We start from the raw sequence: 60,948 nt of genomic DNA, 5'->3' as shown, positions 1-60,948 counted from the left end.
CCACTGAGTTTTTCTCTCTCTCTTTTTTTTTTTTTTTCCTTTGCCCTTGAAGTTAGGCTGAGCCCAGGAAGAAGATTGATACAGTCTTTCAACAAATGTTAGGGGTTTGGAAATCAATGCTCAGACAAATAACAAATTTCTAACAATAGAAAAATAGGAATGAAACCAAACACTACTGAATATCCCAGTGAGTTTGTGGAGTTTAACCTTCAGTTGCATGTGACAAACTGGTAAATGGACTCAAAATTTCAAGAGAAAAATAATTATTTCAGTAAATATGAGGACTGAGGGTTGGCATTTTTACATCTTTCACAGCTCTTGTGCTCTGACAGAGGCTCCCACTGTGGATTGGAGTCGAGGAAGAGAGCTGGCACTGGTCTGCAGGAATTGTCTGGCTGATAATATCACCCTTTTATCCTGGAGTCTCTGAGCTTGCAAAACACCTTGGTCAATGGGTGAACCCAATGTATTATAATTAGAGATAAACAAGCCTCGAATCAGCTGAGGGGCAGTTGTGTGCTCCAGAGATGACACCATGCTTTGGGATGCTCCATGTTATTGCTGGTCTGATTCAGAGAGTATCCAAACCCTCATCTGGTCTAAGTCTGCCTCTGCTGCTCTGGTTTTCAAATCCTGTCTGGAGTTCTTTATGGCTTCTTCATAATGCTTCTTGTTGCCAGACATGTCTGCACACACTCACACTTCCAGCCTCTTTTGGTTTGCTAGCAGAGGTGAGTGAGATCTGAAGCCACGTTCTTCCTCTCCAAACTGTGTTTCAGTGAGAGCTGAGGAGTGAAGAGTGCTCCTCCTTACCAGAGTCTGCAGGGCAGAGAGGCTGTGCTGAGATCAGGGCTCTGTGCTGTTTCTGTGGCATCCTTCTGGCTTAGCAGGCTGGGAACTCCTTCCCCCAGCACTTTCTGAGCACTATGGACTCCTCCAAGGAAGGATGTCTCCTGGAAAAGGCCTTCTCTTGTCTGACTTTGCTCCAGTTCAGTGAATGGCTGTCTCTGCAGAGAGCTCACCACAGCTGTGTTACACCAGCAATTCTCATGGCAAAGAGGCAAGACAAGACCTTTTCTGTGGGACCCAGATTTTGGATCCTTCCAAGCCCAGGAAATAAATCTGATGAGTGGCTTCTCATGTGGAGGCTCCCTAGGAGAGTGACCAACCCTGACCACAGCAGTGTCCTGGGAACAGCCAAACAGACTTTGAGCTGTTCTGTTTCTAGAAACAATCCACTGGCTTTTCTGTATTTGAAAGCAAAATGCAATGATTTAATTTTTGAAGAAATTCCAAAGTCTCCTTTTATTTGTCTCCTGCTTGCATCTCCTGGAAGTACTTCTCTAGGGCTCTGGTCTCTGTTATAAAGCACAGACATCCACAAACATGCCATCTCCAACCATAAATAAGCACAGCACAATATTTAAACTCATAATTTCTGTGAAAAAGCAAATGTTTAAGCTTTTTGTTGTGTAAGACCTGAAAGACTGAATTCTTTTCCCAGTCTGCCTCATGTCTGACCTAACTGGACTCCTTTTTCCAGCTCCTGAAAGGTGGGCATTCCCAGGCTGGAGGCCAAATGCTCTGTGCTCTGTCAAGACATAGAAGAAATAAGTTATTGAGTTTCTTGTCCTGAACACAGCATTTCACAAGATTTATGGAATTTAGTAGAAAAAAATTCAAAGTGAGGACCTTTTTAAAATCCAGATATCCCAGTTTTAGCAGAACTGTTACTATCTATGGTTATGATTTGGTTTTATTGAAAAATCTTTATTTTTACAGACATTTTTGTGTCTATAAACAAAACCCATTTGAACACCAGGTCTAAGCTGGCCAGGGTGGGTTTATGTCAAAAACAGGACATGTTAGTCTCTCAGTTGTGCTAGGTGGTGTTGCTAGACTAGGAATCATACCCAGGGAGTGAAATAATGGTGCAAGCTGCTGTCAGCAGACTGTGAAAAGAGGAGTGGAGTGGGAACCTAGAGAAAGTGGTGGTGAGATTGAAACAAAAGGATGGAAGTTTGGAGGAGGTAGACTGTAAGAAAGCTATCACAAGGGACAAAATACAGCTGACAAAATCCCCTCTGGTAGGAATCCTCTACTCCTAGTAGGGATGCTCAATATTTTATAAGAATATTAAATTCTTCAGGCAGAGGAACAAGAGAAAAAACCCACAACAAACCTCTGTTTTTATGACAGGTAAAAGCACACCATTTTTATTTATTACAGAAGCCTTTGAAAGTACTGGCAAGCATTTGCTCCACAGGGCAAGTTCTCTGCTGTTGATAGCCCAGGGCTGTCCTGTGTGCAGCAGTCCAGCAATGTCAGGGCTGATTTTTGCTCTGACTGCCTCCTGTTTCCCTTGGGCTCAAAATCTGTGCAGCCTTTGGGAGTTACAGCTCAAAGCACTTCCAGGTGTCTAAACAAATCTGTATTAGGGATTTGCTGGGTAGGTACAGGGCATGTCCAGCCTGCAGTAATCATTTCCTACCAGAACTACAAGCTCATGCAGCCCCTCTGTTTTAATGCCAGGCAGGAGAAGCTTTGCTGAGGTTACCGAGCAGCCCGTGGGTAGCAAGGCTGCCCTCTCCCTCGTCCAGGGACTGGTCCCAGGGGGTGTCCCCATGGCCTGGGCTGGCCAGGGTGGGGTGCCCGAGCTCCCAGTGTCCGTGGCTGTGTCACACACACTCGTGGTGGCGGGGTGAATGCTGCTCCTCTCCCGCCGGCCACGGGGCTGCCAGCCAGGAATTCTCCTCTGCCTGCATTCCCAGCAGGGCTGCTTCCATTCTGCGACTCCATTTTCTTCTCTAGAGCAAAGATTATGAATGTTATTTTCTTGGGAGCAAACAGTGCCTTTCATCCTCTCCCCAGTGGCTGCTGTTTCTTCTCTGTGCAATAACCAGTGTGTCTGGGGATTTGTGTTTGAGCATCTTGGTGAAGAAACCAGGAATAAGAATGTTCCCCTCCTCTCCCCCACTCAACAGCCAGTACAAGTCTCTGCTGCCCAGCCTCTCTTTTCAGGTTCTTACTGATGCATTTATAAGACACAATAATCCTGCCTGCCATGCTGGTACACTTCTAGGCACAGAGTGGCCGTGGGTAATTCCTGATTTTTGTTTTTATTTTCAGTGCACTCTAAACACTGCCAGCATTATTTCCATTTAAACAAATGCCTTGAGTCTGCTTTGGAGACGATCTGTATTGGGTTACTCTGAACCTTCCAGTTTATCTCAGCCCATTGAACTCAAGGGGCTTGTGGCGGCACTAGTTTGCCTTTCTTACCTGTACCAGGATAAAATCAAAACCTTTCAAGTGATTTTTCACAAATGAGAGCTGGAGGCTCTAGCAGTCAGGAAGTGGCTGTTTGAGATTGAGACTGGAGGATCCAGGATTTTCTTTGAAAATAACTTGATCCTGGTGCTAATGCCTCCTGGTTCTTTCTGCCCAGCCATGGACCTCCACAGCAGAGCTTAGAGCATTCATATATTTACCCTAAGACTTAACCCAATCCTGTTAGAATCCTGAAGTTTCTGCCTCATTCATGATGAATTTTCCAATGAAAAGCTCAGCTCAGCAAGAAAAAGTCAGACTCAACCCATCAGACCTGAAACAACACTGAGTTTAAACATTTTCCCCAGAATAAATTGCTGGTTTCATGACCAGCACGATTAATAGCTGGGATATGAATCATAATTTTGGATTACAATTGCCACCGTGACAAGCCTGTGTGAGATATAATCCAGTCTAAAAATGTGCCCCTCCTGTGTGTCCTTTGGCAGGTGGACTTCTGTGAGAAGGACAAAATCTGTGCTAATTAGACCCATCCAATCCCTTGCTAAGGTGTATCCCTCCAGTTTCTCAATCCTATCAGTCATTTGGGTGGCTAAATGAATCTTTTCTGAAGTGCTACGGGGAGATTGTTTAATTTTTACCTTCTACTTGTTTGGGGGGACTTTCAGTCTTTGTACTTGGTGTAAGTAAATCCTCCAGATCTTGCAGCATAGGGTTGGTACTGGCTTTGTTGTTTCTCTTGTTTTTCTCCTCTTCTCGTTGCTGCATCAATAAAAACCATTTGGTTTAGTTAAAAACTGCAGATGTAATCTGGGAAACGATCTGATGTTGTGTTTGCCTGGTTAAGTGTTTGTTGGTATGAATGAATCTCTCTGCTAAGTTTAAGGTACTGAATCCTGGTCCAATGATCAAGTATTTCCAGGCAGGAAAGTACATCCCAGGCAGGGCTGAAAAACAGTGGCTCTGCTCCTGTTAGGGCAAAGCACTTGCTGATAACATGGTTTAGGTCTGTCAGGCTGTCTGTGTGTTGCTACCAATCTGCCCACTCTGGTGTATGAGTTAGTTTTAAATGTGAGCCTCTTGTGAGAGAGGATGTCAGGGATAAATGCCAGAGGAGGAGGGTATGGCAGCACAGGGTGGGCTGTCTTTGGCTTTACTCACATACATTTAGGGCTATGAAAGATTTTCTTCTGGATGGCAGAGGGAATCTGAACTTCTGGGTAGTGCTGAGCTCTTGTTTGTGGTCCCTTTAGCCCTGATCCCAGCCAGGCTGTGAACATGAAATAGACCAAGTGCCTCAAAATCTGAGCGTGCTGTAGCACATGTTCAACTCCTGCAGTAGTCAAGGATGCCCTTTGCACCAAGACACTTCCTTTAAGCTAAGAGATTAATTCTGAATTTGAGAATTTGAATGCAATTTTTGGAGTACCATTTCTCAGCACGCACATCCTCACTTTTAATGTTGCAGGAACCTCTGCTTTATGCAATGTTTTGCTTTATATGACGCTGCTTTCTTGGCTTGGATCCTGTCCTGTGCCAGTGAAATGGCTGATACCAGTGACAACATCACATCCTCTTTTTTTGCCATATCATTAATTATGGCTCTTTGCTCTTCAGCTTGTACAAAATCTGGCTGTGGTTTTCATGGGCTTGTCATTGTTCCTGGGAAATCTCAGACACCAAAGCATTGCCTGAACTTTGCAGTAACTTACTTTTGTACATGGAAAGCACAGTTTTTGGAGAAACCAACTGTAGTTTTGATGTACAAAATAGCAAGAAATTATGGGATGTGACCTCTCCATGCAGACATTAAATGCCATCAGAGGGTACTGAGCAGGCATAAAATAAAATAAATAAAATCTTCTTGTGTCACCAGCGTATTCAGAAGTGAAGAGTGATTTAAAAGCATATGCTAGGCATCAGGATTGAAGTGCACAGTATTTCAAAGGTGGCTTTCACAGTACCTACCATTTGCATTTTCTTCTTCAGCTCTGCATTGGCGCGCTGATATGCTTTAGACACAGCATTCAGGTAATAGATGGTGAGGCTAAAAGAGAAAACATGTTTCTGTAGTGATAGGATGGGGAAAGAGAAAGTTTCACAAGGAGGCAATGGAATTTTTTGCCTACCTTCTAATTCATATGTTTCCCACCAGCTGTCTCTAAACTTCTTTTTGAAGCTCAAGGTTTAGGAAAAAATTGGGGCTACCTGGTTAGCTGAGACAGGCTGAGCCCATCCAGAGATCATTTCTGCTCAAACAGAAGCAAAATGACCAGCCTGCCCTCGTGCCTCCACCCTGGCTGGCCATGGACTCTCTTCACTTTCTTTGTACCAACCTTGGGGAAACCAGGCACCAGCCTTGGAACTGCCTCCAGGAAACACAGGGACCTCAGGAAAAACTGGGAAAGTAGTGGTAGAATAGGGCCTTGATGCCTCTCCTGCAAAGCAGTGCTCAAGGAACAGTCTCCTTCCCCCTTTTCCAGGACCAGCTGCATCCTGCATCCCTGGATGAGTGAGCAGAGGCAGGAACTGAGGGCAAGCAGAAGCCAGGTTGGAGCAGAACCATGGGCTTTTGTTTTGCTCCTACCTTCTCCAAAAAGGGCATGCCAAAGCCAGGGGAAAACTGAGCCAAGCTGGAGGGAACTGAAAGGCAAGTGGGGAAGGGAGAGGGCATGCTGGCTGCCAGCCTCTGGCACACAGAGCTTTAAAACATGCCCAAGCCTCTGGGTCTGTCTCACCACCTCTGACACTCACAAGCCAGTAATATTTTGGTAGTAAAAAACCATCTCCTTCTGCTTTTGTGGAGTGCCTTTATTTTTCTAAATTGTAACCATTGTCTGCTCAGTGATTCCAAGCCATTCCCAGGAAAAGTACCAGCTATTCAGTTCACTGCTATAGCTGTTTGCATTTTCTTTTAAATAAAGTAGAAAATTCTCTTATAAAAGGAAAAAAAGGTAGGGAAAGAAAAACTGTTTCCTAACTATTCATAACCTGCATGTGTTGCTCCAGCCCAGGTTCAGCAACCTCAAACCAGACTCAAGGATTTCATCAACTGAGTGCCTGACCCTAAGCCCAGCAAGGCACCATGTGCTGGCTTGTGGGTTTCCAGGTGGAAGATCAGGAAGTGGTGCTTAGGATTGCCTTTCTCGAGGCTTTTTACAGGGGTCTGTCCAGAGGAAACACATATGTTTCCTTTTGCCTGACATTAACCCCAAACTCAGTCTTGGTAATCTGAGCTCTCTGTCCTGCAAATCCTCTTGGAAATTGTTTTTTTTCTTTTTGTTCTTCTGTAAAGGTGTGATAGTTTTATTTTTTCTATGTTATCGAGCTCATTGTCTAGAAAATACTCCTTTGTAATCAGGGCTGTGAATAACAATGGTGTTGATAACACGCTGATGTTTTTGTTTTGCTAATTCTTGTTTATCCTAAGTAGAGCAAGGATCTTTGTTTTTGTCTCAAGCTCTGCCAGTAAGGAGCTACACAAAAGAACCTGGGAGGTGGGACAGGTGACCTGAACTGACCAAAGGGATATTCCACACCGTGCAATGTCATGCCTGGTGCATAGACAGGGGAGTTACCTTTAACAGGGGCCAATCTGCCTTCGGGAAGAGAAGTCTGAAATGGGTCAGTTGGTGGTGAGCAGCTGAATTATGTGTCACCTGTTTTTTCCTTTTTATTATTATTATAATTTACCATTGTTACTATATTTTACTTTGATTTTGATTATTAAACTGTTTTTATCTCAATCACCATGTGTTTCTTTGATTCTCCTCCTCATTCCACCAGGACTGGGGAGAGAGAGAAGAGATTGAGCAAGTAGCTGGGTAGTGCCTAATTTCCATGTGGACTTAAACCATGATACCCTGACACTCCTTTGATGTATTGCTTCCCCAGTTCTGGGGAGAGTGTGGGTCACTGTCCTTTTCTAGCCTGCACAGGAATTTTAATTTTCACTCCTTCTTGAAACAGTAAAATGCTTCTATCTTCCATCAGGAAGTTCTGCAGACCACAGCTTGAAACTACTCTCATCTTGGGGGGGATTTGGTTATGTGCCAATGGGCACAACATCTGTCATCCTTCTTTGTATGTATTTCCTATTTCCCTTGTCCTTGGGCAGTTAAAAGCAGGACAGTAAGCTTGACACCCATGTCACTCACTGGACCCCATCATTGTTTGGAACCAGGAGCTAAGAACCGAAATAAATAGAAGATGTGTTTTGGATTGCACCTGGATAAAAGAGAAGGGGTTGCCATGGCTAGAGAAAATTACTTAATTTAGTCCATAGAAGTGGAAAACACATTTTTTGAGAGGCTGCAATCGAAATCAAGAGACTGTCCATTTACGATCCACCTGTTGCTCTTGCTAGGGGCTATTTTTAGTTAGGATGGATTGTAGGTTGCCTTGCCTGCTGCTTTGAGAGCTTGTGGCTCTCTGCTCATCAGGACTAAATGTAGCTTTTGCACTTTCCTGATTTCAAACTCTTGGAAAACTGGATGGGGTTCATCATAAGGACTAAGTTCAGCTTAACCCTGTCTGCCTGTCAGCACCACAGCAGAAGTAGAAAATTTTCAGAGACAAGGCATGAGACTGGGCACTTGACTGAAAAGGAGAAAAGGGCCAAAGCCTTAAGAAGAAATCTTGTTGGGTCGCTGTGATTTTGTCTGGATTATCACAGGCAAGGTGAGTATGTAGATAACAAGCAGTGCCTCTGCAAGACACTCTCAGGGCATGTGAGCTACTTCCAAGGGGCTGTAGGTCTGACTGGTCCAGGCACCATGGGGGAAGCCACTTCCTTAGGGCTGTGATTCTCTTGGGAGCTGAGCAGCTGGAAATCACAAGTGCCAATACATACAGGCCACACAAGCAGTGTATCTGGGTGGAAAGTGAGGATGTTTTAGGAAACATGGACATAAGGTAACTCAGCTCTCAGAGGGAAATCAGGGCAGAGACAAGACTGCATCTCAAGGAGAGATGCTGGAAAGGGTGTGATAAAGGATGTCTCTTCAACAAATACACAGAATTTGTGCTGTTACTTTTCCCAACTGTCAGTGAAGGGAAAGGGCAGGAGCTTGTCACTGGAAAAAAACAATTATTTTCAAAGGTATTACTCTCTCCCATCAGCTTCTTTGAGGATTGCATCTAGGCCTCAGATAGGCTTAGGGCTCAGAGTCTGCAGCTCTTTTGTAAAGGTGGCACACTCAGGGTGTTCTGCAGCCTTTATTTTGTGTTTGCAATAGCATCTGCCAGTGCTACTGTGAGGCCCACAGGAACAGAGTTTATAATTCAGTAATATGCTTGTCCATGCTAGGGATGTGCTGTGAGACTTCTTCTCTCCTGCACAGACCTGATCTGATTTGAACAGAGCACAAGCTACAGTACCTGATCATCCTTTTTAGGTTAAAATGAGCAAGTAGTTTGAGGCAGGTAGAGAGGTGACATGTCATCTTCAGTTTAATTAGGATTTTTCTCAAGTTTCTTGTATGAGTAACTTTGTATGGAAATTGTATTTGATATAATTTAATGCCATTACTTTCAGCGTAGCTATGCAGGATGAAGCATCCCAGTGCCCGAGGGCAGATGTGATGGATCAACCCAGAGGCTCATCTCCAACATGTGTGAATACCCCAGAAAGAGTCAGAACTGGAAGCTCTGTATGCAACAGGCTCCCCAGCTCTCTCCCCACCTCCCATTGATTAATCTGAAGTGCTCAGAACTGCCTACAGAATTTGGCCACAGGCCTCCCACTCATTTTGATAGCTTTGGAAAACCTCAAGAACAGTGCCAAAGATATCTTTTTTCAAAAAAGGAGAACTAATCCTAGTACTGCTGGAGGTGCTGGGGATTTAAAAAAGATTTCAAAGCTGAAATGATCAAACGACACTGAAACAAATAGCAGATGTGTTATTTGGAAAATGAAAAAGTAAAACCCCCAAACCCAAACAAAGCTCAAAACTCTTCATGATTTTGGAACATGTAATTTTGCCCTGTCTTGGCTGTGCTCTAAATGCCACCAGCTGTGACAGAAATTGCTTCTCCAAAAGGCTGAGACTGTCCATTTATTTCCTGCTGGCTACAGAAAATTTTTCATATGGAAGCTGTGACTGTTTTGATATCTACAGGGCCTCTGTCAGGAAGGTATTTCATCCACAAAGTTGTGTTTAATTGGGTCAGGTAATTAAATTTTAGGAAATTGGATTAGGCAAAGGTAAGGGGGGAGGAATAGGGAGCATGTGTCTGCTCTGATCCATGCTGTTATCTCAGTAGAAGCTGTATTTAGACCTGACCAATATCCCAGAATTCTTTTCCAACCTTCTTCCCCAAGCCAGGCATGTACTATTGCAAAGAAAACTTACACCATGAGCAGAATTGCAGGTATGATCAGTCCTGGATTTGCCACATAGCTGAAGATCTTGGCAACAAAAAGGGGAAAATCGAGCTCGATGGTCTCTTGAATGACATCATACATCCTTTTCTTCCCACTGGAAAGACAAAGGGCCAGTTAAGGAGTGTAGATGTCTTCTGGAGGAACAAAATGCCTTGCAGTCTCATGGTGCTAAGCAGCTTGTTTCACCTCTTAAGGAGCATCAGCCTGCTGTTGGCCACCAAGGAGTTTAAAATGCCTATATTTTAAATTACTATTGGTTCATTCATTCCCTTCCTCTCTCCCCTCATTGATTATGCAAATAATCTTTGCTAGGCTAACTTGCTCCTGGAATCAATACATTTAATTCCACACTTGACTCCTTTATGGGTTGTGACTATTCACCCCTCTGAAATAGGTAAAACCCTATAGACCAGATGAATATCTTGTTAAGTATGGCCTTTTCATGGTAGAGATGACTTTCCATATGCAAATTCCAGCTTTCTGAAATAATGAACCAACTTGAAGAGCTGCTAAGTAATGACAAAAATAGCAAGCTGTGATTATTGCTTAATAGGAGACTCAGTGAAAGAGTAATTTCAAACGGGATTGATAAAGCAGATGAGAGTATTCTGTATGAACGAAGAGCAAGTCTGTAAAGGGCTGGATTATGTAATTGACCTTCTTGTCTCCCCAGCACCTCTGGGCCTGGGAATTCAACTGCATGAGTGCTATTCCTCCCATTTAGGCTCGGTGCCTGTGGGATTCCCGTCAGGAGGGGGCTGGACTCAACATCTCGATGATGAGAGTCAATAAAGAAAACTTGGATAAACAGTGTCCCAACCTCATCAACTGCCAGGAGCTCAGGAGAGCCGAGCTTTCAGTGGAGCTGCCGAGGGTCTGAATCAGACTGAGCGGCTTTTGAAGGGTTGATTGGGAATTGAAACAGCTCTTTCACATTGCAGATTAGTCATCTCCAAATGATAGTGTGCTTGCAACAAGTCACTTGTCAGATCCTCTGACATTACTCGTTGACACCTGTCCTTGCTACAGAACTGAGGGTATTTTGGTCTCCTGCCTTTCCCCCGAGTCTTTAGCTTTCTGATGTCAGCAAGCAGATAACCCAAAACAGTGCGTCTACAAGAACAATTTGTTCCAGGCTGGCTCCTTGCTGAGTCAGATTCAGCAGGCCCAGGAAGTGGTGTTATTCAATCAAATTAGACTTTATTGGCATGTTAGTCCAGTCCACTAAATGCTTTGTGCAGTGCTGATTCTGTCCTCATTAAAAGAAAAAAGTGCCCCACAACATTTATTAAAAAAAAAGGTGCAGCAATTTTACAGGCTCACCCCTATCCATTTCCTGCTATTTGCCAGATAAAGTCAGCATGTAAAATACATCCTTTGGACTCATTTTGCTTCCTCAATGTTCCAAAAAGCCTTTAGGATCATCCAGCTGGGTTTTTTGTTGTTTTGTGGGGGTTGTTTTTTTTTTTTGGGTTTTTTTTTTTTTGTTTTTTTTTGTTTGTTTTTTTTTTTTGTTTTGTTTTTTGTTTTGTTTTGTTTTGTTTTTGTTTTTTTTTTTTTGTTTTTTTTTTTTTTTTTTTGTTTTTTGTTTTTTGTTTTTTGTTTACTGGGGCCTGCACCTTGCTGTCCCGCCCCGCTGCTCTCTGGTGCTTTCATCAGTGTGTGTTGGGAAAACACTGGGAATGGTGCAGAGGAGAGCAGCAGACAGGAGCAGGTTCAGTGCTCACAGCTGCCTGTTTACACCCCATAGCTGTACACCACCCTTTACCTCACATTACTAAGGATTTAAACACTTCACCATCTCTGCTGGAGCCCAGTCCTTCTAACTTCATGAAAATTTTGTTCTCATGTACCAGAGAACAAAAATATCCTTTTTGGCGTTTTGGTAGTACCTGAAAGGTCCACAGTCAAAGGAGGGAGGCAGGGACATGATGGTGTAAGCCACAGGCAGGAGGCTGAGGAAGAGGATCAGCAGCACCAGTCCCATGTAAAAATTGTTAGACTTGGATGCTTTGAAGACTCTTGCATGGGGGACATTGCTGCTCATAACAGCCCAGCACTGAAAATACATGGAGGTTAATAAGCGCAGCACGTTGATACCCACGAGCCCTGGGGCGTAAAAGGATCCCATCCTGGAAAGGAAAAGAGAAGAACAGGCTCTGTTTGTTGGCAGACAAGGTTTGCTCCTTTCCAGAACAGAAAAGGAGGTGTCTGTGTGCTGACAGGTTTGTTCACAAATGAAGGCTGAGCGGGCTGAGAGGTGCTGCCCTGTGCTCCCGCAGCAGAAGCCACCTGCACCCACAGGTTATGGTATGGTCCCCCTCACTCAGGACCAGCAAGGCCTCAGACTTCTCAGGGGTTGAAAAGAAAATGTTTCAGTTTGTGACAAGAATTTCTTCGAGATGGCTTGGGAAATGTTATGTGAATATAACCAGCGGAGAGATTCTCACTTTTACAGTTAAGCACAGAAAACCAATCAGTCAGAAAAAACAGAAACCAGAGCCTGTCTAGTTGGCTTGGAAGCTTTCTAACTCCACTCCACTTCAGGTTTTCTAAATAGCATGAAAAATAAAGAAAAATGAAATGTCTTACCAAATCATTCCCTGGTTGAAAACCAGACCCAAAACGTTGCCGCTGATGTCAAACTCCGCATAGGATGGCTGTATGGGGAAAGAAAGAAAAGTGTGCTGTTGCTAGAGGTACCTGCTGCTGTTTTCTGCTGGGTGCATGATGCTTATTTAAAGCTGGCAAGCAGGGATTCCTGGAAGGGCTCCTGCTGCATGCACACTGCTTGGATGACCTGCAGCAGTGTGGGGAAAGCAGAACTGCAGCTACTGCCTGTGGGCTGCTGCTGCTCTCTTGGCTTCCTGAAAATTGGAAAGATATACAGAGGTGCTTGGAGCTGCTCTGTGTTTCCCTCTCCCTGCTAATATGACACCAGCTGTGAGCAGGGCACGGGACTACATTTAAACTCCAGCTGGTGCCTGGCTATGGACTCACAGTTCCACCCTGGTAAAACATTGAATCCTGAAGCAATGATAATTGTGAGCTGAAAGGCAAATGCTATGCTGGATTATGTCCATGTCCCTGGGTCCAAGCTGCTGAAGAACAGAAACACAGGGCAAAAGGAGACAAATACTTGGAATATATGACCTGATGGGCATTAGATGACATTTTTACTATGTGCTAGATGATGTGTTGCTTCATATAAATCAGTACTTTAGCTATCTGATGTGGATGCTAATGGTGCCAGGTTCAGAACAGGCTGATCTGATCTACTGGCAGTATTTGTTGATTTATAAATTATTATTTTATTAGATTTGCCTATGATTAAGCTATTTCTTCTATGTATATCAACTTCTGTGAAACTTCGTATAAAGACTTTCATTGCTATAGAACTATGTTTTCTTGAAAAAAAAGGTGTTTTTTTCTTGTGGGTTTTTTTTTGTTTGTTTTGTTTTGTTTTGTTTTGTTTTTTAACTGCAATGCAGAAAATAGACATCTAAGAAATGGTAAGTGATGCTCTTATATTTTTGGAATATCCTATGTGGTATGTCTGTTTTTCATGCCATTTGCATTTACCTAATACTCTCAGCAATTCCTAAAATTGAAGTTTAAGATGTTTTTGCTTTATGATGAAAACTCAAGGGGAGCCTAGTCAGTCTTTCTTAGCTGACTGCTCACAGCTTTGGGAAGGGATGGGTGTAAACACTGTTTTCTCTGTTCTTTTGATTCTGGTCTATTTCTACTTTAAATCTTTAGCTAGAGGTTAATATTGGCTTCTTTTTCACATGAAAATAAAGACAACTATCAGTGTCTGCTGTCTTCTGCCTTGAGTATTCCTATGTGAGAAGGCTGGGTTAAACAAGAATCTCATTCATTATCTGCATTAGAAAAACACATATAAAATTGTGCTGGTGTCCCTGGCACCATGCTCTTCCTTCACCAAATAACAACTGAATGAGCACCAGATTATTTCTTTTTCAAGACAGCTTCATATTTTAAAGGTCTCCAATGGGGAGAACTGCATTTTTCTAGAGTTCTTACTGGGATGGAGCTGATTGACCCAGAAAAGGTATGCATAGGTTGTGTACACCAATTGTATTATCAGGCAAGAGCAGACAACCACTGGAATAATTCAAATTCATTTGTAGTGTGTGACCAAATGTCCCTTAATTAATTTTATCTTCTTGGCTGTAAGATACTGACTTGGCTATAAGATACTTACAAATCCAGCCTCTAGGTCCCAGCACCAACAGTAATTCACAAATCTGACAAAGCAAGCTCGGATGAAATCTCCCACCAGAATGGTTATGTAGGTCACCAGGATGTCAGACACAGTGAGCCTCACAAACTCCTGCAATTTAAAAGAAGGAAAAAAACCCACATTAACTCCCATAATTTCAGTAGCGCATTCAGGACTGTATTTTTTATTTAGCCATTTGTCTTTATATGACTGTAATCTTCAGAAAAGCATGTCTTCAGCAAACTCCCTGCCTGTTTACAAACACTGTGCAGTGTTTGTAAAAGCCTAAGCTATACCTCTGTGCTTGGGAGCTGTGAGCTCTGTTCTAGCTGTTAGACCTGGTAGCTGCTGCTGGCATTACTGACTGCACTGCATGGTGTGGCTGCACAGAAAGTGGGAGCAGAATGCAAATGCTGCAGTGCTGCTGGTGTAAAATACACATATGCCCTCAGTTGTTTTGATTGGATGTAGCTCTGGTATGGCTCAGCTATGTAACTTTTACAAGGACTCCTAAGAAAATTGTTCAGCTGTAAACAAGCTGTGTGTAAGTGTAGAGAAAGGAGATAGGAAGACAAGAAACTGCAGGCAGATGGAAGACTCATGGGGTGGAAATAACTGGTGGCCCAAGGATTCAAAAGGAAAGTCACAAGAAAGGTTTTTAAAGTATGAGGGGGGAAAAATGAAGATCTGAATGACAGCTCAGCTGCACCAAGGGTCAGCTCCTTCTGAGGGGTGACAGTGGCTGGTCTTCTCCCACATGACTGAGAACAACTTGGCTTTTGGAGATGCCTTGACTGTGTACAGGAATTGGCAAGCCCTAACCATCTCTGTCAGCCAGTAAACAACTGCTTTTACTTTCTAAGTTGTGCATAGCCTGGCTGCAGATCTTCTTGGTGCAAGGTAAATGTTGCAGGGTGGATTTCAGTGGTGGAACTCTGAGGATCTGAAGGCCACCCTGCCTGACTTTCAAGGGGGTACTTCTGCCTAATTCTGCTTTCACCCCATGGCCTCATGCTGCATTATGGATTGGGACATGTCAGGAGCTCCCTTGAGGCATGTCCTCTGGTTGGGTTTTATGCCTGCATCAAAGCCTCTCTGGAACAAATGCAACAATAAATGGAGAAGAGAGGTTTGCTTCAAAGGCACAGTCATGATCTGAACAGGAACATGGTGCAGGAGTGGCTGCAGACTGCCTGGCCTTTTGTGCTCCTCACAGGCAGCGCCTCAGACCTGTGCATGCCCTGGCTGCTCCCAGCTGAGGATTTCACCACCATGGCTTAAGAACCATGGCCAAGGGCTTGTATTACTTTGGTGATGCTGTATGAGAGTGGTGGAAAGAGCTGCTGTTTGTGAAGAAAATTTCAAGCCTGGAAATGTTTAAGATTTCAAGAGAAAAACAAAAATGAACCATCCCAAACCACCACAGAGATTGGCTATATAATTAATTTCTTACAATGCCTACAGTTGTCTCCCAGCAGGGTCCCCTGGGCACGTCTGCAGGGTCGAGGGGAGGTGGGGTGACAGTGCTGTCATTCCCTGCAGACGAGTTGTGGTGACCAAGCAGTGTCCAGTGTGTGATGTTTTTTACCACATCCTCTTCTGCCAGCTGCAATAAAAATACCCATCCCCACCCCACAAAAAAAAAAAAAAAAAAAAAAAAAAAAAAAAAAAAAAAAAATCAGAAAATAGAAAACAGAGAGGTGTCTGAAGAAATCCAAGGCATTCAATTCCTCCCTCCTCCTTACCAGCTACCAGCCCTTGTATAAACATCTGTCCACAACAGAGTTACAGTGCTGGCAGTAGCACAGAAACCCCTCTTCCAGGAGCAGGGGAGCAGCAGCTGAGGGTGTGTCAAGGCCCCATGAGTTTTTGGGGAACAAGCAACGTGTTCCCTGCTCATGGAGGTGTCAGACCTCCTTCAAGATTCCTGTATGCAGACATAACCTTCACCCAGCCCTCCTCCTTTGCATTGTTCACAGTTTTTCAGGGCAGAGCAAACCACCTCGATTCCTCTAATTCTTCTCAGTTTAAAACAGGGTAATTTTTTCTGTGGATAAGTTAGACATTTATCCTTTCCTGCAGTTATCTGCCCACAACACGCTACCAGGATAATGTTAAAAAGGGGAAGCAAGGGAAGAGGATTATAAACTGTATCCTCAGGGTCTGCAGTAATAAAAATTGCACACAGTGTCAGATGGAGAAAAAAATAGAATTACCCTAACACGCTGTGATTATAGCAACACAATAACTACGCTCTTTTCAGGGCTGTAAAGAGAAGCCAGAGACTCTGCTTGGTGAGTCTCCCTGGGGCACTGCTCAGGAGGAGTGGGGACAGAGCAAGAACCTGCTGGCTGTGGGGACAGGCTGTGTTCATCCTCAACTCTGGGAAATGCTATTTGACCGTGGCTTTTTGCCTCAGCCCTTACTTTTTCGTTGACATCATCCATCAAGGCCAGCAGGAAGGTGTAGAGGTTGCCCAGGAAGAGTGCAAAGATCCGCCCCAGCTGCCACTTCAGCCCAATGCGGGGATGGTAATTTTCTAGTGCAGCGATGGTTTCAAACAGCGGAGGGCAAAACATGCCCAGCAAGGACATCACAATTTCAACCTGCCACATGAGGAAAACGAGATAACTGCTAACAGTAACCACAGTGACTATCTCACTGTGAGCAGAGTGGGAGCTGCCCACAACTGGTTGGGTATTTCTGACAGATTTATAAAAGGGAGGTAGTCAAAGCAAACTCAGCTCCTGACTTTGTTGGGGTGCAGGCAGCACAGCGTCAGACTTCAGGGCCAGGCTGCATGACTTGCTCTTGCAGGAGCACTTTTGCTCTTATCTCAAAGGGATGAGCTCCAAAGAATTTACTCCCTGTCAGTCCAGAGTCATGAATATTTAGGTTCCTCAAGTACCTTGCAGTACTGCTTGCATCAGCTCCAAGGTTCTTATTTTAGTTTCAGAGGAAGTGCCAGACTTGGCTTGTGTGCATAAAGATAATTAGTCAATGCTAATGTTTATTTTCCACATTCAGCACCTTTGCTTTTGCAGAAAGCATTTATAGACTTGAACAGAAGCACATCAAGATCTCTGTTTTGCAGCTCAAGGAAATATGTCCCAGTGGTATCTTTGTTCCTCTTTATCATGTCAGATATTAGGTTGTACTGTGGTCAGTGAGGTCACTGGCCAGTCAAGGTTAACTCAGGCATAACTTACAGGCTTTAAGTTTTTTCATTGCTCTAAAGGCCCATGGCCTGTATCTGTGCAGGTGCAGTCAGTCTCTGACTCCTCTCTGTGCTTTTCTTTCCAGGAGAAGTAACACTACCCAACACTGTATTTATTCAGAGCTCACACTATCATCATGGAAAGGTGACATCAGACATTAAACGTTTTTTTATAAGATTTTTTTTTCTTTGGGAAAAATCTGTAGTGATGAATCAAAGCATTTTGTAAGCAAGTGCTATCTTTCTCAAGTTTTCTGAAGGAATTTTGAAAATGTGTGGCTTTGAATTTAGTTTGGCTTTGATATATAAATACATAATAATGCAGTAAGCATTGAAATTAAACCTTTCCATAGGTTGAAATTTTTTTTGCTGCATGTGAAGAGCTTAAAAATTTGAATTTCTCATTCCAAAATCAGAGACAGAAAAACTTTGAATTTTTTTTGCAGGTTCTAAAATTTTATTCCCATTATTCAAGGTGGATAACAAAGATTTGATTTTAGAATTATGTCTGATTATGGGCATTTCTAATACCCAGAGAGCTTTCTAGTACAAGAGAGTTTTTAAGTGTTGTAATGCAACTTGATTCTTAACATGGTGATCAGTGTTGAAAGTGCTGAAAAGCCATTGACTTTTCTAGTGATTTATTATAAGAGCATTTTCCCTTCTCTGCAGGAGGTGTTAATTTGCCCCAGGAACTTTCAGTGAGATCAATGTGCATTGTAGCTACAACAAGTGCAAAGGTACTGAAGGGGACTCCTGGGCCCTGGTAGGGAATCCCCCTGCCTTGGATGCTGTCCTCAACCTGTGGCAATTAATTTTCTGACGTCCAAAGCAAATTATCCCAGCAGAAGACTGGAAGCAAAGTTTCCTTACCTCATTTCTTTCATACCACCCAACATTTTGCATTTTAGAAAACGTCTGGGAGCGTTTCACCACAAAATAAATGAGGTAGCCACTCCCACACAAGCAGCATATGATGAGGACATTGGCCAAAACCCTCAGGAACCTCCTCAGGTGGATATTCTCATCCTTGTTGCTTTCTTGCTCATCTACAATAGACTCCTGAAAAAAACTCAAGAAATTGGAGTGGATATCTTGCAGCACCAAGCATAATGTGACATCACAAGATTATGAAATACAATCTTCTGCTATTCTGGCTATATCCAGCTTGGTAGTTTCAGTTAAATTCAAGCTAAGCTTCATAGAGGCATCCTGGTTTGACTGAAAGATATAAAATGGCAAAGAGCCTGACATATCCCAGGGGAATTGCACTCTAAATTAATACAAATTCTTTTAAAAGTTGAAAGCAGGGAGTTAGGGGTGTCTGGAGCTGCCATGGATCAGCACCATGCCCTGTTCATATGGAGAGATGCTGAGCAGGTGTCCAGATTTCCCCTTACATCTCTGCCATTGGTAGGTGCTGGGAGTGTCTCCAGGAGCAGGCAGAGGGTTAGGTTTACCTTGAAGCTGGTGGTGATGGATGCAAACTTGTTGTCTGCTGTCTCTGGGTTGCCAATGAGGTAGTCCCAGCTGGTGAACATTTTCCAGCTGAAAATGAAGTTGTCATCATCCCCATCTGCTGTGCTTTCGTTGGCATTTCGTGCCATCCTGCAAAAGGATGTGTGCAGTGACAAGGTCAGACTGTTCCACAGAGCCACCACACACCCTTCAGCTTTGCAGAGCTTAGGTAAGATGGAGTGGGGCAACGATTCTTGGGGTTTGGGAATGACTAAAACATGCCATTGGACTTTAGGTCTAAGGAGGACTGAACTATCAACTGTCAGGGCTATGGAGTTCTTCTGTTAAAAATAGCGATACAGAGAAAAATCAGGATAGGTGATTCAGGAGGTTAAGGATTGTTATGTCCAGCTGGTGCCTAAGAAAGTCTGCTTATGGTGCCTCTGGGTCCTAGGCTGCAGTTTATGGTTATGGTTAAATTTAGTTAAAACCTCCATGTCCTGTCCAGTACACCCATGCTGCACAAGGTTTTAGTGGAACTTCACTTGCTGCACAATGCTGGAGCCAAAGAGCTTGCAGCAAGTCATGCAGGGAGAGAAAAAGGATTATTCCTGTTAATCAGCATAGGAGGAGATATGGCTTCTGCTGTTTCCTCTCTATTATTTGATCCCTGAAATCCTTCTGTAAGTCCCCCTAGAGTTCCTAGCACTAGCCCCTCAAGGAAGGCAAGACAACAGATGCTGCAATTTCATGGCAAATGTACAGCAAATCCCCATGTCCCACTCCAGCCAAAGGCTCAAGAAGCTCCTTCTGCTGCATGACAATATGACCTATTCCAGCTAGCAATACAAATCCATGGCTTATCCTTTCTTCCAAAAAAAGGAAGACCTTTTCATGGTGTGTCCTTCAGGCAGAGATAAAGGGGCTTATATTTTTATTTTTAACTCTGCAGAGACCATTACAGCACTGACAAGTGCTTTGGCTGCATCCTCAGTGCCCCGAGGATGCTGTGGGACCCTCACTGGTGTTTGGGGACCGTGCACAAGGGACAGAGAAATTGTGGCAGGCACACACCCCCCTTTCCCCACATTCCCCCAGCCATTCAGCCAAGGCTGGACCAGGTGTGGGTGCCCAGGGAGGGGAACCCAGCTGTGAGACACATCTGGGTGGATTTTGCAGCAGGCGCAGTGTCAGCTGCACTTACGATCTTATAACAACCATCAGGCTGTAGCCGAACACGCTGATCCCAACCATGAAATATGCCATTGGCAGCCTGTATTTCAACCAGCCAATTGTCCTCTGGTTGTTGTAGTAGCCATAAAAGAGTGCTGAGTATTTGATGTAGCCCTGGAGGTAAAGCAAAAGCAATCCTGTGTAAGCTGTGCAGCTTTTCTTCTGCTGGAAAGGGGTTTCAAGAGAAAACCGGACGATTTGAAACAAGGAAAATCAATTTGGAAAAGTTTTTAGGGTCTCGTTCTATTTGCTGCCCTGGCACCTTTGAAAGCCATATTGTTAAGAGTTTCTCTTCCTAAGAGAGGTAAGATGAGGGAGAACATGTCAGAGCATAGTGGCTTAAAACTAAAATGTGGTTTTGATTCATCACTCTTTCATCCCTCCCAGAAAAACAGTCTTATTGCTTTTTGCGGCTGTAGCCCACCTGCTTCTCTAAGCCAATAATCAAACACTCAGATCTTGTAGAAAAGCTCTAGCAAAGGGCCTTCCTACCATGATATGAAACTTTTCCTTTCAGGTAGGAGGCAGCTGATGCTCAGTGCCTTGCAGATTTAGTTCCTTTTACTGGTTGCTACCTGCAGAGCAAATATAACTAAAGAGTGAAATCAAAGCATTCCTTTCCTGTGGAAAGCAGAGCTCAGACACAATATCAGCCATGTTGTCTCAAGTAGATCTATTTTTTGCTGTGCAATCTGTTAGACATTCAACGATGCAGATCACCTAATCTGCATTAGCAGTCTCTCCCTTTTTCTGTCATATCTCATCCAAGTTGATGTGTATCACTGCACATTGTACTTCTCTACTTTTTTGCCCCTTGTCTTTCAGCTCCTAAGTTAAGTGTACCCAGTCTGGCCACGATAGTGGAGCAAGCTCCCCTCTGATCAAGCCTTAGGAAAGATAACTTGAAGCTCATATCAGAGCCTGTTTAATGGATCATGTCTAGAGACATTGAAAGGTTTACATATAAAGGGGCTTCTGGAGGCTGTCTAACCAAGCCCCCCGCTCAAAGCAGGGCCACTTGCAAAAGGAATTGTTGTGGCTTGAGGCTATGTCCAGCTGAGCTTTGAAAATCTCCAAGGATGGAGCTCCCACGACCTTTCTGGGCCTTTCTTCTTTGACCATCATCACTTGATCAATTAAACCAATCTCCCCCAAAACTCTAGGCTTTGTGTTCCCAACCTAATGAAAAGCTTTGGTCCCCCCAGGTGCCACGGAATCTGGGTTTTTGCCCTGCACAAAGCGCTGTGCCACAGGTCCAGGACACTCTGTGTGTGTTTCACCTCTGCATGACTGCTTGAGGCTGGTAGCCTGTGTAGACACACAGTGTCTGCTGAGGAGGTGTGGTGGAAGAGAGCCTTGTAAAATATAATGTCCCTGGAAGGCGCTAGTGAAATTTGTTTCTCAGGTTGTAATTCCTAATCTCTGTCTTCATGATTCATCAGATGCCAGGGACTGAAAAATTCGTTTCTCTGCTCACATCATCCAGTATGTTCTTTGAGCTCCATTTGTGAGACATGGTGTCTGGTGTCCAAGTAAGATTTATTCCCTTCTACTCCTCTACAAATCTGTGATGTGACCTCCTTCCTGCCAAAGCATACATTTCCCCAGCTCCTCTCTCCTGGAAGGTTTTTCTCTCGGTAATGGTATTGACTCTTCACTTATGCCTACTCTGATATATATTTCCCCCCTGTACATCTCCTGTGGAGCAAGCTGGCATAAGCCTCTATTCATTTTCAAAGGGCAAACCTCTGCACAGGGCTTCATCTGACATCTCCTGGCTGCAGAGGATGCTGCTGTACAGTGCTGCCCCGTAGCTGGAGATGCTTCTCAAGCTTGAATGATCTCTCCCTGATGTCAGCCAGGAAGGGAATGGGTGATGGATGGGGACCTGTACAGCAGAGGGGTTCAGACAACCAACACCTCAGTGACAGCAGGGGAATGTAGATGTGTGTACCACACCAGAGGCAGGAGACTGGCAGGTCATGGGAGTAACCCTTTCCTGGAACCATACAGCCTCATCCAGAGACAAGTTTCCTTACTGATAAGTCTATTATTTATGGCCTTCCAGAGAAAATCAGCAGCAGCATTTAATCAACTCTCCTTCAGATTTTTTTATTTGTTTTGGAGTTTTATTTTTGTTTGTTTTTTTTTTTTTTTTTATTCTGGTTTAATGAGTTTAAATGCTACCTCTTGTATTTTTACAGTGCACTGCTCAAATGAGCTTTTCATTCCTCACATTGCTATTAAAAATGTTGCTAATTCACCTCTGAATTCTGGATTCTGGAAGTGGGGGAAAGTGCTGGGAGAGAAAGAGTTGAAACGATCCTCAGCAGGCTACTGGGGTTAAATGAAGGCCTGGCCCTGGCAGCTTCCTGGACACAGTATTTGAAGCCTTATTAATACAATTAGTTTAAATAATCTGGTTTACAAAAAAGTAGGTTTTGGTGGGCTTTTTTTTTTTTGGTTGGCTGTTTTTTATTTAGTTGGTTTGGTTTTCTAATTTTTTTTTTAGATTTTATTTTTTTTCCCTTTTAGCTCAGGAAATGAGCTAGAACGCTCTTACAGAAGGACTGGAGCATGTGGTCCTATGCTTGTAGCATGTGGGCCAGTGCTGAAGCATTAAAAAGTTATTTCCAGAAGTAACTGCTTTGAAAGTCAGATCCCAAATCACTGGTTACATCCAAAAGTCTTCACTCCCTGCACATATACCTGTTCTTGGGCTGCCATCTAAAAACATTTGATCCTTGACTTAAGTCAAGACTTGGCTTAAGTCTTCAAAGTAACTTGGGTGGGAGGTGAATTAGTACTGCAGGCAAGCACCCAGAGATGGCTGGAAATTTGGGATTTTCCTTTGGGTGCAAGTCCTAAACTTTGGTTCCCACTTCAGGCTCATGTAAGTATTTCAGAGGAATAGGGAGGGCAGGACATGGGGAACAATCCCCTTCCCAATCACTTTCAGTGGTCTGGCACTGGGGTCTGCAGCTTGAAATCTCTGTCTGGCTGCCTGGTCTTTCACCTTGGGTGCTTGCTGCCCTTCCAGCTGGAAGCAAAGTGGTTTTTGTGTCTGCACACACAGGAGATGTACACCAGGCAGCACATTTGTGTGTGGAAGTGTCTGTATGTGGACATGCTGTTTTGGCAAGAAATCTCAGCGTGCACAAAGCTTTTGTGGCAACAAAAGGCTTTCCAGACTTCTGGAAGAAATAGGTGCTCTGCTAGTTTATCTTGGAACCAATTCATCCTTCTAGCACCACCAGCTTCTGAGGGGTTTTAGGAAGTATTCAACTGATCTTTTGTGGTTAACACTTGTGTGCTTACCTCAAAATCCCAAAGAACTGAAAAATCCATAGCTGTTGCTTGTTCAGCCCGGGGTACAGTTTTCCTTGGCAAACTCCCATATGGCATTCCCATCAGGACCTGGAGAACATTAATAACAGTGATGCAAATATACTATAAAACATCAAGGAGTTTTTAACAGGTATTTTTCCTTAATGAGTCTGTTTTGGTTTGCTTTTGGTTGGTTTTCCTTTCCTGTTGATTTTGATACATATTTTATTTCTTAATGCTGGAGCACTAGTTTTAAAAAGCCACTTAGCATTAATTTAATTTATAATTATTTAGTATTAATTTTATATAATAATATTTAGTACTAAGTATATTTATTAGTATACAGTATTAAATTTATTGTTAATATTTAGTATTATTTTCACTCAAATAACCAGAGGACTTCCTTTTCCCTGGCCACATTCGTTGCAAATAATTTTTGGAGAAACTGTATCCTTCACTGAACAGCTGCTGTTGAAATGTCCTTAGTTTAGCAAGGAGTTCTTTGCTTGAACTTCATGGGCCTAATGCAGTAAAGGGATTAGCTTCATCTATTTATGCAGAGCTCCTCCTCTGAGAGAAGTCAAGAGCACAGGGTCAAGATTGCAAATATCATTTGTATTTTTCAGTCCTGAATTGAAAGATATTCTCAAGGTGAGGTAAAGGCAATTAGGTTTGGGAAAAAGCATGTATGACAAAAAGATGCAAAGAATAGTTTTCATGGCATAGCCTGTCCTGATGGCACCTTGCAAAGCAGGTCTTGCTGCTGGAGCAGCAGTGGAAGCCCAGACAGAGAATGCCAAGGGCTATGGAGAATTACTATATTACTATATTTACAAGCTGACTGGTGCCTATGCCAAAATATCTCATTAGCATTCATAGCCTAGAAAGGTCCTAGCATATCATCTATCACTTATATTTAGGGCTATCTAATTACTCCCAAAATAATTTATGGTTAAACGTTTATTGCCCAGCTACTCTCCGTATCGTAACAGCTCAGCAGGCAGTGAGTAACAGTGTTTCAGGAACAAAAGCTCCTGCCATATGCATGGTTCCTAACCAAACACATTTGTATTGTTCAGTGCTAATGGTTATGTCTCCTCGTCCTGGGAGGAAACTGAGCTTTCCCTTTCCATAGTGTGAGCAGGCACATTAAGGAGAACAAAAGCACGGTCCTCAGGAGACCTTCATGCAGTGCATTTTTGCTCCATAAAATTCTGCACTGAACAGAACAGATGCCACTGTCTGTGGATTGCACAGCCTTTAAATACTGCACTGAGTAATTTAGCCAGAGCTGTAATGGCTACATTAAAAATTCTTCAATAAACGATCATATAAAGTTGGCTATGAGATCCTTTTCATTCTCCAAGAAGAGTGAGAAATAGAAAAACTAAAAATAAAACAATTGCTTGTGAATCATATGAATTGGAAGTATGAAAAAAGGGTTATTTCCCAAGCAAGTGTTGGTTGGCAAAATGCTGGGAAATTGTCCTTTCCCTGAGAAGCTGTGCCATGGCTGCTGCCCCATGGCCATGCCCATCAGAGGGCCAAAAGTGAGGGTATTTAATTATTTTCAGAGCACAATCCATTTCTTGTAGCTCTTGCAGACAGGATCTTGTGCCTAGGATTGGAACATCACGTTCTTCACTTTAGTCAAAATGCAAAACTAGCCTTAAATTAGACAGATTGTTGAGCCCCTGTTTCAGCTGCTGGATGGGCAGGATGTTTGATAGCATTTTATGTCTCCTGATATCAATCCAACGACTTCTGCTCCTGTGTGTCAGTGTGTCTTTGTGAATAGCTGTCCTCAGGCACTTCATTTTTCTAAAGCAATGCCTGTTATAAGGCATTTGTCCTGCCAATGTCATGTTTGTGTCAAGCAAAGGGCAAGATATTACTGAAAGGAGAATCAAGCACTTACCTCTGGAATTATAACCAGTCCAAATATTAACCCAAAAAGGACAAGATTTACTCCATACATCCACCGCAGAAATATGAAGTAGGAAGCAACAGAGGAGCCAAAGTGACCTTAGAGCAGAAGACATTTCATGGTCAGGATTTCAGGAGGGTTAAACTCTCCTCAGGATCCCTTTACCCTCAGATGTCCCCAGCACATTTCTCATGAGCCTCCCAACAGTCCCCACAAGTGCTGGAGAGAGCAGCACCTGGAGCTGCCAGGGGTGTGTGCTCCTTGTTTGCACTGGTACCCAGGATGAGTGGAGACTGTGGACCTGGAAGCTGGAACATTGCTTGGATGAAGACAAGGCTGTCTTATAAAATGTCTCCCTGCCACCACACAGCAACTTCAACTTACTCTCCACTTCCTTTATCTTCATCTCCCAGGGTATGCACTGAGTTTTAAAATTTTCAAAGTCTCTCTTAAATTTCACCCATTTCTGAAACAAGACAACATTGCAGTGAGAAGAGAGGTGTGAAGAGGGGTCTGCTCTGAGGCAGGGCTTTCTAACATCAGTTTGGGGGCATGGTTAGGTGTGGGTGTAAGTCCAAAGCAGAAACTCTGGTCTGGATCTTCTCTTTTGGACTATTGCAGAAACTCCCTTCAACCAAAAATCCCCCCACCCCACTCCCAAGTATTCTCATTTATGATTTGAGTTTTAAGAGTTTTAACATTTCCAGGCTTTTGGAAAGCCGCAGTTATGCTATGGATTGATCATATATTGATTGATCAGATATATATATTGATCATATTGATTATATTGGAGTAGAAAATTCAGACCTGGCTCTATATTGAAAGAATTGGTTCAGAACAAATTCTATTTAAAACAAGATTTAGTTTGATAAAAGACTGAGCTTGAATCTTTCTTCACCAGGCCAGCAGCTAAACTCCCATTGATTTCATAATCTCAAGTCTGGCTCTGTTTTGCACTTCTCAATATAATCTCCATGACAACATGCAACTTGGCTACCAACTTCAGTCTCAAAGCACAGCCATCCTTCTGCCTGTTATCTCCTCATCACTGGAGAAGATGAAATTTTACAGGACTAGGGGTAGTGCAAGAGTTTGGCAGAGCCTCTTTCCCCTTTAGGGATATCTTTTCTCACTTATCAAGATTTTGGAGATTGCAGCCAGAAAGCCATGGTTTTCTGCTTTTCCCTGATCCTGTAAACCCTCCCTTGCTTCAGGAAAGGTCACAATGAGATTCAGGTTGGGATAAATTTCCCCCTGTTTCTTCTGAATAGTCATAGATTTGGATTTTTTTTTTTTTTTTTAATGTGGGCAGGAAATTTTATTTGACTTCATTGTGCCTCTTTCACCACAGAGAGATCAATAAACCTAAAAATGTGCTGAATACACAACTGAGTATCCAAGCTTTCCCCTGACATCACTGTAACACTTACCTTTGCCATCATCATCTTATATGCATACAACTTTTTGCCTTTTCCTTTTCCCAGAGCTCCTTCAAACTTCTCTACAAAATCTTGTGCCTCCCTAATTGCAAAATAAACAAGGTTATTAAAACAGCAAAGGGGTCTTTAGCTTCTCACCCCTGGCTGCACCAGTGGGATAAGCAACAGGAAGGTGGGGACTTGGTGTCTCTCCCCACCTGCTCTCTGCTGGTCAGTGCTGTGTCCTGCAGAGGTCAGACACCCACCCAGGACCAGCTATCAGGTCCCTAAAGCACTCACATTCATGTAGAGATGTTTTCTATTAGCTTTAAATATTGTTAGTGCCCCAAATTTTGCTCCACACTTCTCCCTGGGTGCAAACTAAAAGCCTGCCCATTTCTCTCACTGCAGAGCTCTCTCAGCCTGCATGCCCATTATAAATTCTCTCTCCTGATGCATTGGTCAAGAAGAAAATAACATTGCCTAGTGAAATAAACTCCAAGAGGATGCAGAGTTTCCTTTTATGAACACCTCCCAGGATAAATATCAGAGATGTGCAAAGAGCCCAAGGGGGTAATCTCAGTGACAGAGGAATGAGTGTGCTAGTCAGGAGTAAAATCCAGCTGCAAAATGAAATTAGTTTTACACTAGGATATCTAAGGGAAATACAGAGAAAATAGTCTAGGTAGATGCTGTTATGTTGAGTATGCTGATCTCTTGAATAAAATTATATTGTATGTTGGTGTTTCCAAAGGGAAGAGATTAAATTTCAGGACCTGGGAGGTTTTTTTTGCCTTCCTAAGCCTGTGGGAAAGATGGATTTCCCCTTGGTATAAACAGTTGGCTAGGTCAGCCTGTAACCTTGGGAAAATCGCCTGTGACTTCATTTGCAAACCCAAAGTGAGATTTCTAAGTCCTGAACATATTGTTTCACTCTCTTTGTGTTTTACATCCCTCTTTGGGGATAATAACTTCTTCTCTCAGGGTTGAGTTTATCCATCCAAAAATATCTAATGAATGTACAGCGTGCTGATAGCCTTTCTCGGGACCCCTGCACAAGCAATACAACAGTTTTGTTTAGGTTCATTAGTAGGTAGTGATGATTGCAGTAGATCAGAAATAAGATGAAAGTATGGAGGTACACTGTCAAACATGATCCTAAGTAGAAATGTAGTCAGGATCCCACACAAGAGGGAAAAAATGCATCAGAAATAACTCTGCTTTGCTCCTTTTTTCTTTTCCTCCAGAAGCTTGGAGTCTTATGGCCATAAGAATATATTTGTTATGAGCTCAGGCTCATAGCCCAGCTGTGAGGTGAAAAAGCCACTTTAACACAGTTGCCCTGTTACAGACCTTTACCCAGATTTTCAGAAGTATTTGGCAGAGCTCACAATTCCTGATTTTATTGTAAGATGGAACGGGTCGTGGCCTTCAGGGCATAAAAGAGAGAAAAAAGACAGTCACATGGTGACTGTCAGCTTTCACAGCACAGTCTCCTCAGCTCTGAGCAACCTCTTAGCAGGCACAGGGCATCACCACTCCCTGTGGGGCTGTGTCATGTTTTAACACAGATGGGATTTCAGTTGGAAAGGAAATGTATGTGTGCTTTGCAATGCTATTTTGAAATCTCTTCTGGTAGAAAGGGTTTTCAGAGGTTTCTTGAGCAGTAGAGCTGAGAGTTGAATCATTGCCCTGACAGTTGGTTGGTTATGAGCCATTCCCTCTCAACCTGTGGGTTTTGATTTCCCTGACTCCCGACTGCCCAGCACTAAGGAGTCTCTGCTGCTGCCTTACTTGTTCCCACCTTCACCAGGGGCTGTGTGGCAGACTTATCTTTGCTCCACAAACCTCTGAAAGCAATTTTTCCAAGCATTTTGTCCAAGAAGCCCCATCTCAGGACTGTGCACTAACATGGCACTGTGCTGCTCTGATTTCTGTCTAACAAAAGACATGAATAAGCAAGGCAGGGTATGGAGTTTGCTGTAACATGTAGACTGACTGTAGTGAGTAATTTGGTTTTAGATACGAGGGTAGAATGTCCTGGCCATGGGTATCGGTTGAACAGATTTGCACTTTGTCTGCTCTTTGGTTACAGAGGCTGAAAATCAGATTGCATATTTTAACTCTGATCATTTGAACCCAGGCTAGCTGGCCAGGTTCTGCTGGTCGCTTTTTCTGACACTATGGTACTACAGCAGCAGCAAATATGTGATTTCAAGGAAAGACAAAATGCATCTGAGAACAGACAGCAGAGACCCCAGGAGTGGGGGTTCCCATTTTGATGGGTACCTGAGCACCGAGAGCTTCTTCACCATCCTCCAGGGCTTGTTCCTCATGGTGGAAATCAGTTTTTTCTTTTGCTCCACCTGCTCCTTCAGCATGGCAAGCTCTTCCTCTGACAGTGACTCCTCATCAGATGAGTTGGAGGAAGAAGAAATACTGGAAGACACACAAAATCAGGGACATAGAAAAACTCACAGGGTTAGAGGGAAGGTCTTGCTTGGGGGAGGCAGACTGCTGCTGACCCTGGTGATTCCACTCCAATATGGGCACAGTGCCCAGCATCCCCCGGCTCAGTGCAATTCCCCTGCTGTTTCCAGCCAGGATAATGAGGAGGTGTTTGTGTCCCACTACAATTCACTCATTGTCAATCTTTGGGCCATATTTCAGCTATAGAACATTACCTACAGCTACCAGAAAAATGGTTTTCATGCCTTTATAACAAAATGGCAGATATGGGGGGAAATCAAAAGTTGGGACTAGCAAGAAGAGGAAGAGACTTGAAAACACAAGAGATCCATTTTAACTGGAATGTTTCCATAGATCAACCAAAAAAGAAAGTCTCCACACCCAAATTTCTCAAGGTACCTTCTTCAGGGGTGCTTTTCTATCCCTGGCTGTAGGTACTAAGACTCCACTACGTGCATAGACCTGATCCTGCCTGAGAAATGGTAATGACTTGGAAACAGTGTGGTTTGTGGAATTTTAGACTGTTTTCCACTGTGCCTCTTTTAGGAGAGCAGGAATTTATTTGCAGTCAATTGGTTTTCCCATTCTGATCCATATGCCACTGGCATGTCAATATTGATGCCAGTCTGAACAAGGCACCATGCTCAAGGATTTTTTAATTACCTGTTTTTCCTGTCTTTCTTCTGTTTATTCTCCCCCTCCTTCCCTCTCTTGGTTGTTTTCTTTTCTTTGTTTTCTGACTCCCTTTGATCTTTGTTAGGAGCTGTTTTGCCTCTGCCTTTCTTCTGGCTTTTTTCCTCTCTTGCCTTTTTTCCATCTCCATTTCTCCTTTGGTAATTTTTTCTCCTAGAAGCTCTGTTTTGTTGGCTGCCATTGTCTTCCTCTTTGCTCTCATCTTCTTTGTCTTCTTTTTCTTCTTTGTCTTTCTCTTGCTTTTTGCTTTGAAGTCTGCTTGCTCTGCCAGTTTCCCTGAGGGGCTGTTTGTTAGTTTTCTTGTCCTTTACTTCATCTTCTGCAAGTGATAAAAAACAATTACATTGGGAAATCCATGCTGGCAGAATAAAGATTCATCAGAAGAGCATGGGCAGCTAGGACACCTGATGCAAACCCTGGAAAATTCAAAGAGCAGGTGTGTGTTGATCTTTTTGGGCTTTGTGTTATGCCCTGTCCAAGAACCAAATGGAACTCTTTGGTTGTGCAACTCCCTTTTAAGACAGCGCAAATTAGCACATCAGAGTCTTATATGTGACCATAAGAAAACTGGAAGTTAGTTACAAATGCAAAAGCCTATCTGTCAGACAGAATGGGCAGATATCTCCCTGACCTGTAAACACACCAGAACAAAGGAAACAGGAATTGCAGTCTGTTACAAAATGTGTAGTTTGCTTGTTGATGCAACGTCCTTGAAAGATGTTTACTTTTCAAGGCTGGGAATGGAGTTCTTCTATTTATAGAGAGAAAAGGCACAGCACAGGCAGTATCCAGTTTTCTTTCTCTGAGTTTTCTTTTATATTGGATGGTTTACATTCAGAGAAGAAAAAGACCTGATAGTCTCTGAGGCACATTTCATTCTTACTGTCATTGCAAACTAAAAACCTCCTCTTTCCAGAAGACAGAAATGCTTAAAGGATTGAAATGGACCATGCTTTAATTGCAGAATTTTATGTAAAGGGGGAAAAAAATTTCAAAAGTCCCCAAGTCTCTCCATCTTTTTCACTACCAGGCCTATTAAAATTAATAGTAAGTTTTCCAGAGTATTCTGGTTTCTTATTTTCTAAAATTTTTTGGCTGATGAAAGTAAAGAGTTGGAGATACTGTAATGGAAGAAGGGAATTGTGATGGAATGGCATCCAGAGTGTAAAATGAGGAGCCTAAAAGCTGAGAAAAATATAAGTTAAAAAGAATTTTAGCATTGGCATTTTCAGTTTGGTGAATAGCTAGAAATAAATGACAAGCAAATAGTTTCTGGTTTTTAGTGGTAAAAAATTAGCAGGCAGTGGTTGTTGCATTTGACACTGGGAATGAGAAGGAGCTTCCAAATAATTTCTCAGGAGCAATTATGCAGGTTTCAGTTACTATGTAATGGTCCATCTAAACTGAATTTTGTTCAATTATCTAGATCGAAGGACCACCTGCTCTCTTTGGGAAAATGTTCATTTTGGACAGCCAATGATCCAGTGTTTTTTAAAACTGCAACCTATCAAGTATCAGGTTAAATATGAAGCATTAATTTGTTACCTTTATCTTAGTGCCTTTTTTTTTTTTTTTTTGCCTATATGGAAAAGGTGGATACAATCTTTTTTTAATTAAGTGCCAGTAGTTTGCTGTTTACTTTTTCATATTCTGTGAGTAATATAGGCACAGTTGTAAACTGTTTTTGCAGTAACAGCTGCATTTGTATTACCTATCCAATGCTGTTATGATCTCACCTCTTAGTTCTCTCACTTTAGATACACTATACATGCAGAGTTAAAGGTGTTTTTAGTCCTGTCACAGACTTTTCTTGATTTCCCTCACAGCCATAAGTCTCCCTTCAATCCACTTTCATCGTTATCTTCTTGTGGCTGTGATTAATGAAGATCCCAGTGTATTATGGTCTAAGCAAGCATCACAGGGAAGGCAAGCAGGACTTCAGGACAGTGCAAATCAGCCCCAGCCCTGCCCAGGGTGGTGCTTTACTGCAGTGCCTGATTTACTAGGGGCTGACTCCCCAGGGGTGTGGGCTCTGACAGCCTCTGGGAACATGGATAAAAGAGGACAGACTGCTTAAGAATGGCAGTTTACATATCACTGCTATAAGTCAAACCTCAATCTGCTTGCTTGCAAGTAGCTCATGAAAGAGTTCATGCTGTAGAGCAAGTCATAATTCAGGGAGAAAAAGGAAAGGTATCACCTGTTGTATTTCAAAAAAGACCACGTTTGTTAATCTCTACATTACCTTCACTCTCTGTGTCAGTTTCCACTTCTCCATCAAACTCTATTCCAGCTGCAAAACAAAGAACAAAGAGTAATTGCATTTGTTGCTGGAATGTGATGCTTTACACAGCTGACCCTTAAATTCCAGCTGAGCTTGACAGAATAACCCTTATTGATTATACATTATATTCTTTCCCTACTGCAATCCTCTTAATATTTACTTTAGTCTGGCGGACTGACAAAAGTCCCCTGCCCAAGCAAACTGAAACTGAAATCTTTGAGAGATGCAAAATGGTGTGCTCAGGAAGCCCCAAGAGGCTTAGTCAAATACTTGGCAGCATGCAAACCGAAATGATCTCACAGAGATACCAACCATCTTCCAGGATGACCTGCAGAGTACTTTTCTTTTTCTTCCCCATGGCAGCCTCCTGTCTATTGCCCAGACACTGTAGCTGCTACGCTGCACACACACCCCAGTCATACACAGGTTACTCTCTCTTCCAGTGCCCATGTGCTCATCTCCTTGGCATTGCAGACAGCTGGGCACATCCAGCTGCCAGTGACCTCTTGCTCATGAGCCATGAGGACAGGGAGGGGTGGGAGAGGCAGGCAAAACCTGGGCTCTGCCTCAGCCTACCCAAACACTTTCCTGTCTTCTCCCTTCTCCCCGTGACAAAAGCACCTGTTGGCATTACATTGCATTTCATTATTTAAACATGAAGGAAAGCCCTTTGGTGGGGACTTGGTGGTGTCGTATGAAACACAGACACAAGTCACGTCTGGTTCTGACATAAGCATGTGGCTGGAGGCTTTCAAAGGATCAATTTTCTTAATGCCATATTCTTTACTGACCTGCGACAATCTGTGTAACCCCGTTAGTCATTCTCCTGCATCTTATTAAATCTCCCAGCCAGTGCCCCTTGGGACACAGATGTGGGTCACCTTTTGTCCTCCATGCGTGTGCCTTGGAGGGGACTCATGAGCTAATAGATGCAGCAAGGAGTCAGGAGTCAGGATACCAGGATCTCTCTTTCCTTTGCTCCTCTATTCTGTGTGACCTTTGCATACTCATTGCACTTGCTGGTAAAATAGGATAGATTTTCCTTCTAGGTGCTCTGAGGCTTAATTAATTAATGCGAGACCCTCATTTGGAAGGTCCTTTAGAACCACAAAGTATTGTATTGCATTCTGCAGCTTGGAGTTTTTCAGTGGGACAAGAATAGTTTTGTCTGAGTGATGTCCAGAGCAAAACCTGCTCTGTCTGCCTCAGCTGTACCTTCTGCAGAGAGCACCCGAGGGTGCATTCTTGGTGTGGGATTTCTCTTGGCTTCCCAAAAGGAGAGCTTACCCTCACACCATCTGTGAAACATGCTGCAGACCCCTGGCTTGCACAGGTGTCCCTCAGGGACCTGGCATAATGACTTTTTCCCAAAGATTAACAGGGAGGGTGTTAGTTCCTTCCTTCCCTTTAGGAGATCAGCTTGAGGCTGTTGCCTCCATTGACATGTGCTGATGACTCCTTCTTTGGATCAGGTGTAGTGACTGAGGAATACCAGCCTGAACCTCTCTCCTCTGCTTTTTCTCATTGAATGTGGGTCACCTTTCAAAGGGGCACCTTTCAAGTATTTTAAGTCTAATCCCATGGATTGTTTGATCTATGTTTGACTTTAGCTCAGCTCTCCTGAGCTTAATACATAATGTATGGTATATGCCCATACATTATTAACAGCTCTGACCCTATAAGTTCATTGCACAGGGCATTTTCACTGTGTGCTCCCCACACCAGTGGGCTTGACTGGGTCTGAAGACAGTGATAGTGCCTTTTGAAGGTCTTCCCAGTGAATGAGTTTCACCTGTAACTCAATATGTTGATGTGGTTTGTTTCCAGTGTGATTGCTAGGTCATTGAATTAATACTGCTCCAGGAAAAAACGAGAAATTCCCAGCTGTTGGAGGCTACTGGAACAGATCTCCTGCAAGATACTTCAGTGGCCTCAGGTCCAAGCATCTGTTTCCCAAACAGAGGATCTAGGGATCTTCTGGTTAAATGAAGACTAAGTTTCTGAAGAACTGTGTGGCAGGAGGCAAAAGAGCTGTGGATGCTCATCACACCCCCCAGTACTGTACTCAATGATAGCACTGCTTCTTCCTCATGGAATCACAGAATGGTTTGGGCAAGAGCTGACCTTTAAAGGCCATCTGTTCCAACTCCACTGCTGTGAGCAGGGACATCTTCATGCAGACCAGGTTGCTCCTAGCCCTGTTCAAACTGACCTTGAATATTTCCAGGGATGAGTCCTCCACCACCACTGTGTCACTGTTTTACCACCCTCATGGTCAAAAATCATCTTCTTTGTACCTAAACTAAATTGACCTTCCTTTAGTTTAAAACCATTACCCCTTGTCCTTTCATGGACCTCACCCCTTCTTTCCCACAACACATGCTCCTATGCTTTTTGCATGCTCAAGGACTTTTTATGTGAGCATCCCATTGGCAGAGTTGAGTGTCCTGGTTTCTACTCCACCACAGATTCACCTGTGATCTGCACTGGAGCTGGGACAGCTGCAGGCTCCAAAGCTGCTTGAACCACTTGGCATGCCCATAGGCACCAAGTACATGATTTTAAAAAGTGACTGCAAGTCCATTTTACTACCAAAATAATTACCAGGTAATACCTCTGTCTCCTGCCCAGAGATGAAACACCTGCTCTTTGATTTTACAGTCTGTTCACAGCAGTGGGGGCAAGGTGTGGTGTTTCTACAGAGTCACAGAGGCTCTGGGCACCCCTGGCCACATGGGGGGACAAGCCTGCCCTGCACTGCCCTCACAGTGGGGTGACAGATGAGGGTGCCAGCCTATGGGACAGAGCAGGAATGGCAGCTGTTTTACATCGTTCCCATGAAACAACAGGTCAGTGTGGATGAGCATATTTGCACTAAGCTCTGCTTGGCTGTTACTTTGCTCCCCTGTACCTACACTGCCAAAGGCAGTGGGACTGGCCATGATAAGACTGTCCTGTTGCAGGCTGGGTGGCAGCTTTTCACTCTTGTGTAGGTAGGAACCTTTATCTTTCTCACTTCTGACTCTGTTGGATTCCCTCCCATGGAGAGGAGGGAATTGCATAATGCCTGGCAATTATTTCCTAATGAAGAGTGTTATTAAAGTGTCTGCCCAAGAACTTACCCCTAAAGAGAAATCCCTACATTACCTTTCCAACTTAGTGGTGCAACAGACCCTTTGCATATGACATGCTGCTCCCTTTGCCTTACAGTCTCAAGAGAAATAAATAACCTACTCCATCTGCTGCTGTCTGACTCTGCTGGAAGTGATGGTCCTCCTGAGGCTGACATGCAGCCACACAAACATGGTGAGAAACCTTGGAATCTCTGTGGTACATGTCCTTGGGGGAGCATGTGGCAGACTTGCTGAGCCACTGCAACTTTTAGGGTGGACCAGGCAGTGCTAGAGGCTGTGATGCAGAGGAAGGCTGGGCAGCAGAGGCTGGGCAGCAGAGCCTGGGGAGGAGAGGAGTGGGATCCAGTGCAACAAGGTGGTGTCATGTAAGATGAGACCAAGAAAAAGTGAAAAAATGCTTATGTTGTCTTGCCAGCCTTGTCTGCCTTGCTTTTGGAAAGTGAAGAGAGAGATCTGTAATTTCCCCCCAGAATCAGGCTGGTGGAGATCTTGCTGTACCTCTGGGCTGGCTTTGCCTGTGTGATAGTCTGCTTGTAGTTTGTGGACACTGAATAGCATTGTTTTAAAAAAAAAAAAAAAAAAAAAAAATTAAAGGAAGAAAGGTATTGCAACATGGAATTATTCATGGAGGAAAAAAACCTTATGGTGGAATATTCTACAAAATGCTATGTGTGAAGTAAGAAAAGTACACTTCATATTCTTTTGACACTCATCTTTGATGGTAGAAGGTGATCCATTAAAGGAAAAATAGACACAAAAATTTTCCAATGAGACTCCAACACGGCAGGCCTGGAGCAGCAGGACACCTCTTGGGCTGCCAGAGAGGTGGCACAGGAGGACTTTCCATGTCTGTGTGCCCGTCAAACAGATGACAGAGCCCAGCCCAGCTTGCACAGCCTCACAGGGGAGTTTGCCAGCAGTGCTTCAGCACCAAGCACACCACCATCCTCAGCTCCAGAGCCTGATTTTCCTAAGAGGATCAAGTGTCTTGCAGGGCTTAGGATTTCTTAGGATTATAGACTGGGGGGAGGAGATTAATGGATGAGTGTTTTACCTCTTGAGTTATTCCACACAAGGTGTGAATAAGTAATGCACAGCCACAAATCCAGCTATTGCTTATGTAAATATCACGTATATGCAATTTATGGAATTGTAGCACAAATATTTTTTACTGTTCAATTTAGTACTTTTCTCCTTACACTGGTGATGACTAACACTATATAATTTGACAATTTTGAGTTTTAGCATACAAGGACATTGGGTGTCTCACACACATCCAAGTGTTAAATAAAAAACAGTTGTGTTATGGAGAGAGGGTAACTGAATCCTGGAAGCACATACAACATACTTGTAAATGCTTAATGAGCTAGTGTTTCTCCCTTTCTTGCTTTCTGATTAACATAGGGCTTTAGCTAATTAATCCATGGATTACATTTATTCAATATTCATATCATCTATAAGTAATCTTTACTTGAGAGGGTTTTCAGACAATAATAATAATAATAATAATAATAATAATAATAATAATAATAATAATAATAATAATAATAATAAATACCTGACCTGTGTGTGAATATTTTGATGTGGACCTAAACCTTGTGAATTGCTGGAGTCAACTTTAGTAATGTGTCTGAGAGAGACATTTAAAAGTGAGAGATCACTTCCAAACACTTACTTGGTTCTCTTAAACTGTTAAAGAAAGTGAAATTCTTTTAAAAAAACCAAACCAACCATGATCATGTTTTCCAGGGTCTATAAGGTATGCTTCATAAAACTGGATTCAGCTCCCACCTGACCTTTTACCATGTCTGAGATTAACGTTGCAAAAACAAATTTCTTATGAATCCATGAAAATCCACCAGGGCTACATGCTAACCTTTGAAAATAACCCTCTGGCTCCCATAGAGCAGGGCAGGTCTGGACTGTGGCTGAAGGCATTAAATTATGCCAAATACATGCCCTATGCTCTTTGCTCAGGGTGGGCTTTTGTTACTTGTAAAGATGATGAAGCCCCAGTGGAAGAAGTTGTGCAAGACTAACTCCTGGTCTTGAGGATGCTCAAGTCAGTGCCTTGTTATCTCGTGCTTGGCCCATGAAAAGGAGCTTTATCTCTGTAATCCCAACCCAGGGTGGGGAGCACAAGGTCCTCAGAGACATAGCTATTGCTTTTTTATTACTTTCCTGTTGTTATTTCATAACCTCAAGACACAGCTGGGAATTTGCTGTGAAGGAACACAACAGGCTCTGCTAGCCATTAGCCTCTTTTAGCTGAAGAACTGCCACAGAACTGCTAATTCAGGTGCCTTGTCAGAAAGAATTAAACCAAAACCGGGGGAAGATGTGCACCAGCAGGTCCTGGAGGTGTGCCAGCTCAGAGAGATATCAGATGTCAGATCAGTCATAGGACAGAGCCCCTCATCTTCCATAGTCTTCCACTGATTCTCATCATGTAGGAACCAGTAAAGATTTTATTTTTTCAAACGTGCTCATGTCACCCAGCTGTATAAGATTAAAGCCCCCCATTTGCAGCAGCCTTGTGGGAAACACTGCAGTTATTAAGACCCCAGATTAATGCAGAACACAAGCAATACCTGCCAGCTCACTTCCATCTTCTCCTTTTAGGAAATGGAGGCATTTTTTCCAATGCATTACTACATTTATGCAGAGCAAATGAAATCCAAAAATGAAGTTCTCGTGAAGTTTCCAAGGTCAAGAAGAGAAAGTTATTAAAACAACAAATTTCTGGACTAATCTAAAGCATGAAATGAGTCACTCTCATGCAGGACTTAAGTAGAGAATGATTTTGTTATATAGGATTTATATGAAAAGATTTGTGGTTTAGAGAACACATGCAAAACCCGAAGAGAGAATGTTTTTTGCACAGATTCTGAGGTAGCAGGGTTTTTTTTGAGGAACATTTTTCCTGGGCTCCTTTTCTGCCTTATACTCCTGCTCTTCTGGACAAAAATTTCAGCATGGTCTCCTCAGCTTTGTAGGAGGTCCCTGAAAGGGCATAAATGAAGGTCACAGTGTGAGAAAATCAGGAAAAGAACACCCTTCACAGGAGTTGATACTTTTCTGTTGACTCATGTCCAGTCCCTCCAGACACAAGACACAGAGGGGTTGCTGCTGCTGGATTTCCCCTTCTTCTGTTCCGGGTCTGAAAGAATTTCTGTGGGAGAAAGAAAAAAAAAAAAAAAGAAATCCCTTTTTTTTTTTTTTTTTTTTTTTTTTTTTAAGGATCTCTTTGCCTGAAAAGCAATTTTTTTAAAAAACTTTTATTTAGAAATCAGGCAGAAAGCTGCCTGACAATCCGGTCATGGCAGGAGGATCTTGCATGCTTTAACCTCTTCCTAAAAGCTCCCAGAGAAGCTCTGTTTTCATTTGCATCAGCCAGACCCTCTGCTGCTACAAACTCTTAAAACTTTAGTGTCTTCCATGAGGATTTGACAAGTCACACTAGCCATGGGTTTGTGCCAAATAGCCCTAGGGCTTCTGCTGGATCATAGGCTCAGAGAGGCACAGGATTTTGGGGGTCTCCACATAATGCTGTTTCAGAGTCAGATGGGCCCTGTGAAGGTCTCTGCTTGTGTCTGAAAAGAAGAGGTAACAGGGTGACTGGAAGTCAGAACTAGTACCTCTGTTTAAATTATATCAAGGCACTATACATGGTTGATTTACACTGGATAAAAAAGTCCTAACCCACAAGCTTCTGTGCCATTGTTGGAGATGTAAAGACATATTAATGAAACATGCTGGATTGTTTTTTCTTTTAATTAGGTTTTCCAGATAAGTTTTTAGAAAGAATAAATTGCAGCATAATGATGGAGGAGAGAAGTCACATAATGTGATAACTCCTTAACCTATTAGAAGTCTAGTTTCTTAACACACCAGGTTATGTATGGACTACACATACAACCTGTCTTGTTCTATCTGAAAAATGTAAGCAATATTCTTACTGTAGCTTTGTTATGTCTAAGTACTGTCTACCACTGTGGGCCTGGAGCCTCTTACTGAACATATCAGTATGTTCACTAGAACTCGCTCTGCTACTTCGAAACCTTTCACTTACCAAAAACATTAGAACTCACCCTAAAATTACTAACTTACTTAAATGTGTACTTTATGTGTGAGCAGCTTAACATACTTCAATCCATCCAGGGGCTTTAATTCAATCCCTGTGCTTTGATTTCTCTTAGAAGAATTCAGAGACCGCTGGCTCACTGTCTCCAGCAGCTCCGTGCGGTGTGGATGGGCTGGAGCGCGGCAGGAGAAGGAGCGGGAGCGGGCAGCCGGGGATGCAGGGCTGGGGATGCAGGGCTGGGAATGCAGGGCTGGGGATGCAGGGCTGGGGGATGCAGGGCCGGGGATGCAGGGCTGGGGATGCAGGGCTGGGAATGCAGGGCTGGGAATGCAGGGCCGGGGAAGCAGGGCTGGGGGATGCAGGGCTGGGGATGCAGGGCTGGGAATGCAGGGCCGGGGATGCAGGGCTGGGGGATGCAGGGTTGGGGGATGCAGGGCTGGGGGATGCAGGGTTGGGGGATGCAGGGCTGGGGATGCAGGGCTGGGAATGCAGGGCTGGGAGATGCAGGGCTGGGATGCAGGGCTGGGAGATGCAGGGCCAGGGATGCAGGGCCGGGGATGCAGGGCCGGGGATGCAGGGCTGGGGATGCAGGGCTGGGAGATGCAGGGCCGGGGATGCAGGGCCAGGGATGCAGGGCCGGGGATGCAGGGCTGGGGATGCAGGGCTGAGGATGCAGGGCCGGGGATGCAGGGCGGAGGATGCAGGGCCGGGGATGCAGGGCGGAGGATGCAGGGCCGGGGATGCAGGGCCGGGAATGCAGGGCCGGGGATGCAGGGCTGGGGGATGCAGGGCCGGGGATGCAGGGCCGGGGATGCAGGGCCGGGAATGCAGGGCCGGGGATGCAGGGCTGGGGGATGCAGGGCTGGGGGATGCAGGGCTGGGGATGCAGGGCCGGGGATGCAGGGCTGGGGATGCAGGGCTGGGGATGCAGGGCTGGGAATGCAGGGCTGGGGTTGCAGGGTTGGGGATGCAGGGCTGGGAATGCAGGGCTGGGGATGCAGGGCTGGGAATGCAGGGCTGGGGTTGCAGGGCTGGGGATGCAGGGCTGGGGGATGCAGGGCTGGGGATGCAGGGCCAGGGATGCAGGGCCAGGGATGCAGGGCTGGGGTTGCAGGGCCAGGAATGCAGGGCCGGGGATGCAGGGCTGGGCGATGCAGGGCTGGGAATACAGGGCCGGGGATGCAGGGCTGGGGATGCAGGGCTGGGGGATGCAGGGCTGGGGATGCAGGGCTGGGAATGCAGGGCTGGGGATGCAGGGCTGGGGGATGCAGGGCCGGGGATGCAGGGCTGGGGATGCAGGGCTGGGAATGCAGGGCTGGGAATGCAGGGCCGGGGAAGCAGGGCTGGGGGATGCAGGGCTGGGAATGCAGGGCTGGGAATGCAGGGCCGGGGATGCAGGGCTGGGAATGCAGGGCCGGGGATGCAGGGCCATGGATGCAGGGCTGGGGGATGCAGGGTTGGGGGATGCAGGGCTGGGGGATGCAGGGTTGGGGGATGCAGGGCTGGGGATGCAGGGCTGGGAATGCAGGGCTGGGAGATGCAGGGCTGGGATGCAGGGCTGGGAGATGCAGGGCCAGGGATGCAGGGCCGGGGATGCAGGGCCGGGGATGCAGGGCTGGGGATGCAGGGCTGGGAGATGCAGGGCCGGGGATGCAGGGCCAGGGATGCAGGGCCGGGGATGCAGGGCTGGGGATGCAGGGCTGAGGATGCAGGGCCGGGGATGCAGGGCGGAGGATGCAGGGCTGAGGATGCAGGGCCGGGGATGCAGGGCGGAGGATGCAGGGCCGGGGATGCAGGGCCGGGGATGCAGGGCCGGGAATGCAGGGCCGGGGATGCAGGGCTGGGGGATGCAGGGCTGGGGGATGCAGGGCTGGGGATGCAGGGCCGGGGATGCAGGGCCGGGAATGCAGGGCCGGGGATGCAGGGCTGGGGGATGCAGGGCTGGGGGATGCAGGGCTGGGGATGCAGGGCCGGGGATGCAGGGCTGGGGATGCAGGGCTGGGGATGCAGGGCTGGGAATGCAGGGCCGGGAATGCAGGGTTGGGGATGCAGGGCTGGGAATGCAGGGCTGGGGATGCAGGGCTGGGGATGCAGGGCTGGGAATGCAGGGCTGGGGTTGCAGTGCTGGGGATGCAGGGCTGGGGGATGCAGGGCCGGGGATGCAGGGCCGGGAATGCAGGGCTGGGAATGCAGGGCTGGGGTTGCAGGGTTGGGGATGCAGGGCTGGGAATGCAGGGCTGGGGATGCAGGGCTGGGGATGCAGGGCTGGGAATGCAGGGCTGGGGTTGCAGGGCTGGGGATGCAGGGCTGGGGGATGCAGGGCTGGGGATGCAGGGCCAGGGATGCAGGGCCGGGGATGCAGGGCTGGGGTTGCAGGGCCAGGAATGCAGGGCCGGGGATGCAGGGCTGGGCGATGCAGGGCTGGGAATACAGGGCCGGGGATGCAGGGCTGGGGATGCAGGGCTGGGGGATGCAGGGCTGGGGATGCAGGGCTGGGAATGCAGGGCTGGGGATGCAGGGCTGGGGGATGCAGGGCCGGGGATGCAGGGCTGGGGATGCAGGGCTGGGAATGCAGGGCTGGGAATGCAGGGCCGGGGAAGCAGGGCTGGGGGATGCAGGGCTGGGAATGCAGGGCTGGGAATGCAGGGCCGGGGATGCAGGGCTGGGAATGCAGGGCCGGGGATGCAGGGCCGGGGATGCAGGGCTGGGGGATGCAGGGTTGGGGGATGCAGGGCTGGGGGATGCAGGGTTGGGGGATGCAGGGCTGGGGATGCAGGGCTGGGAATGCAGGGCTGGGAGATGCAGGGCTGGGATGCAGGGCTGGGGGATGCAGGGCTGGGGATGCAGGGCTGGGAATGCAGGGCTGGGGATGCAGGGCTGGGGGATGCAGGGCCGGGGATGCAGGGCTGGGGATGCAGGGCTGGGAATGCAGGGCTGGGAATGCAGGGCCGGGGAAGCAGGGCTGGGGGATGCAGGGCTGGGAATGCAGGGCTGGGAATGCAGGGCCGGGGATGCAGGGCTGGGAATGCAGGGCCGGGGATGCAGGGCCGGGGATGCAGGGCTGGGGGATGCAGGGTTGGGGGATGCAGGGCTGGGGGATGCAGGGTTGGGGGATGCAGGGCTGGGGATGCAGGGCTGGGAATGCAGGGCTGGGAGATGCAGGGCCAGGGATGCAGGGCCGGGGATGCAGGGCCGGGGATGCAGGGCTGGGGATGCAGGGCTGGGAGATGCAGGGCCGGGGATGCAGGGCCAGGGATGCAGGGCCGGGGATGCAGGGCTGGGGATGCAGGGCTGAGGATGCAGGGCCGGGGATGCAGGGCGGAGGATGCAGGGCTGAGGATGCAGGGCCGGGCATGCAGGGCGGAGGATGCAGGGCCGGGGATGCAGGGCCGGGGATGCAGGGCCGGGAATGCAGGGCCGGGGATGCAGGGCTGGGGGATGCAGGGCTGGGGAATGCAGGGCTGGGGATGCAGGGCCGGGGATGCAGGGCCGGGAATGCAGGGCCGGGGATGCAGGGCTGGGAATGCAGGGCCGGGGATGCAGGGCCGGGGATGCAGGGCTGGGGGATGCAGGGTTGGGGGATGCAGGGCTGGGGGATGCAGGGTTGGGGGATGCAGGGCTGGGGATGCAGGGCTGGGAATGCAGGGCTGGGAGATGCAGGGCTGGGATGCAGGGCTGGGAGATGCAGGGCCAGGGATGCAGGGCCGGGGATGCAGGGCCGGGGATGCAGGGCTGGGGATGCAGGGCTGGGAGATGCAGGGCCGGGGATGCAGGGCCAGGGATGCAGGGCCGGGGATGCAGGGCTGGGGATGCAGGGCTGAGGATGCAGGGCCGGGGATGCAGGGCGGAGGATGCAGGGCTGAGGATGCAGGGCCGGGGATGCAGGGCGGAGGATGCAGGGCCGGGGATGCAGGGCCGGGGATGCAGGGCCGGGAATGCAGGGCCGGGGATGCAGGGCTGGGGGATGCAGGGCTGGGGGATGCAGGGCTGGGGATGCAGGGCCGGGGATGCAGGGCTGGGGGATGCAGGGCTGGGGGATGCAGGGCTGGGGATGCAGGGCCGGGGATGCAGGGCTGGGGATGCAGGGCTGGGGATGCAGGGCTGGGAATGCAGGGCTGGGGTTGCAGGGTTGGGGATGCAGGGCTGGGAATGCAGGGCTGGGGATGCAGGGCTGGGGATGCAGGGCTGGGAATGCAGGGCTGGGGTTGCAGGGCTGGGGATGCAGGGCTGGGGGATGCAGGGCTGGGGATGCAGGGCCAGGGATGCAGGGCCGGGGATGCAGGGCTGGGGTTGCAGGGCCAGGAATGCAGGGCCGGGGATGCAGGGCTGGGCGATGCAGGGCTGGGAATACAGGGCCGGGGATGCAGGGCTGGGGATGCAGGGCTGGGGGATGCAGGGCTGGGGATGCAGGGCTGGGAATGCAGGGCTGGGGATGCAGGGCTGGGGGATGCAGGGCCGGGGATGCAGGGCTGGGGATGCAGGGCTGGGAATGCAGGGCTGGGAATGCAGGGCCGGGGAAGCAGGGCTGGAGGATGCAGGGCTGGGAATGCAGGGCTGGGAGTGCAGGGCCGGGGATGCAGGGCTGGGAATGCAGGGCCGGGGATGCAGGGCCGGGGATGCAGGGCTGGGGGATGCAGGGTTGGGGGATGCAGGGCTGGGGGATGCAGGGTTGGGGGATGCAGGGCTGGGGATGCAGGGCTGGGAATGCAGGGCTGGGAGATGCAGGGCTGGGATGCAGGGCTGGGAGATGCAGGGCCAGGGATGCAGGGCCGGGGATGCAGGGCCGGGGATGCAGGGCTGGGGATGCAGGGCTGGGAGATGCAGGGCCGGGGATGCAGGGCCAGGGATGCAGGGCCGGGGATGCAGGGCTGGGGATGCAGGGCTGAGGATGCAGGGCCGGGGATGCAGGGCGGAGGATGCAGGGCTGAGGATGCAGGGCCGGGGATGCAGGGCGGAGGATGCAGGGCCGGGGATGCAGGGCCGGGGATGCAGGGCCGGGAATGCAGGGCCGGGGATGCAGGGCTGGGGGATGCAGGGCTGGGGGATGCAGGGCTGGGGATGCAGGGCCGGGGATGCAGGGCCGGGAATGCAGGGCCGGGGATGCAGGGCTGGGGGATGCAGGGCTGGGGGATGCAGGGCTGGGGATGCAGGGCCGGGGATGCAGGGCTGGGGATGCAGGGCTGGGGATGCAGGGCTGGGAATGCAGGGCCGGGAATGCAGGGTTGGGGATGCAGGGCTGGGAATGCAGGGCTGGGGATGCAGGGCTGGGGGATGCAGGGCTGGGAATGCAGGGCTGGGGTTGCAGGGCTGGGGATGCAGGGCTGGGGGATGCAGGGCCGGGGATGCAGGGCCGGGAATGCAGGGCTGGGAATGCAGGGCTGGGGTTGCAGGGTTGGGGATGCAGGGCTGGGAATGCAGGGCTGGGGATGCAGGGCTGGGAATGCAGGGCTGGGGTTGCAGGGCTGGGGATGCAGGGCTGGGGGATGCAGGGCTGGGGATGCAGGGCCAGGGATGCAGGGCCAGGGATGCAGGGCCGGGGATGCAGGGCTGGGGTTGCAGGGCCAGGAATGCAGGGCCGGGGATGCAGGGCTGGGCGATGCAGGGCTGGGAATACAGGGCCGGGGATGCAGGGCTGGGGATGCAGGGTTGGGGGATGCAGGGCTGGGAATACAGGGCCGGGGATGCAGGGCTGGGGGATGCAGGGCTGGGGATGCAGGGCTGGGAATGCAGGGCTGGGGATGCAGGGCTGGGGGATGCAGGGCCGGGGATGCAGGGCTGGGGATGCAGGGCTGGGAATGCAGGGCTGGGAATGCAGGGCCGGGGAAGCAGGGCTGGGGGATGCAGGGCTGGGAATGCAGGGCTGGGAATGCAGGGCCGGGGATGCAGGGCTGGGAATGCAGGGCCGGGGATGCAGGGCCGGGGATGCAGGGCTGGGGGATGCAGGGTTGGGGGATGCAGGGCTGGGGGATGCAGGGTTGGGGGATGCAGGGCTGGGGATGCAGGGCTGGGAATGCAGGGCTGGGAGATGCAGGGCTGGGATGCAGGGCTGGGGGATGCAGGGCTGGGGATGCAGGGCTGGGAATGCAGGGCTGGGGATGCAGGGCTGGGGGATGCAGGGCCGGGGATGCAGGGCTGGGGATGCAGGGCTGGGAATGCAGGGCTGGGAATGCAGGGCCGGGGAAGCAGGGCTGGGGGATGCAGGGCTGGGAATGCAGGGCTGGGAATGCAGGGCCGGGGATGCAGGGCTGGGAATGCAGGGCCGGGGATGCAGGGCCGGGGATGCAGGGCTGGGGGATGCAGGGTTGGGGGATGCAGGGCTGGGGGATGCAGGGTTGGGGGATGCAGGGCTGGGGATGCAGGGCTGGGAATGCAGGGCTGGGAGATGCAGGGCCGGGGATGCAGGGCCGGGGATGCAGGGCCGGGGATGCAGGGCTGGGGATGCAGGGCTGGGAGATGCAGGGCCGGGGATGCAGGGCCAGGGATGCAGGGCCGGGGATGCAGGGCTGGGGATGCAGGGCTGAGGATGCAGGGCCGGGGATGCAGGGCGGAGGATGCAGGGCTGAGGATGCAGGGCCGGGGATGCAGGGCGGAGGATGCAGGGCCGGGGATGCAGGGCCGGGGATGCAGGGCCGGGAATGCAGGGCCGGGGATGCAGGGCTGGGGGATGCAGGGCTGGGGGATGCAGGGCTGGGGATGCAGGGCCGGGGATGCAGGGCCGGGAATGCAGGGCCGGGGATGCAGGGCTGGGGGATGCAGGGCTGGGGGATGCAGGGCTGGGGATGCAGGGCCGGGGATGCAGGGCTGGGGATGCAGGGCTGGGGATGCAGGGCTGGGAATGCAGGGCCGGGAATGCAGGGTTGGGGATGCAGGGCTGGGAATGCAGGGCTGGGGATGCAGGGCTGGGGATGCAGGGCTGGGAATGCAGGGCTGGGGTTGCAGGGCTGGGGATGCAGGGCTGGGGGATGCAGGGCTGGGGGATGCAGGGCTGGGGATGCAGGGCCAGGGATGCAGGGCCGGGGATGCAGGGCTGGGGTTGCAGGGCCAGGAATGCAGGGCCGGGGATGCAGGGCTGGGCGATGCAGGGCTGGGAATACAGGGCCGGGGATGCAGGGCTGGGGATGCAGGGCTGGGGGATGCAGGGCTGGGAATGCAGGGCTGGGGGATGCAGGGCCGGGGATGCAGGGCTGGGAATGCAGGGCTGGGGTTGCAGGGCTGGGAATGCAGGGCTGGGGGATGCAGGGCTGGGGGATGCAGGGCTGGGGGATGCAGGGCTGGGAATGCAGGGCTGGGGGATGCAGGGCTGGGGCATGCAGGGCCGGGGATGCAGGGCTGGGGATGCAGGGCTGGGGATGCAGGGCCGGGGATGCAGGGCTGGGGAATGCAGGGCTGGGGATGCAGGGTTGGGGGATGCAGGGCTGGGAATGCAGGGCTGGGGTTGCAGGGCCAGGAATGCAGGGCCAGTAATGCAGGGCTGGGGATGCAGGGCCGGGAATGCAGGGCTGGGGGATGCAGGGCTGGGGGATGCAGTGCTGGGGGATGCAGGGCCGGGGATGCAGGGCTGAGGATGCAGGGCTGGGAATTCAGGGCTGGGGTTGCAGGGCTGGGGATGCAGGGCTGGGGATGCAGGGCCGGGGATGCAGGGCCGGGGATGCAGGGCTGGGGGATGTAGGGCTGGGGATGCAGGGCTGGGGATGCAGGGCTGGGGATGCAGGGCCGGGGATGCAGGGCTGGGGATGCTCTCAGCCGAGTGATGAGCCCGCTGGGTGCAATGGGACCTCCCTCTGCTGGCAGCCCCTCTGCACAGCAAACTCGCCGCCCCAGCTGCTCTGCAGCCTCTTCTGCCAGGGGCAGCGCACTTGGTAAACCAAAGGGGCTCGCCCTGTGTGAAAATGGTATTTCTTTTTTTCCCTAGCATGCTAACGAGCCAACGGCCAAAGGATTTCCTGCATCGGCCTCATATTAATTAAAGTCTGAAATGGCTATCTTCCTCTCTCCTAGACAGAATTGGAGCCACAACCCCAAAAGCAAGGAAAAAAGTAGAGAAAGTGAGATGGATTTGAGGACTTCAACTTTCATTCCTCCCAAATGACTGACATGCCAGACCATATGTAATATTAATTTCATATTGTGTAAGTCCTTAACAGAAGACTTTTTATATTCTATCTATTCTATATTTTTTCTTTGCTTTTTTTCTTTTCTTGTAAGTGCTATTATTAAATATCTTACTATTTAAGGATCTGATTTCTTTCTTTTTTTTCTTTTTTTTTTTTTTTATATATATACTTATATACTTATGTACTTAACAGAACAGAGATGGGGTTGGAAGTTCCACTTTGTTAACAAAAGCAGATAAGAAAACTCTCTTAGGACTATTAACCTGAAGTTTTCAAAATATTTGTCACACATATCTTTAGGAAGAGCTCCAAACGACTGGGGGAGGGGCTGGAAGAAAATAAACTTGCTATTTCCTAGCAGGGTGGTTTGATGAGGCATCCATCACAGCTGAGCTCAGCAAGTCAGCCAGTCTCCACAGAAGGGCTGAGCCTGGGATCTGAGGTCAGTAATTCAGCACAATAATAGAAAACTATTCAGATATGAGGATAAGGCTATGCAAGTGTGCAAGCAGCTAAGTCATTCACCTGACTGCAGCCCCGCCATGTAAGTACTTTATGTTAGACATGGTTTTAGGAACTTGGTCAGACCAAGTCTCTGATGACACACAAGGCCAGAAATGATACCCTTTCAATTTCTGGTGTAATTCTAGTGATGCTGGAGAGAGCTATTTTAGAGGTACCTGAAGCCCTTGTAGAAAAATTCTGGACTGTGTCTCTAAATTATTCCAATTTGCTTTTCTGATGTCTCATTTAAAAATGTATTACTGATACAATTAAGTATCAAATCTTAAGGCCAGAATGTCTTTAGAAACATCTTGATTCTCACTCATAAAAAAATGCTCCTTAAATTCAGTTCAAACATTTATTGTTTGGTCTCAAATTAAATTTCTAATAAGTAGCAAAGATAGAAAATCACCAACAAGTTGCATGATTTTAAAATGTTAATTATTTCCATACTTATTATTAAAATTGATTCCATATTCTTAAATGCACAAGAAAAATATAATAATAAAGGTCTGTCCTTTGCTAGCCAGGAGGGTGTGGCAGATATAATTGGCTTATGAGAAGCTATTGTTTTTATCTGGGGTTTATTTAAAGTCACTGTGCATCTATCTGCTGGTGTATTTATTCTCTTTAGAGGGTTTGTGAGGAAGCTCCCTTTGTTTAGAGAAGTAAGAAGAGGGTAATTTGTTACTATTATTAATATTATGTGTGTGCCTATATACTTGTGGTCATGTGTTTTTGTGTGTGTTTATGTGCTGAAACTCCATGGCTATCATTAATAGAGTGTATATAGTAATTAATATACTGTATAATGTAAAACACATCTGTATGCCTCTGCTACTGGCCATGGCTTCATGTTCATATTCTTTTGACCTGGCAAATACATAAATTGCCTTCACGTTCTGGAGGATTCAGGTTCAAGTTGGGTAAATCAAGTGTTAAAACTAAAATTGAGCTGGTATGCATGAGACTTCCAGTTCTACAACAAAACTGGATTTTTTGCAAAGCTTTAAAATAAATACTGAATGCAGGTGTGTGCAAGCAACCTTTTCCATCACCTTGGTCTATGCCACCATTTGGGGCAATTAATGATCTTTTGCAAGCTGAAGCAGGCTGGCTTTAGGCTGGGAAAGAGTTCCTTGCATACTCCTAAGAAATGTTTTGTTGTTCACTGGGCAGAGCAGCCTGAATGCTATTGCTGAGCTAGTCACATAGACTCTGTTTTTTGGGTGATTCTCTGATAGAGATTTATATTATAGAATTTGTTAAATCACCCTTGAGTGAGATTGAGATTAGGTGAACTACACTGCCATGAAGACTCAAATGAGAGGGTTTGAAAGACAGGTTATTTAAACAAGACAAAACCCTGTTGATTAAATTATTAATCTTGTGTGTATGGAGTGCAGAATGGATTTTGGTTTTTGTTTTTGTTTTAACTGCATTGGCCTGTTCCTGAGGCAATTTGTTAGCAAGTGCTCATCTACAGGGTCACTACACAGTCGTGCTTTTCCCTTAATAACCTGCCTTCTGGTTTGTGGTTGCTTGCTATGACTGCAGGACTCTTGTCAAAATCAGTATTAACTTGTTCTAGCCATTGAAGAGAGATGCAGTTTGATCTCTATCAAGACTAAATGGACAACATCTTAAGAAACCCAGCTGGAACTTCTCTTGGACCCTGTTTTGAGTAAGAGGTTGAACTTTAGACATCCTGAGGTGTCTTTTCAGCCTGAAGGATCTTACTTTAAAATATCATGCACTTGTGAGCTAATGGGAACTGTTCTGTAGGGCATGAAGGAGGGGTTGATAAGCTAGATGATATAATCTAAATCTTTACTTTGGGCTAGAGTTCTTAAATGCTCCTTTTCTTTGCAAAAAGGATGCCAGGGATCTGTCTGCATGACAGAGAGAAATGCTGATTTCACCTGTTGTTTCCAGCTTGAAACCTATTTCTGTTTTCCCAGAGCACCAGACTGTTTGTTTGCTTTGGCTTTATAGGAATTTGAAGAATTTTCTCTAAACCTCATGGCTTTATGAATATGAAAGAGATCTGAAAGGCCTTCATTTTGACCCACAAAACTCAGAATCCTTCTGGGGTTTGCCTGAGACTCAAATTTTTATCCTGTTAAGTTATGCTAAAATGATTTTCAGTGTTTGGCATTTTAAGTTACCAGAATAATACTGCTCATATATTTTGTATTTCTATCGACAAATATCAGTAAAATTTGCCCCAGGAGAAATCTAGCATTATTCTTGTTTGCTATAGGGAAACTGAGGGTGTTAAACTAGGAGTCCCAGAAGGTCAATGAAGGTCTTCAGCTTTGGTCTTCAAATTCCCAGATTTGTCCTTTACCCACATCTACTTGCAGGTTTTGCATCTCACCTTTGCTTTCATGAACATGTCTGCCTCCTGCTACAGATTTCTAAGTGGGACCAAATTTCTGTTTTTATTAAATTGCAATTCCTAAAACCATTTTTAAGATATTTCCCTGCTGAATAGGTGGGGTGAGAATGCAAACTAGGTAGAGCAAAAATTTCACTTGGAAATATTATTATCCAGTATTATCAGTATCTGCCCATGGCCAGAGAGGTATCTGGAGAAGTGAATGTGGAAGCATCCTCTTGGGGCCAGGAGCTCCAGTGGCTCCCAGGAGCTTTTTGAGGGGCACCACCTTCTGTGAGAGCAGTGCTGACCAAAAGGAGATGTTATGGTGGAGTGGACTAAAAATGCAAATGCCTTGGGTGTGTTGTCACTCCTGACTGTATTTTGGGTGGGTTGAGCACATGAGTAACAGCTGATGGATCCCTCATTGTCCTCGGGTACACGAGGTGTTTGATTATTTCCACAGCTCTAACAGTGACCCAGGAGGGCAAGCTACTGACTTTTCAATCAAGACAGACCTAGATGAAACAAGAACTAACTCTATGTGCCTTTTTGTTTCTATATATTCATTGATGGCAGTGTACCACTCCAGTGGGGTTTCACTTTTGACCCCTGCCTCTCCCAGATGCTGCAAATTGGTGCTGTGTCAAGTGGGTTTTGTTACATTGGGAGGATTCTTGCTGCTTTCTCAGAGAAATAGTGGTGTGTTACTGCACTCACTGAAAACAACTTGGTAATTTACTGGGAATTAAATGTTGCTATTATAATAAAATATATAAATTATAAAAATTAGATTGCTCTGTCAAGAAACTCAGAGATTCAAGTGCCTATTTGAATATATATATATGCAAATCTAATGGATGCAAGGCTATAAATGCAGAGGAGGGAGAATGATTACAGCAGTAGATTTGTGTAGTGATCTATCTATAAAAGTCAAACAGTCAAGGCATTTTTAAAGGAAAATTAGGATATCGTTAACAGATGAGTGAGTTTTCAGACAAGATAAAATGAAGATAAACTGTGATATTTGCTAGATAAAAGGAAGATATTTGTTTTCAAATCTTCAGGCCTCTCCAAAGCTGTTTAAATAGATTTACACCTTAAAAAACATTTTAGTCTGTCTGTCAGAAGGGCCCTCCTGGCTCCCTACAGATAAAATCCAACCTTTTCTTCACATAGCAAACTTCCTTGCTGTGTTTATCACCAGCAGCAGCTGTCAGGATAGAATCAGGATTCTCTTCTTCACTCCCTTGAGTTTCTTACAAGCTTGACTTACTTGATCCCTTTTTTTTTATATATATACCTCTCTGAGTTTTGAGGCACACAAGCATTGTTTGTGTGTGGTTTTAGCAGAGTGGTTTCACAAACAAAAATTGCAAGCATGAAAATTGGTTGCAGAGGTTGAAAGCACAATAGAGATCATGTGTGAAATCAGAACAAGCTCTTGTGGATGATATGTAAAAGGAAATTTTGAAAAGAATCTGTTTCTATATGTCAGTTTTTTTAAAGATGCAGGGCAGGATACGAGAAGGTTGCTTTGAGGAAATAGGACACTTGGCTTTAGGAATCTGTAATCCATCTTGTCTTAATAGAAGGTAAACGGCATTTGTATATATATATAGTATATTCTTATAACACAAGCTGGAATTTTAATGTATGAAAGACTGAAGCAGAAAAAGGCCAGTATATGTCATAGGAGGTTAATTGAACCACCCCCTGGAAGTCAATGGCACTTTTGATCACAAGCAAATCCATCAATAAAACGTCTGGGCATTTTAAATTTTGTGTTTCATAGTGGTGGGACATATTATCAGTCCTTTTATCAGAATTTATTTATTCCTGAGCTTCTTATCAAGAGTACTGGTACATATTCAACCAACTTGCTGTGACATGAAATGCTTTGGAAATTCTTCTCAAGAATCACAGAGCTGCAAAAGAGAAAGGTGATTCTTCTGAGCTCTTGCAGATTCTTTGCTCTGTGAATATGTACATATATATGTGTGTCTGTGTGTGTATATATATCTCTATTTCATTCATGTGGAAATAAGGTTATGATTCATATGTAAGGATGAGGACCTCAACAGGAAGTATAAATCATCTTGTCATACTGAAGAGCAGCAGATCATCACCATTCCCACTCAGTGTTAGAAACCTGGCCAGATCTGTATCCAGACACCCATGCTGCCTCCTTTTGTTAGCTCTGCATTTCCCCAGACAAGTCTAGTTTAGAAATGCTGGCCAAAGCAGGGTTAGAGTAAATGTTGATTTGAGTTCAGTCATTAATAAATCACTGTCACATGTTCAAGTCCATATTTCGGCTAGGCCATTTTGCTAGCATTAGGGAAAGCCATGGTCAAGCTTCCCAGATGGAATTTAAATATAGGGTAACAGAAAAAGAATCAGCTTTGAATATGGTCTAGAAAAGTGGAGGTGTTATTTCTCTTGTTAAGCACTGTAGAGCTACTGCAGTTATTGTACACTTACAAGTATCAATAAATTAACTTCCCAGCACCATATGAAGCAGGGAAGTCACTTCATTCCCCAGAAGAGAGGAAAGCTGATGATGTGTTTGTTTGCTGCCTTACCCACATTGTGGTACAGGATGAGGTGCAGGCTGGCTGGGCCATGGCACTGAGGATATGGGATTCTGCAAGCTGGCTGGGCAGAATTCACTCTGGGTCGTTGCTGTCACCTCTGATGTGGCCTGTGTCTGACTTCTGTCTTCTTTCAAGACAGTTAGCAGAAATGCACACAGGCTTTTCTCTCTGGCTGCACTTTTTCTGGCTGATGTGTTGAATTTTAAACAAGCTATCTGGCTCTTCCTTCAGTTTTCTGTGGAGGGAGTACTTGCTGCTTGACTATTGATGTGTTATTCTTAAAATGGAATATAAATAATTACAGTATCCAGTATTTCAAAATACATGCTGTCTAGCATGGCCTGTGAGGCACTTCCTTATTCTAAACAGAGAAAAAGCAAACCTCTGATTGTAGTTCAGTGCCTTTAATGCAGGTACATCTCGCTCAGGAGGAGTTTCTATGTGGAATTTGAGGGTTAGAGAAAGAAAAGAGGAAATTATTGGAAAGATTCCTGCTGCATCCTGGTTTGTTATTTCTGAATAACAAACCTAAACTAAGCCAAGAATTCTTTCAGCCACCAGCTGTTTTTCTGTACCATGTATCTTAGCCCATCACTGCACCTTGGAAAGACAAGATTTCTTTAAAAATCCCACTTCATCCTTCTTATCCCAGCCATACAGACAGTACAGTCTGATCTAAAATCTCTGTGAAGCCTCCATTGCTGCCATCAGTTCAGGCTGAGCTGCACTAGGGCAGGGTCTGCCCCATGGCTGCAGGGACACAGAATAAAGATTTCAGACTGCTCATCTGTAATACACAGGTTTCCCATGGGTACTGCCTGTATCCTGGTCTTTGTCTGGATGCTGAACTCAGGGCTAAAATACAGGCTGCTTGTGATGAAACATCCAAGGTCATGCACAGATTTTGAAATACAACGTTGACCATGCAGAAGGACAAAATTGCCAAGGAAAACAATAGTGTGAATTAATTAACTCCTGATGTTGGAGAGTGCTGGTCTGCAGGGAGCTTGACCAGTCAAGGGGCTGAGCAAGTGATGCTGCTAGCACATGACTGGGTCATTTTCCCAGAGGGAAGGAGGCAGCATTTTTATCCTCCCAAATTTAGGTGGCTACAGACCCATTTCCTCTGGTCCTACCTGCATTTAAGCAGATGAGATCCATAATTATTCTCTCAGTTATTGCATAAATGCTCATAGACTGGAAACATCCCTCACGTGTGGAGCAATACTGCCTGTGCCTGCAACTGGTCAGCTAGGTAAAAAAAAAAAAAAATCAGCATCAGGTGGAAATGTATGGAAACTGGGAATTAGGGGGTAAAAAGAACTCTGAAAGCCTGGAAAAGCATTTGAGAAATGCTGGAGTGTTTGGCATTACACAGCACTGGCAACATCAGTGCTCTGTGTGCAGCACTTGCTTGTGGTGGCTTGGCTTTCATGGAGTTTTTCATGGTCCCATAAAGGATAAAAGCTTCTTGTTACCTAACAAAACATGCTGTGTAGTTTAATTAACTCCCTGTGAAGGGAAAATCTCTGTAGATTTAAAATACAGGAAGACTGGTGGATTTAAAGAAGCTCTGCAAACACAAACCACATTTGTGGTCTGGTCTCCTGACTTCCAGTTGCAGAGAATATTTTTTGTCCCTCTTATCAGACCTCTGTGCTATCTCCCTATGTTTTGCAAAGTAAAGAAAGCAATGCTTTTACTTAATGTGGGTTTTTTTTCTTTTTTTAATACTCATTCTTGGCTGAAGTTAGCAGAAGCCTCCACCTTTCTGCCCCACCGCCTTCGATCTGTGTATCCCAGGAGGAGGCTGCTACCCTGCTGACCTTCCTCCATGGGAACCCTTTCATGAGAATCCCACTCCATTCTTAAACATCTGGCCACAGATTATAGTTAACTGTGTTTTCAGCAGTTAAATCCAAAGTTGCCTACCCCAAGGGACTCAGAATAAAGGAGAGAGCATCTGTTAATTTGTCTTGGGCTTTATTCCTGCACCTTTGCGGCAATCTGTTTCTTAGTTCTGGAGTGCAATATCAAATATTCCCACACATAGCTTAGAAACCAAAGACCCAGAGAGGTGTGTCCATCCCTATAATCCTCTTGCTTTTGCAGTTTGTGTCAGAAACTGCTCTTCAGTCTTGGAATTTCTGTGCTGCTTCTCATAGTCTGACCTCTGCCTTAGGGAAAGTATCAGAAGTGGTCTTATTTTCTGATCAATGGTTAAAAGTTCATTTCTTGGGGCATTCACTAGTACAGACATCTGGCTTCATTCTCACATTGCTTGTCTTTGAAGCAGTTAGTATCTATTAATCAGTTAGTATCTGGTTTCCTACTACAAAAGGAAGACTTATGTATGGACTGAAAAAATTTAACATTTCTATAGAAACTTGCATAAACCTAGGATAGGATCACTTTTAGAAATAGTATCTGTGGGAATGTAGAATTCCTGATTTTGGGTAGTTCCCAGATCATTAAAAGGAACAGATTTTCACAATTGTAAATTAATATCTGTGAATGGGGAGGTGCTAAAAAATAAAAAATCCTATTGTAGCCGTATTCAGGGGGTTTCCCTGCAACTTGCACCTGAGGACTTCCCATTCCTGAAATTTCTTCTGGCAGAGGTCCTAATCCTGACCATCAGCGACACAGGCATGTTAAATGCTGGCAAATAATTATGAATCTTAAATCTGGATTTCCCTGTCATGTGGGTCATTTTACTTCTAAGTGAATGACTAAATTTTTGGCTGGATTCAAGTATCTCTTTCCTGAAAAGCTGAAGACTTTGCACAGCTAAGATCCAGCACATTTCAAGCCACCTTATTCCATCAATCATTGTAGAAAAAAAAAAACTTTCTCCTTCTTTTTAGTCTTTACTTGGGATGAATCTTGTTGCCATGAATATATTCTTTTCAATTTTACCTGATAGTTTGAGTTCATCTGTAAATGTATGTGTGTTTTCCTTTGTGAGTCCAGGAGGATTTTTACCAAATCAGCTGCAGATAAAGTTCTGGATACAGTTTCTAGATTGAACTGCATTCATCAAAAGATTTAAGCTACAAATTGCGAGTTCAAAAATTATTATTTTCTGAGCTTTTTCCAATTAATAATAATAAAAAAATCTTTCAAATGTGTTCAAAATCAGTATCCTGTTATATATATTCCAAACCATCCTGTTTTATAGCCTCCTTCATTGGTATGTATAGAAATGTTGGCAGCTTATTTCTCTTTGGGTGCTCCTTCTCTCCTGCCCCAGACATGCCTCTGCTGTTTAAGGGAAATAAGGGAAATAAGGGAAATAAGGGAAATAAGCCCCTTATTTCCATCTTCTTCACAACTTTGCTGGCCCCTTCAAGCTGGGTGCTCTGTGCTGGCAAGGAGCATGGGAGTCCTGAGCTCTACAAAGTGCAGTGCAGGGAAGGCTCTGTGGCAGTGGCAGCCTGAGCTGGGATTTGAGGCAGGGAAACAGCCTGAGGAAGGCACAGCAGAAGAGCACTTCATGGGTGCACAGTTCCCTGGTCCTTGCAAGCCCCTGTGCATTTAGCCTGTGGTGTTTTTGCTAGCCATGACCTGGTTTAAGTGGGTGCCCAGGTGGCCAAACTGCCCACCATATGAATTGTAGCATCCCCACAGAACACTGATGCTTGGGGCTGCTGTTCAACAATGGATTAAACTCAGAGCAGCTTTGGAGAAGATCAGAGCTTTCAAATTTTAACCCCCTGCCATGTTCACATCCTCTCTGATCTTTCTTTCTCTCTCACTCTCTGACAATACAGGAGACTATTGTGTTCTTTCTGAACTTGTGCTATGGAAAAAGCAGTCAAGTTTTCTGATCCCATGACATGCAAAAGAAGCACCCTGCTCTCACAGGAGGAAAGAGACAAACACTGCTGTCACATCCTCCATGTCACCTCACCAAGGCAAGTTGTCCTCTAATCTAGGACTGAGTGGTAAATTGAAGCAGAGGGCCAGGAAGCAAGCTTGCAAATTAGTCTACTTAGAAGGTTGTGCTTTACATATTTGGGCATAATTGAACCATCATGACTAATTCACAGAATAATTCTATGTTGACAGAAAAGGAGTCATCCATTCTCCCAAGATTAAATATCAGGAAAGTCTACTTTTTTAATTCCCTTCTTTCTATCCTAATGGATGTAGATGTATTTACTCCTTTTTATACATAAAGGAGTCTTTCTCTATTCTGCACTATAAAGGCATGAATAAGGCAATGTACATCAAGGATGTTTATTGTTTTTTATGTCTCCTTGTAAGAGATGTCAAGGTCATTTTTCCTATTGTATCCCAGGCTTGTTCAGTAATGAAGTAAAAAAAAAAACCCTCATGCCACAGCTTTTTCTGCTGTGAATAGTGTTTTCTGCTGTGAATAGTGCAGCAATCATATTTGCAGAGAGAAGCCTTCTGTTATTCCTACATTGGCTGCATCAAATTGATGGCAATTCTCTTGTAGATGGATATCTGTCTTGCACAGCTCCCTTTCCATTACAGTAGGCAACAGCTGGCTGTGCTGTGATGGGCTCTGTATGGAATACCTTGATGCCCACAGTTATTCCCAGAGAATTTCTTTCAGATTCCTCATTAGCCATTCTGCACAGGTGCAAAAATGAATGCTGAAAAAGATTTGATAATTCCTATGAAAGCATCCTGCTGTAAACAAAGAAATAGTTCTCTCATCCATCTTAAATGCCTCTCTATAGACTGATCCTTAAATGTGATAAGGTGCCTTCAACACCATGAAAATCAGTGGAAAATTGGAAAGAGGAAAGGAAGCAAAATAGCAAGAACCTCAAGCTTCTATGCCTTGAGGGTAAACAAGCAGTTTTGCTAGTAATCAGTGGAATTAGATAAGCAGGGCATGATATAAGACATCAGTGACTTTCTTTCCTGTCTTATTTCTAATTATTTCTAATCTATCATGTTTTAGGACCATATGTTCAGCTGTATTAACTGACTAAAATGCAAATTAGTAGTGAAAATACAGTTTTGTCTTTGCTGAATTATTGGGCTGATAAAGTACAAGTCCTACCCTCTATCACCCCTTGGTTTACTTTCACACTTGCTAATGCTCAGTTGTATCTGTGAAATAGATGTTTCCATGCATTGAGTGGAATTTTACAGACCTGGACACTAGCACAGGAAAGCAAAAAAGATTCCTCACATTATCTTTTCTTGTATCCAGCATCTCTTGTGGACTTTTATTTTTAAATTTTTTTTAGTGTCTCATAAATCTTTTTTGCATCTCTAGAGGCTCTGCACTACAACATGTCTGATGTTCTCACATCTTTTCACTTCCAGCTATTCCAATTGAGCTGTTTCCTTCAGCTGTTGCTTTTAATATTTATTCTTCTCCTTAGTCTAGCTGTTTTTTCAGCTCTAACACCTTTGCTTCTTCCAAGACAAGGCCAGTCTGGTTTCCCTCACTGTAATTCTCTCCATGATTTCCTCTATCATCTTCCAAACAGGTATCTTCACCTCCTTCCTCTGTGCCTGGTTTGAAGTCCCCCTGTCCAGGTTCCTGGCACCTCTTGCAGTGCCACTCCACAGTCTGTAGCTCAGATGAGGGGCTGGGCTTGTGCACACCACGCTTCTTTTTGACCTGCAAAGACATCAAATCATCTTGCTGCAAATCCCTCAGGTACCACAACTGGAAATGCAGCCAGGGCCAGCATCCTGCTCACAGGCACTGGGAGCCCCAGCCAGGATGCACAAGGTTATGGTTAAAGGACCTGCAGCTGTGTGAGAAAAGAGTTTGGGAATAGCTTATGTTTCATAAAATTTTGCCAGAAGACTGAACTTCACCTGAAAGACCCTGCTCACAAGTGACTGGTTTCTGGGTCTGTAGATGTATTTTCCTCCCATATGTAATCAGAAGCAAAGCAAGCTGCCTTTCATCCCACCACAGGTCTTCTCAGCCCTGTCACACCAATTCCCACTTCCTCTTTTTCAATGGCTAATTGTTTGAAAGCAGATCTTGCAACTGGACTAGACTATGCCTTTAACATTCCAGGTGAACCAGTGCTGCTGCTGCTTCTCACATTTCTTGTTTGACCCCAAATGTTTTCCCTGGTGGCTGCATGGAGCTGCCACCCAGATATGATGCTGCTCACAGGTGCAGGTGGGACCTTTTCCTGCCATTTCCCAGCATGGAGAGGGCCACGTGATGAACATAAAGCCCTGCTGTGAGCCAGGGGTTGTGGTGTGACCTGATTTCCCCAAGTGCTGCCCTGCCAACCACCCCAAGACAACCTGCTGTCTGCCCTCTTTCTGAGCAGTGTTCCTCTTTCTGTGATGTGGAGCCTGCTGATCAGCCTGTGCAGCCTGACTGCTATTAAAACTGCAGGTAGCTGTGCTGATTTGCACCTCCCAAGGAGCCAGCCCATCCTGCTGGTGCATTATTTTAAATGATGAAAGCATCAAAAGTGCTCAACTTTTCCTAATCAGGAATTGTCATAATTTTCTGTGGTGATGTGATATCACTTTTAATTAATTAATTAATTAATTACTTGGTTTATTTTGTTGAATAAATACTGTGAAGGTAGATTTTCTTCCAGACAATGCCAGGTTCACTGTGACACAATTAATAAAAACTGGGGGTCACCTCTATCCTTGTGTAGTGTTGAAGCAAAAGGAGCACTCAGTCAGCAGCTCAAGGGGTGCTCCCTGACACCAGGCTCACCTGGAAGTGCTTTGGAGCACATCAGCCCCAGCACCACTGGGTGGTCACCCCTTGGGGCAGGCTGCTGGCCACCCCCAGGCTGCCACCATTGCTTTCCCTGTGAAAACCATGGGATGGGGGAAAAGCTTGCAATGCTGTTCCCAGCAGCCAGAGTGGTTCATCGCTTATGCCAGGGTGAAATGAAAGGAAATCAGTCTCCAAGGGGCTGCTCTGTGAACATACATATTTCTTTAAATAAAGAGCTCATGTTATGAGAGCAGGCGATGCCATAGGTAGGGAGTGATGGGCTCGTTGCCATGGGAACTGCTCTTTCTACTTGAATAGCAAAATCTATAATTGCCTAAAATCTCCACTGTGTGCTTGGAGTTTGGTCCTCTTTTGTCATGTAGGTTTTATGAGGGGGGACACGATGGGTTCTGCAAGAAAACAAAATCTTTGTGGATGTTCTGTGCTGTTTCCTGCTCATCTTGGGCCCTGTGCAGTGACAAAGTAATGCCATACCTTAATTTAAATAGATGGAGGCTTTATCCTGCCATGCTGCAGGCCTGATTCTGTAACCCTTGCCTTTATTTGAGAGGAGCAAATGGCAGCAGTAAACACTGTGTAGACAGACCACAGCATAAGGATTGTAGGGGTAGCAGAATTTGACCCAGGTGGTCATGGTAATTACCTATAGTTCTGAACTTCTGAATCCCTCCCTATGGAGAAAGGAAATTCTGTTTGGGGATAGCTGAACCAGGCTCTTCCCTGGCACAGCTTCTGAGCTGTGGACACGGCTCCCTTATGTCCCAGAGACCACCTGGGAGCTGGCACTTCTGCATCACCATGGTGCCAAAATAAGGTATTGCTCCAAGTACACCATGCAGGTTTCTTTTTTGCTTCCACCCATCCCACTTTGGTCAGCTGTGAGATAATTCCTGGTGTTATTGCGTTAGAGGCTCGTTACTGGGAGTGATGCTAATGCCCCTCTAAGATGAACAGAGGTGATTCATGCTGCTCTGAACTGCTGGGTTTGCTTGTTTACCAACTCAAGCTGCTGGTGTGACAGCTCAGTAACATCCCAGGTTATGAGTTAGCTTTTTCTCATTGTGAATTTCCATTTTGACTATTTTTTTTTGGAGGGGGGGAGGAATGCCTTGGAGGGACCTGTTAAATTTCTGCATAAGTTCCTGTTAAATTTCTGCATAGGTTTTGTGTATTTGTGCTAGCAACATGAATAGATAGATGAATTGATTTATATGTAAACATTTGTGTTAGCATTTCGATGTATTCAGCAAAATGGTTTAATGATGACAGGATATAGTTCATGAACATTCCCTCCCTCAGCTGCTTTCAGTAGTGCTGATCTCTAACACCTGGGAACCCCAGGGATCTATTTAATCTCTGCAGTTTGCAAAACATATCAACAGCCTGGGAACAAACACCAAAATACTCATAAAAAAATGATTTCTTTCTCTTCCCATCATAATCAACTTGTTTATACTGGTTGGTTATTT

The 60,948-nt window shown here is 46.0% G+C and overlaps 1 protein-coding gene across 1 annotated transcript; it reads right to left on the bottom strand.

The window, feature by feature from the left end:
• Positions 1–2,553: 2,553 nt before the first annotated feature.
• On the bottom strand, positions 2,554–32,306 carry TMC2 (transmembrane channel like 2). Its single transcript, XM_056484814.1, has 20 exons — positions 32,261–32,306; positions 31,910–31,957; positions 29,635–29,983; positions 28,792–28,941; positions 26,515–26,605; positions 25,469–25,550; positions 25,076–25,182; positions 23,149–23,247; positions 19,802–19,944; positions 18,600–18,747; positions 18,013–18,201; positions 16,349–16,528; positions 15,376–15,528; positions 13,905–14,033; positions 12,269–12,336; positions 11,569–11,808; positions 9,645–9,770; positions 5,260–5,338; positions 3,933–4,053; positions 2,554–2,807 (listed from the first exon to the last, which is right to left on the bottom strand). Exons 1-20 carry the CDS (start codon positions 32,304–32,306, stop codon positions 2,554–2,556), a joined length of 2,802 nt encoding a protein of 933 aa, XP_056340789.1.
• Between the last annotated feature and the right edge of the window lie 28,642 nt (positions 32,307–60,948).

Source organism: Oenanthe melanoleuca, chromosome 2 (genome assembly GCF_029582105.1).
Source record: "Oenanthe melanoleuca isolate GR-GAL-2019-014 chromosome 2, OMel1.0, whole genome shotgun sequence".
NCBI classification, from domain to species: Eukaryota; Metazoa; Chordata; class Aves; order Passeriformes; family Muscicapidae; genus Oenanthe; species Oenanthe melanoleuca.
The sequence above is the reverse complement of the archived record's forward strand: the minus strand, read 5'-3'. Positions and strand labels throughout refer to the sequence as shown.

Coding starts and splice junctions, on each gene's coding strand:
- TMC2 (XM_056484814.1), bottom strand. CDS start 32,306: ATGGGGAAGAAAAAGAAAAGTACTCTGCAGGTCATCCTGGAAGATG. Junction 19,945..23,148: donor CAGTTCTTTGGGATTTTGAG/GTAAGCACACAA, acceptor CTTTACCTCCAG/GGCTACATCAAATACTCAGC. Junction 14,034..15,375: donor GGGAGACAACTGTAGGCATT/GTAAGAAATTAA, acceptor TTTAAATTGCAG/GAGTTTGTGAGGCTCACTGT.